Here is a 72,089-nt window from a genome sequence, read left to right on the forward strand (position 1 = left end):
ACGAGAGTGCACCTTGCTTAAGGCCATCAAGGCCTCTTGGAGTTGCCCCAACGTGGGAGGCGGTAGTTTTTTCCCTTTAAATATTGGACATACAGGGGGAGGTCTTCCATACAGAATCTCAAATGGGGTCAGATTAAGTTGATAAGGAGTATTACGCACAGGGAAGAGGGCGAAGGGAAGGAGGGTCACCCAGTCCCCGCCAGTCTCTATAGCCAATTTAGTTAAAGTTTCTTTTAGAGTCCGATTCATTCTTTTTACTTGCCCTGAGCTCTGTGGACTGTATTCACAATGTAACTTTCATTTAGTCTCCAGGGCTAGGGCAAGGCTCTGAACTATTTGACTCATAAAGGCAGGTCCATTATCAGAGCCGATGGTCACTGGCAGGCCAAACCTGGGAACTATTTCTTCTAAAATCTTTTTTTGCCACTATCATCGCGTTTTTTTTTGTTTTTGTTTTTTGTTTTTTTTTTGTAGGAAAAGCTTCTACCCACCCTGAGAAGGTATCCACCAACACTAACAAGTACCGGTAACCATACTTGCCTGGCCTTACCTCGGTGAAATCTATTTCCCAGTGTTGCCCTGGTCCTTTTTCCCGATACCTCAGTCCTGCATGTTGTCCTTTTCCTGGCCTCATCTGTTGACATGCCTTACAAGCATGCACTATGTTCTTTACAGTCGTCTGGTGCTGGGGAAATCGCAGGCGGGCAGTTTGAAAGAGCATCAGAGTCTTTTTTTTTTTTTTCTCTCAGATGAGTAGACAAGTGCAAATGCTCACATAGTTGCCGTCCCAACTGAGCAGGGAGTATCAAGTAGCCGTCTGAGTCTTGGTGCCATCTATCTTTATCTTTTTGAAGGTTGGTGTGTTTTTGGATCTAAGCAAAGTCTGTGGATGAATACTCAGGGGTTGGGGGAAAGTTCCCATACCTGGAGGTGGAAGTCCGATCGCCAACACAGGGGTGATGAAATCTTTATCAGCTACTTTTTGAGCTGCCAGGTCTGCGGCATGATTCCCTCGTGCCGTGGGGCTGTCACCCTTCTGATGTCCAGGTACGTGTACTATTGACACAGCCCAAGGCATCTGTACAGCCTCTAAAAGTCTACGGATTTTAGGCAAGTTTTTAATTTCTTTTCCTTTAGCTGTCAAAAACCCCCATTCCCGATATATCGGGCCCTGGATGTGTACCGTGCCAAAAGCATAGCGACTACCAGTGAAAATAGTTATTCTTTTTCCTTTGGCTCTCTCTAATGCTTGTATCAGGGCAATTAACTCTGCCTTTTGTGCTGAGGTATCTGGGGGAAGGGCCTCTGCCCATATCATCCATCCAGAGTCATCTACTACTGTGGCTCCCGCCCGTCTCTGTCCATCTTTTACATAACTGCTGCCGTCTGTGAACCATCTTAGCTCACTGTTATCCAGTGGAGTATCGGTTAAGTCCTTTCAATTGCTGTTACCCCGGCCAGTATCTCATCACAGTCATGGAGGGGGCTATTTTCCCCCGGATTGGGCAAAAGAGTGGCCAGATTTAGAGTGCAGGGAGTTTGGAAATGAATCCGTGGGGTGTCAAGTAGCAAGGCCTGGTAGTGTGTCAAGCGGGCATTAGAAATCCATTTACCTGGGGGTTGCTTTAAAACTCTCTCTATGGCATGAGGAGTGTAGACCAAGAGTCTCTGTCCATAAGTCAGTTTATCAGCATCATGGACTTAGAGCCCGGTGGCTGTGATGATACGGAGGCAAGGTGGCCATCCGGCTGCCACTGGGTCCAGTCTCTTGGAAAGGTAAGCTACAGGTCGCTTCCATGGTCCCCATCTCTGTGTTAGTACCCCTTTTCCTATCCCCCGCTTTTCATCTACAAATAATTGGAAAGGCTTAGATGGATCAGGGAGGGCAAGGGCAGGAGCCTCTAGCAAGGCTCGCCTGAGCTCTTGGAAGACCTCTTTCATTGGCTCAGTCCATTTCCAGTCCTTGTTTTCTTTGGTCCCCTCATATAGGGGCCTGGTCTTTTCTGCAAACCCCAAGATCCATAACTGGCAATATCCCACCGTTCCCAGAAATTTTCTCACTTGTCTAGGGTTAGCCGGCTCAGGGATCTGGAGGATGGTTTCTTTTATAGCCTGTGTTAGCCACCTCTGGCCCTGTTTTATCTTATAACCGAGGTATGTAACCTCTTGCTTGGCAATCTGGGCCTTTTTGGCACTAGCCCGGTAACCTAAAGTCCCCAAGGTTTGGAGAAGGTCACCTGTTGCCTCTTGGCACTCTTTCTCTGTAGCTGCCGCCAGCATAAGGTCATCAACATATTGTAATAAAACAATGGTAGGGCGTTCAACCTCACGGAGGTCTTCGTCCAGGGCCTCATTAAATAACGTGGGCGAGTTTTTGAAACCCTGTGGTAAGCGAGTCCATGTCAGCTGCACAGGGGTCTGACCACCGTCTTCCTGCCATTCGAAGGCAAAGATCTCTTGGCTTGCAGGGGCAAGAGGCAAACTGAAAAAGGCATCTTTTAAATCTAAAACAGTATACCAAATGTAGTTTGGAGGCAAGTTGCTTAGCAATGTATAAGGGTTAGGAACCATAGGATGAATATCATTTACCTGTTTGTTGACTTCTCGTAGATCTTGAACCGGTCTAAAATCAGTTCCCCCAGGCTTTTTTACAGGCAACAGGGGAGTGTTCCACGGGGACCGGCACCTTTTCAGGACCCCAGTGTCTATGAGGCATTGTATATGAGGAGTAATTTTTTGTCGAGCCTCCTGACTCATGGGATACCGTTGTACCCTCACCGGGGAAGCACTGGCTTTCAGTTCCACAATGATAGGGGGCCTCTGTTTGGCTAGTCCCATTCCTGCAGTTTCAGCCCAGGCCTGAGGGTATTTTTGAACCCATAGTTGTACTTCGGGGCTTATTGTCGCTGGGGCCTCTGGCAAGTAGAGTCTGTATTCATCTTTTAATGCCAGACACAGGACCTGAAGAGGATGCCCGGTCCCATCTAAAACCAACACTTGTCCGTGGTCGAAATGAATTTGGGCATTTACTTTAGACAGTAAATCTCTTCCCAACAAGGGCGCTGGACACTCAGGTATCACCAGAAAAGAATGGGTTACCTGGTGGGCCCCCAAGTTCACATGCCGTTTTGTAGTCCATCCATATCGTTTAGTCCCGGTTGCTCCCTGCACCTAGCTACTTTTTTTTAGACATGGGTCCATCTTTTTGGAGTATTGGGCTCCCGTGTCCACCACGAAGCCAACTGGTTTTCCCTCCACATTTATAGTTACCCAGGACTCGGGGAGGGGCTTCGAGCCCTGACCCCCCTAGTCGCTATCCTCACCCGCGTAGAGGATATGACTGTCTGGAGAGGGAGTCTCGTTCTTGGGGTTCTTGGGCCCCTCTTTTTGATTTTTACGGTTTTCTTCAGCTCTAATTTTTTTTTTTTTTTAATGCAGTCCTCTCTCTCTTCTGGGGTCTCTCCATGATTAAAAACTCTCTCGGCTGCCCTCACTAGATCTTGCAAGGATTGTTCATTTAACCTCTCTATCTTTTGTAACTTTTTTTAATATCAGGGGCTGCTTGATTTACAAATGCTAACATAACTGCCGCTCATGACTCATCTGCCTGTGGGTCTATAGGGGTATACCGTCTAAAAGCTTTTATTATCCTTTTTAGGAAGGCTGCTGGGCTCTCATTTGGCTGTTGTCTCACTGGATTTATTTTGGCCAAATTAGTTGGCTTTTTGGCGGCCCCTCTAAGGCCAGCCATGAGAGTCTGATGGTACACTCGGAGACGCTCCTTACCTTCAGTGCGTTTGAAGTCCCAGTTGGGTCGCACCAAGGGGAACCCCTCCTCAATGAGGTTAGGCTGCATTGTGGGCCTCCCATCCACCCCTGGCACATTTTTCCAGGCTTTTGACAGGATCCGTTAGTGCTCCTCTGTAGTAAAAAGTACCTGTAACAGTTGCTGACAATCATCTCAAGTGGGATTGTGAGTAAACAGGATAGACTCTCAAAGATCAATAAGACCCTGCGGTTTTTCAGAGAAGGAGGGAGTCTGGGTTTTCCAATTGTACAAATCACTAGTGGAGAAGGGCCAATACTGATATGTCCGTTTTCTACCCTCTCTGGCTGGCCCCGCCCAGACCGGAAACGCATGAATGGTGGAGGAGGGAACCTCCAGGTCTTTTTCTGCTATGCCGCCCATTTTTTATCTTTATTTTTTGCCTTTCTCCGAGTTCCCTAGGTGGGGCCCCTTTTTCTGAGAGGAGCTGAAGGCTTGGTTCTCTTTTTGGCTTCTCCCGATGAAACCTGTGGAACCTGTGGAAGCAAGGGCGGGGAAGAGGGAAGGGAAGTGAGGGGCTGAAAAACAAAAGGTTTTAGCCAGGCCAGGGGGTTTTGCACCAGGTCCTGTCAGACTAAAATGTATGGAGTTTGGTCTGGCTGGGTGTCCTGAAGGGTAGGGGGTGAGCACCTTCTCTCTGACCGCTTGAATAGTAGGCAGGCTGAAGGTGCCTTCTTGTGGCCAGGTGACATCAAAAGCAGGCCACTAGGCAGAACAAAAAGTTACTAACTTGCTTTTTTTTACCAGCAATGATAGATTCTGTGCTCTAGACTTGAAATCAGAGAAGTGGTTAATCATAAGAGATAAAGAAGTAGAAGTTGTTTGTCCCATGATCACAGAAAAGTACACTGGGAGCCAACAGAGCACACAAAGAGCAACGCAGACACCACAAATAGACAAACAGATAACAAACACAAGGTGGCCACCGACAATGCACTCAATCTTACCTGCAGGATGTTCACAGAGCCAGCTGCCTCCCCAGCACAAAAACAGGCCCCGGCCTTACGCTGACTTAATCCAGTATCAGAGCCAGCTGCCTCCCCAGCACGAAACTAGGCCCCGGCCTTACGCTGACTTGCCTCTGCACTTTACAGCCAGATGCCTCCCCAGTAAGATACTAGGCCTCGGACTTAATCTGGGCTTCTGCAACGTTAGCACCGGTGCTCAGTGCCCTTATCTCCTAATGAGGTTACTCCCTTCTACCAGGAGAGTTGTCCTCCCCGGCGGGATGGAGATCCCGGACGAGCCCCCAGATGTTATGCTCCGAGCCCGTTTCTCCGAACCGACTGAGAGAGCAAGTTCACCACAGTAATGCAAAAACAAGAAGGGAGTTTATCTCTAGCCCGCTAGGGCTCAAGTCTCATCCCACACAAGGGAATCCGACAAGAGCCGCGAACAAAGGAGTATGGCGGCTTATATACAGGCAGTTCTTTGTCTCAGTTACAGGAGTAGCTGGCGTTACATGATTGGCCAGGCAGGATGAGCGCATATCCTGTCTCTTTCTGGTAAACATGACTCAGGTCCTAGAGACTGTCGTTTGGTCCCTAACAAAAATTGTGAATTAATAAATGAGTGTTTTTCAAGCCACTGAATCTGCAGCAGTTTATTATGATGAAATAGACCATTCATATACCACATAATTGATAGGTTTTTATCAATTGCATTATCAAAAAATGTATATTCAACAGGTTTTAATAAAGTAGAAACACTGGGATATAATAATAACTGCAAATGCCATAATATCATATTTCTATTCAGCATGATATTGAATGTGATTTTTACAAAAATGTAGATGTCCAAATAAGAAAACTTAGAGGAAAGACTGAAATAAACATAACACAGAAACAACACTATGCTTGGTCTATTGAACAGTAATTGTGATTTTCTTTTTCTGAATTTTGGAATTCACATCTTCCATGATAAATATAAATATAAACAGGTTGATTGCTAGTGTTATTTTCCTAAGATAAGAAGATAAACATGCTCAAGCTTCTTATATAATTTAATGATGTAAAATGAATTATACTCTAAATGAGGAGTATGGGATTTTCTTTAAATTGCCTTGTTTGTAGCTCATGGAAAACACACCAATCAAAATTGTCTGGGGTGTGAATCCCCAAAGTCACTCAGGTAGACATAAATATACAGCATGATCCCTAAGTTTAGTTTACAAGCATACAGCTTACCCTTGGGAGTGTCTCTATTTTTTAATGAGAAAAAAATGTAATTTTCTTGATGACTTTACTGAAATACACTTTGGAAGAGGTTACAATACTCTTATTATAAGCTACAACAGTTTTAATAAATGTAAGTATTTTTGTTAAATACTTTTCAAGATTCTTATTTAAAGAAGTCTTCAGTAAATCAATCTATTAAGACTACATGGCTTCTGGTGAGTTGTTTAAATTAAGTGATTTACTTTAATTCTGATGTGGGAAACTTTGAAATTAACAATATTTTTGGCAGAGAAACACCTATGCAACCCTAGTAGCAATGAAATGGTATTCATTTAATTCATTTAAGGGGAAGAATACAAGATATTGAACTTATTTTTGAACTTTGCTTATATAGCTGAATGATGTCCTTGGTGGATATTCAAGTAGTAGCATTTATTTTCAATTTAAAAAATTAAGGAAATATTAAAAATAAATCTATAAAACTGTAGAGAAATATGCCAGATTTTGCATTAAATTTTTTGAGTTTAAAATCATGCAGGTGAAAGCAAGTTGGAGCAGTACAGCAAACTTGAATTCTGAATTAAACCCCAAAGCAGTCTGAAATATGTTGCCTGGGATTTGATATTAAGAGGTAATAATGCTTTTATATACCAAAATGTGTGTATTTTGTGCACCAAAATCAAAATTGCTGCAGTGAGTGAAACGAAAGAAGTAGCTATCAAGCAGTCTAGATAATGCAGTGATACTGTGCGTGCTAAGTCGCTTCAGTCCTTTCTGACTCTTTATAAACAGCCCTATGGACTGTAGCCCGCCAGGCTCCTCTGTCCATGGGATTCTCCAAGCAGGAACACCAGAGTGGGTTGCCGTACACTCCTCCAGGGGATTTTCCCAACGCAGGAGGAGAACCCGTGTCTCTTATGTCTGCTGCACTGGTAGTTTAGTTCTTGTAGAGATCACAGAAATCCAGACAGAAGAGTTCAGATTGCAGGTAATCTGTATGGAGATGATTTTGAATATGGGTAAGCATTTGAGCATGATTTTAAACTAAGACTGAATGAAAATTAGTCTTGAAGGATGGTTGTAGTTAGGCTAAATAAAAAGACAGCTGCTGAATAGGTGTGTGGTAGGTAGCAATAAAGATGGGAGTGTATTTTGAAGAATATGTTCATTTTGTCCTAATTACATTTTTCACATCCTCCACCTTGGATGGAAAGGAAATCATAGAGATACAGACAAGGACAGGGAAAAATGGACAAAACAAAGCTTGTGCCTTGATGGCTTGAGACATTAATGGAAATGTGCAGCTAAGAAGGAAACATTAGAAAATAATTAAGAAAAGATTTCCTCTGTGTATGCAGTTTTTCTTCTTCTTAGTCGCTATTTGCACCATTTCAGACTTCATAAAATTATAGGTGGTGCTACATTGTAGAATATTTTGAGGTTATATATTTCAAATTCAAAGTAAACATGAAAAACAGCATTAGAAATACAAGAGAAGAAACTAAATTTGGTGGGGGCCATTTATTACATGTGAAATTAAAGTCTTAAATATTTTAGAAAATAATTAAAGTTGGACTTCCCTGATAGCTCAGCTGGGAAAGAATCCACCTGCAATGCATGGGACCCCAGTTCGATTCCTGGGTGGGGAAGATCTGCTGGAGAAGGGATAGGCTACGAACTCCAGTGTTTCTGGTCTTCCCTTGTGACTCAGCTGGTAAAGAATCTACCTGTAATGTGGGAGACCTGGGTTCAGTCCCTGCGTTGGGAAGATCCCCTGGAGAAGGGAATGGCTACCCACTCCAGAATTCTACACTAAATTTAGTGGGGGGCAATTATTACATGTGAAATTAAAGTCTTAAACATTTTAATTCACTAAGTTATATTTTATACATAATTGTATAGTAAAAAGAAATTCTTAAAATAGAATTATATTCTAAAGGTAAGGTTTCAGAGAGCTTAACTTGTCGGAAACATATTAATAAGTGACTGAGGTTAAATTTGAAGGCAAGCTGACTTGATTAAAGAGTCTAGATTGTTAACAAGACATCATTCATATTCTCTAGGAGATACAATATATGACCTTTCACCAGGGTTTGGCCAGTTGGTGAAATCATTAAGGGAAGGTAAACCTGAGGCTTCTCTGATGAGGTGGGTGCTGAATCTCTCAGTTGTGTGACTTGCGACTCCATGGACTTTCGCCCGCCAGGCTCCTCCGTCCACCAGTTTTCACCAGCAAGGATACTGGAGTGGGGTGCCAATTCTTTCCCCTGGGGATATTCCTGACCCAGGGATTGAACTCATGTCCCTTGCATCTCCTGCACCATCAGGAGGATTCTTTACCACCGCACTACCTGGGAAAGCCTCTCTCTGATCGGGGAGCACTAAGGAAAAGTGAGAGAAAAACAGAGGACATCTTGAGCAGTTAGAATGGCCTGAACAAACAGAAGAATTTGCAAGTGCAATCAACAAGTTCAATTAAATGAAGCTAAAGAAAGGAATTATCCATGTGGAGAAAAGGGCAACAGCTGGGAAGGTTGAGAAAATTCAAACAAGGACATTTTCTGAGTCACCCTGACACCCAGTCCTTCCCAGTCCATCCTCTCCTTGCCCCTACATCAGAAGCTGACTTGCACTCTCCACACCTGTAGACACACGGTATATTTGGGCTCCAACTGCGCCTTATTCGCATTCCTGGGAAATCCCAGACGTCACCACTGCAAACCAGTCCCCTGTCCAGGCTGGGAGGAAAATACCCTCTGTTTCTGTCATGTCTGGTTGCTTAGGGTGAGCTCTCTGGCTTTCTCTGGCAGAAGCCGTAGTGATGGATGAGAGAAATCAGAGTGCGGGAATCACCTTCGTCCTCTTGGGCTTCTCAGAATACCCGCAGCTCCAGGTGCCCCTATTCCTGGCTTTCTTCACCGTCTACACCGTCTCTGTGGTGGGAAACCTGGGTATGATTGTGATCATCAGAATCAACCCCAAGCTCCACACCCCCATGTACTTCTTTCTCAGCCATCTCTCCTTTCTTGATTTTTGTTACTCTTCTATAACCACACCTAAACTCTTAGAGATCTTGGTTGTGGACAGAAGGACTATCTCCTACGTGGGTTGCATGATGCAATTCTTCTTTGGTTGCACACTTGCGATTACGGAGATGTTCATGTTAGCAGTGATGGCCTATGACCGGTTTGTAGCTGTTTGTAACCCCCTGCTCTACACAGTTGCTATGTCTCCTAAGCTCTGCAGCCTCCTAGTCGCTGGAACCTACACGTGGGGTGGATCGTGTTCCTTGACAATCACCTGTTCTCTTTTGGAGCTGTCCTTCTGCGGTTCTAACGTCATACATCACTTTGGCTGTGAGTACTCTGCCATCGTCTCTGCCTCTTGCTCTGACTCTCACTTCAGTCAGATGACACGTTTTATCATTTCTACTCTCAGTGAGGTGTGTAGCCTCCTGCTTATCCTCGCCTCCTATATTTTCATAATTGTCACAATCATCAAGATGCCTTCAGCTGGTGGACTCTGAAAAGCCTTCTCCACCTGTGCCTCCCACCTGACCGCCATCACCATTTTCCATGGGGTCATCCTTCTTCTCTACTGTGTACCCAACTCCAGAAGCTCATGGCTCTTCATCAAAGTAGCCACTGTGCTTTACACAATAGTGATCCCCATGCTAAATCTCCTTATCTACAGCCTTAGAAATAATGATGTGAAGGAGACCATCATAAAATTAGTCAATACCAAAATGTTTTCTCACCCAATGTAATTTTGAGTGAGAAGAGAGATAGAGGAAAGCAGTTTCTTAAATGTGCTTTATACAGTGTGTTGAAGGTTATTACATTTTTCTTCCAATGTGTGCTTATCCCAGTGTCCTACTCTTTGTGACCCCTTCTCTGTCCACGGGGAATCTCCAGGCAAGAATACTAGAGTGGGTTGCCATGCCCTCCTCCAGGGGATCTTCCCAAGCCAGCAATGGAACTCATGTCTCCCGAAGTGCAAGTTGATTCTTTAGTGACTGAGACACAATGGGATACAATCTCTTGAGAAAATTATGTACCATATGAATATAATGTGATTTTTAAACTGCACTGTGATTTTAAAATGTCACCTTCAGTTTAAAAGAAAAATATATGTTTATGTCTCACTTTCAGAATGTTATAGGCAAAATAATGACCGTCTAACAGTGTCCAGGGCTTCCCTGGTGCCTCAGATGGTAGAGAATCTGCCTGCAATGCGGGAGACCTGGATTCTTTCCCTGGGTAGGGAAGATCCCCTCAAGGAGGGCATGACAGCCCACTCCAGTATTCTTGCCTGGAAAATCCCCAAGGACAGAGGAGCCTGGTGGGCTACAGTCCACGGGGTCTCAGAGTCGGGTAAGACTGAGCGGCTAAGCACAGTGCAGCAGAAGGCTGTCCATATTCTGAAATCCTCAGAATTTGCAAATGATTTCTGTTCCATGTCTTCTTTCTTTCTTTTTTCTCTCTTCCTTTCCTTTCTCTTTTTCTCAAATTATGGAATGTAATAGGTAGACAAGTAATTTTGTATAATCATCCTGTATGTTACTTTCTCCAAGAAATTAAAGACATCGTCAGCTCTTTGCAGCATCTCTGTGAGCATGTTTTTAGTCACTGTGCCTCTTGATGCCTCTAGGAACAGACTCCATTGCAGTGTTCAAAGATTTTTCTTCTAAACAGAGAATAGGTTACGAGAGTTAAAACTTAACTTTATCACTTTTGAAATTTGTATTATTAAAATTTTAGAGTATATTCCCTTATGTCTGGCTTATTTGGCTCAGCATTTTGTTTCAAAAGAATTTTTAAGTGATTGACTGTAACAGTAGTTCCCTTTTTGGTGCTGAAGAATGTTCTACAAAATAAATATATTGATATGAGAATATGTTTATTCATACTACTACTACAAATGGAGTTTGGCTATTTCCTCTTCTCTTTTGAAGTAGTATTTAGTTACAGAGTTATAATAATTTTATATACACAACATAGTGATTCATTATGTTTTTAGATTAGACAGTATTAAACGTTGGTGGCTCAGTGGGTAAAGAACCTGCCTGCAAGCAGGTGATGCCAGAGATATGGGTTTGATTCCTGGGTGGAGAATATCCCCTGGAGGGGGGCACGGCAACCCAGTCCCATGGGCAGAGGAGCCTGGTGGGCTGGAGTCCATGGGGTTGCAAAGCTGGATGCAACTGAAGTGACTGAGCACAGCGCAGCAAAGGATAACAGGAATAACTCACGGCGCTGGGCAGCGGCTTCCTGTAGCTTATCCGTTTTATGCAGAGCATTTTGTAGACTTTATACTCCTAAATACCCCTTCCTCCTTTCCTCTACAAAGTCTGCATATAACAATTGTTGGAAAGAATTAGAGTAAAGGGAAACGCTGTGCATTGTGGGAGAGAATGTAACTTGGTATAACCAACTGCATACTGTATGGAAAGCAGTATGGAGTTTTACACACACACACACACACACACACACACACACACACACGGTAAAAACAGAACTACCATGTGAGCCAGCAGTTTCACTTCTGGTTATTTCACCTTTTTTGTCTTTAACGTAAATGCTGCATGAACATTCTTACACAAGTATGTGCTCACTGAACATGAGCACTCACTGTGTGAGGTGTGCCCTATCTCTGAATGTTCTGGATCAAAGGGCGCTTGTTTCTGATCTTTTGCCAGATGCCATGAAACGATTTTCCAAAATGGATGGATTAGTTTAAATTCAAACTATATTATATGTGGGTTCTAATTATTGTCTATTTTTGATAACGTTTAATACTCTCATAGCAGACATTTTAATATTTTCAGGTTGGTGGGTAAGTAGGGGTACTTCATCTTGGTGATGAATTCAATTCCACTTTACTAATGTGGCTGAATTCCTATAATTTAGTTATTAGTCATTTGACTTGTCTTACTTCTTTGTGAAGGGCCTATTCAGGTTTATTTTAAAATATTTTTCTATTAGGTTATTAATATTTTATTATGAAAAATGTATTTCATTATGCATTCTAAATAAAAGTCCTTTGATGTGTGTATCATGAATATTTTCTCCTAGATTGTGGTGTGTCTTTTCATTCAGTTGGCGATGTCTTTAGGGGCACACATTTCCTTATGTTTAATGAATTAATGAATCAATGTTTAACAAACTGTTTCTCTACACAGTGAAGTGCTTCTAATGTCTTATTTCAGATCCACTTCTTACCTCCAAAATAATAAAGATATTCATGTTTTATGTGCTAAGTTATCACAAATTTCATGCAGTATTATATTTTACACTCTACTCCCTCCATTTTCAATTTGGGGTTTTATTTTCTCTGTTTACATTGATTTTTTAAAAATATAAATTTATTTATTTTAAGTGGAGGTTAATTACTTTACAACTTATTTCAAACTAAATTTTGATGGGGGCATGACTATAAGCTAATTTTATATTTTGACTTATTGGCATATATTTACCCCAGAAATGCTTATTGAAAAATTTACTCATTTTAACACTGCTCTGTGGTGCCAGAATATTCATAAAGTAAACATCAGTATATCTATAGTTCTGTTTCTAGACTTTCTGTATGCTTCTAGGTGTTTTATAATCAGAACTACCCTTAACTAATAGGCTTTGATATCAAGTTGAGCAACTCTTAAAAAGTTACTCTTAATCTTGCAGAGTGTTTAAGATATTCTTTATCTCTACCTTTTAAAACAACCTTTAGAATTATTCTTGTCTGGGTTTAGTGTAGAAATACAGTAGAATTGTAGATCAATGTGCAGAGAGTGGTGTTTGAAGCCTCAGGTCTCCAAACCATAGCATGCCACATGATCATGTTTACTTAGATCTACTTCATGTTTTACAATATAAGATACATCATATTTTTATAAAGTTCTTACATATTTTTAAATTAATATCAATTTGTGATTACTTTTCATACTATTTTAAATGTCATTTATAAAATGTGTATTGTTTTTCAATTAGGATTCAATGCATTTTGGCAACTCTGAAAATATCTTTTAATAATTTTATAATTTATTTGTAGATTATTTTGGATTTTCAACATGCATATCATATAATCTCTAGTCAAATGTTTTCTGGATAGGTTGTTTCCAGTGTTATTCCCTTTATTTTTTTCTTGTGTTTGGTTAACTAGTTGAAAACTTTAGTATAATTTTTAATAAACAGTAAAAGTGGGTATCCTCGAGACTGCTGAAAAGATGGCAGAGGAATAGGACGGGAAGACCACTTTCTCCCTCACAAATTCCTCAAAAGAACATTTCTACGCTGAGCAAACTCCACAAAACAACTTCTGGAGGCTGGCAGAGGACATCAGGCAACCAGAAAAGCAGACCATTGTCTTCAAAAACAGGTAGGAAAAAATAAAAAAGAGGAAAAAGGAGACAAAGGAGGTGGGGAGGGAGCTCCGTCCCGGGAAGGGAAGCCCATCCCAGGAAGGGAATTTTAAGAAGAGAGCTTTCCAAACACCAGGAAACACTCTCCCTACCGAGTCTGTGGCGAGCCTTGGAAACACAGAGGGCAACATAACAGGAAGGAAAAATAGATAAATAATTAAAACTAAGAGATTACAAGCCCAACAGTAACTCCCCCAGTGGAAAAGCAGCACAGACGCCTGCATCCGCCATTGGGAAGTGGGGGCAGGGCAGGGACGCGCGGGAGGCGCAGGCTGCAGTGCTTTGCAAGAATCGGGCAGGAACGCCCCACGCGCAACCAGAACGATCTAACTTGGGCTAGCAAACCAGACTGTGGGATAGCTACCACGCGAAAAGCTCGAACATAAGACACCGCCAGGACCGTGCACAGAACAAAGGACGGAACGGAAAAAGCCAGCTGCAGACCATCCCCTGCCGGGGGCAGGCAGCCAGAGCCATAAGGACTGGAAAGGGGCAATTGCAGACCTGGAGAGACTTTACTTACCTAACTGCAAGCAGGCTCCTTTGCTAAGACTTCTGGGGGTGCTGGACAGTCACAGTCTGCCTCACGGGGTGCGCCAGCGGTCCACCCAGAGAGCTGAGCGGCAGTGGCAGAAAAGGTGACAAGCCATGGCAATCACGCTCGCCAAACTCCTGAGCTACTCGGACCTGGGAAGGGCACAAAGCGCAGTCCCAGCCGAATCTGTGCCTCTGAGGGCTGCCTGAGCGCCGAACCTGAGCAGCTTGGACCGGGGAAGTGCACACAGCCTAGGGCCAGCCCCAGACGGTTCCCGGCTGAGCATCGTAGAGCCGGAGCGCTTTGTGCGCTGCGAGAAGGGACAGGTCAAGCGGGGCTGAGACACTGTGTGCACATGACGGTGCTATTTGTTTGCAGCATCCCCCCTCCCCACAGCGCGACTGAACTAGTGAGCCTAAAAAACCAGCAAACAAAAGAAGTTAAACAGAGGGAACCACCTTGGAAGTGATCCCACACAGCCCACAACATCAGAGAAGGGCTAGAAATATTTTTACTATTTTAAAAATCATTCCTTTTTTTTTTGTTGTTTTGTTTTGTTTGTTTTGTTTTTTCTTTTTTTTCTAACTTTTTTTAAATTGTTAAGTCTTCTATTTCTCCTCTAATTTTTATTTCTATAACCTAGTATTACTATTAAAAAAAAAGACTTTTTTTTTTTTAAGGCAAACACCATATATAGTCTTTGGATGATTGTTGGTGGTTTTTTGTTTGTTTTTTGTTGTTGTTGTTGTTTTTTTTTGATAATTCTTGTTTTTTTTTCTTTCTTCCTTTTTCCTTCTGCTTCTTTTCTTTAATATTGTATTTTTGAAAATCCAACCTCTACTCTAGATTTTTAATCTTTGCTCTTAGGTTTTTGTTGTCAATTTTGTACATTTAAAAACCCAAACTTCACTACCCAAGTTTACCTGAGAGCGAGATTACTGGCTTGACCACTCTCTCCTCCTTTGGACTCTCCTTTTTCTCCACCAGGTGGCCTCTGTCTCTTTTCTCCCCTATCTCTTCTCTGTCCAACTCTGTGAATCTCTGTGTGTTCCAGACAGTGGAGAACACCTAAGGAACTGGTTACTGGCAGGATTTGTCTCTCTCCTTCTCATTCCTCTCTCTTATCCTCCTGGTCACCTCTGTCTACTTCCTCCCTCTCCTCTTCCCCGTATAACTCCGTAAACACCTCTGAGCGGTCCAGACTATAGAGCACACATAAGGAAGTGACTACTGGCTAGCTTGCTCTCTCCTCTTTTGATCTCACCGCATCTCATTCCAGTTACATCTAACTACCCCCTCCATCTTCTCTTCTCCTTGTAACTCAGTGAACCTCTCTGAGTATCCCTCAATGTGGAGAAACTTTTCATCTTTAACCTAGATGTTTTATCATCAGTGCTGTATAGATGGAGAAGTCTAGAGGCTACTGTAAAAATAAAACCGAAAACCAGAAGCAGGAGGCTTAAATCCAAAGCCTGAAAACATTAGAGAACTCTTGAATTCAGGGAACATTAAGCAATAGGAGCTCATCAAATGCCTTCATACCTACACCAAAACCAAGCTCCACCCAAGGGCCAACAAGTTCCAAAACAAGACATACCACCCAAATTCTCCAGCAACAAAGGAATACTCCCCTGAGCTTCAATATACAGGCAGCTCAAAATTATCCCAAAACCTTTGATGTCTCATAACCCATTACGGGTCACTCCACTGCACTGCAGAGAGAAGAAACCCAGCTCCACCCACCAGAACTCCAACACAAGCCTCCCTAACCAGGAAACCTTGACAAGCCACTGATACAACCCCACCCACAGTGAGAAAGCTCCATAATAAAGAGAACTCCACAAATTACCAGAATATAAAAAGGCCACCCCAAACGCAGCAATATAACCAAGATAAAGAGACAGAGGAATACTCAGCAGGTAAAGGAACAGGAGAGTTGCCCACCAAACCAAACAAAAGAGGAAGAAGTAGGGAATCTACCTGAGAAGGAATTCCGAATATTGATAGTGAAAATGATCCAAAATCTTGAAATCAAAATGGAATCACAGAAAAATAGCCTAGAGACAAGGATTGAGAAGATGCAAGAAAGGTTTAACAAGGACCTAGAAGAAATAAAAAAGAGTCAAAATATAATGAATAATGCAATAAATGAGATCAGAAACACTCTGGAGGCAACAAATAGTAGAATAACGGAGGCAGAAGATAGGATTAGTGAAATAGAAGATAGAATGGTAGAAATAAATGAATCAGAGAGGAAACAAGAAAAACGAATTAAAAGAAATGAGGACCATCTCAGAGACCTCCAGGACAATATGAAACACTCCAACATTCGAATTATAGGAGTCCCAGAAGAAGAAGACAGAAAGAAAGATCATGAGAAAATCCTTGAGGAGATAATAGTTGAAAACTTCCCTAAAATGGGGAAGGAAATAATCACCCAAGTCCAAGAAACACAGAGAGTTCCAAATAGGATAAACCCAAGGCGAAACACCCCAAGACACATATTAATCAAATTAACAAAGATCAAACACAAAGAACAAATATTAAAAGCAGCAAGGGAAAAACAACAAATAACACACAAGGGGATTCCCATAAGGATAACAGCTGATCTTTCAATAGAAACTCTTCAGGCCAGGAGGGAACGGCAAGACATACTTAAAGTGATGAAAGACAATAACCTACAGCCCAGATTACTGTACCCAGCAAGGATCTCATTCAAATACGAAGGAGAAATCAAAAGCTTCACAGACAAGCAAAAGCTGAGAGAATTCAGCACCACCAAACCAGCTCTCCAACAAATTCTAAAGGATATTCTCTAGAAAGGAAACACGAAAAGGGTGTATAAACCCGAACCCAAAACAATAAAGTAAATGGTAATGGGATCATACTTATCAATAATTACCTTAAACGTAAATGGGTTGAACGCCCCAACCAAAAGACAAAGACTGGACGAATGGATACAAAAACAAGACCCCTCTATATGCTGCTTGCAAGAGACCCACCTCAAAACAAGGGACATATACGGACTGAAAGTGAAGGGCTGGAAAAAAATATACCACGCAAATAGAGACCAAAAGAAAGCAGGAGTGGCAATACTCATATCCGATAAAATAGACTTTAAAACAAAGGCTGTGAAAAGAGACAAAGAAGGCCACTACATAATGATCAAAGGAACAATCCAAGAAGAAGATATAACAATTATAAATATATATGCACCCAATATAGGAGCACCACAATATGTAAGACAAATGCTAACAAGTATGAAAGGGGAAATCAACAATAACACAATAATAGTGGGAGACTTTAATACCCTACTCACACCTATGGACAGATCAACTAAGCAGAAAATTAACAAAGAAACGCAAACTTTAAATGATACATTAGATCAGTTAGACCTAATTGATATCTATAGGACATTTCACCCCTAAACAATGAATTTCACCTTTTTTTCAAGTGCTCATGGAGCCTTCTCCAGGATAGATCACATCCTGGGCCATAAAACGAAACTTGATAAATTCAAAAAAATCGAAATCATTCCAAGCATCTTTTCTGACCATAATACATTAAGATTAGATCTCAATTACAGGACAAAAACTATTAAAAATTCCAACATATGGAGGTTGAACAACACACTTCTGAATAACCAACAAATCACAGAAGAAATCAAAAAGAAATCAAAATATGCATAGAAACTAATGAAAATGAAAACACAACAACCCAAAACCTGTGGGACACTATAAAAGCAGTGCTAAGAGGAAAGTTCATAGCAATACAGGCATACCTCAAGAAACAAGAAAAAAGTCAAATAAACAACCTAACTCTACAACTAAAGCAACTAGAAAAGGAAGAATTGGAGAACCCCAGAGTTAGTAGAAGGAAAGAAATCTTAAAAATTAGGGCAGAAATAAATGCAAAAGAAACAAAAGAGACCATAGCAAAAATCAACAAAGCCAAAAGCTGGTTCTTTGAGAGGATAAATAAAATTGACAAACCATTAGCCAGACTCATCAAGAAGCAAAGAGAGAAAAATCAAATCTATAAAATTAGAAATGAATATGGAGAGATCACAACAGACAACACAGAAATACAAAGGATCATAAGAGACTACTATCAGCAGTTGTATGCCAATAAAATGGACAACATGGAAGAAATGGGCAAATTCTTAGAAAAGTACAATTTTCCAAAACTGAACCAGGAAGAAATAGAAAATCTTAACAGACCCATCACAAGCACGGAAATTGAAACTGTAATCAGAAATCTTCCAGCAAACAAAAGCCCAGGTCCAGATGGCTTCACAGCTGAATTCTACCAAAAATTTCGAGAAGAGCTAACACCTATCCTCCTCAAACTCTTCCAGAAAATTGCAGAGGAAGGTAAACTTCCAAACTCATTCTATGAGGCCACCACCACCCTAATACCAAAACCTGACAAAGATGTCACAAAAAAAGAAAACTACAGGCCAATATCACTGATGAACATAGATGCAAAAATCCTCAACAAAATTCTAGCAATCAGAATCCAACAACACATTAGAAAGAGCATACACCATGACCAAGTGGGCTTTATCCCAGGGATGCAAGGATTCTTCAATATCCGCAAATCAATCAATGTAATTCACCACATTAACAAATTGAAAAATAAAAACCATATGATTATCTCAATAGATGCAGATAAGGCCTTTGACAAAATTCAACATCCATTTATGATAAAAACTCTCCAGAAAGCAGGAATAGAAGGAACATGCCTCAACACAATAAAAGCTATATATGACAAACCCACAGCAAACATTATCCTCAATGGTGAAAAATTGAAAGCATTTCCCCTAAAGTCAGGAACAAGACAAGGGTGTCCACTTTCACCGCTACTATTCAACATAGTTCTGGAAGTTTTGGCCACGGCAGTCAGAGCAGAAAAAGAAATAAAAAGAATCCAAATTGGAAAAGAAGAAGTAAAACTCTCACTGTTTGCAGATGACATGATCCTCTACATGGAAAACCCTGAAGACTCCACCAGAAAATTACTAGAGCTCATCAATGAATATAGTAAAGTTGCAGGATATAAAATCAACACACAGAAATCCCTTGCATTCCTATACACTAATAATGAGAAAGTGGAAAAAGAAATTCAGGAAACAATTCCATTCACCATTGCAACAAAAAGAATAAAATACTTAGGAATATATCTACCTAAAGAAACTAAAGACTTATATATAGAAAACTATAAAACACTGATGAAAGAAATCAAAGAGGACACTAATAGATGGAGAAATACACCATGTTCATGGATTGGAAGAATCAATATAGTGAAAATGAGTATACTACCCAAAGCAATTTACAAATTCAATGCAATCCCTATCAAGCTACCAGTCATATTTTTCACAGAACTAGAACAAATAATTTTAAGATTTGTATGGAAATACAAAAACCTCGAATTGCCAAAGCAATCTTGAGAAAGAAGAATGGAACTGGAGGAATCAACTTGCCTGACTTCAGGCTCTACTACAAAGCCACAGTCATCAAGACAGTATGGTACTGGCACAAAGACAGACATATAGATCAATGGAACAAAATAGAAAGCCCAGAGATAAATCCACACACATATGGACACCTTATCTTTGACAAAGGAGGCAAGAATATACAATGGAGTAAAGACAATCTCTTTAACAAGAGGTGCTGGGAAAACTGGTCAACCACTTGTAAAAGAATGAAACTAGATCACTTTCTAACACCACACACAAAAATAAACTCAAAATGGATTAAAGATCTAAATGTAAGACCAGAAACTATAAAACTCCTAGAGGAGAACATAGGCAAAACACTCTCAGACATAAATCACAGACGGATCCTCTATGATCCACCTCCCAGAATTCTGGAAATAAAAGCAAAAATAAACAAGTGGGATCTAATTAAAATTAAAAGCTTCTGCACAACAAAGGAAAATATAAGCAAGGTGAAAAGACAGCCTTCTGAATGGGAGAAAATAATAGCAAATGAAGCAACTGACAAACAACTAATCTCAACAATATACAAGCAACTGATGCAGCTCAATTCCAGAAAAATAAATGACCCAATCAAAAAATGGGCCAAAGAACTAAATAGACATTTCTCCAAAGAAGACATACAGATGGCTAACAAACACATGAAAAGAGGCTCAATATCACTCATTATTAGAGAAATGCAAATCAAAACCACAATGAGGTACCACTTCACACCAGTCAGAATGTCTGCGATCCAAAAGTCTGCAAGCAATAAATGCTGGAGAGGGTGTGGAGAAAGGGAACCCTCCTACACTGTTGGTGGGAATGCAAACTAGTACAGCCACTATGGAGAACAGTGTGGAGATTCCTTAAAAAATTGCAAATAGAACTACCGTATGACCCAGCAATGCCACTGCTGGGCATACACACCGAGGAAACCAGAATTGAAAGAGACACATGTACCCCAATGTTCATCACAGCACTGTTTATAATAGCCAGGACATGGAAACAACCTAGATGTCCATCAGCAGATGAATGGATAAGAAAGCAGTGGTACATATACACAATGGAGTATTACTCAGCCATTAAAAAGATTCATTTGAATCAGTTCTGATGAGATGGATGAAACTGGAGCCGATTATACAGAGTGAAGTAAGCCAGAAAGAAAAACACCAATACAGTATACTAACACATATATATGGAATTTAGAAAGATGGCAATGACGACCCTGTATGCAAGACAGGAAAAAAGACACAGATGTGTATAACAGACTTTTGGACTCAGAGGGAGAGGGCGAGGGTGGGATGATTTGGGAGAATGGCATTCTAACATGTATACTATCATGTAAGAATTGAATCGCCAGTCTATGTCTGACGCAGGATACAGCATGCTTGGGGCTGGTGCATCGGGATGGCCCAGAGAGATGTTATGGGAGGGAGGTGGGAGGGGGGTTCATGTTTGGGAACACATATAAGAATTAAAGATTTTAAAATTAAAAAAAAAAGTGGGTATCCTTGACTTCCTCATCTAAAAAGGAAAATATCAATACTTAACATTTCATGCTTAAAATGTTAAGCAAAGTTATCTCATGTATTTTTTCGGTATGTGTCTGTTTGTTATATTTTGTTTTTTAGTGAATGAATGTTGAATTTATCAAGCTAATTTTCCTCATTTAAACTCCTTTAATATTTTGATGTGGTAAGTTATATTTTTAAAAAATTTCATTTAAAAATTTTTTTAAAAATATAAATTTATTTATTTTAATTGGAGGTTAATTACTTTACAATATTGTATTGGTTTTGCCATACATCAACATGAATCTGCCACAGGTATACACGTGTTCCCCATCCTGCACCCCTCTTTCCTCCTCCCTCTCCCTCCCCATACCATCCCTCTGGGTCATCCCAGTGCTCCAGCCCCAAGCATAGAGTGTCATGCATTGAACCTGGACTGGCGATTCGTTTCACATATGATATTATACATGTTTCAATTCTATCCTCCCAAACCATCCCACCCTCTCCCTCTCCCACAGAGTCCAAAAGACTCTTCTATACATCTGTGTCTCTTTTGCTGTCTCACATACAGGGTTATCATTATCATCTTTCTAAATTCCATATATATGTGTTAATATACTGTATTGGTTTTTTTCTTTCTGGCTTACTTCACTCTGTATAATTAGCTCCAGTTTCATCCACCTCATTAGAACTGATTCAAATATATTCTTTTTAATGTCTGAGTAATACTCCATTGTATATATGTACCTCGGCTTTCTTATCCATTTGTCTGCTGATGGACATGTAGGTTGCTTCCATGTCCTGGCCATTATAAACAATGCTGCGATGAACATAGGGGTTCTAATCAAAATATGTGTTTTCTCCTTAGAAAATTCCTATAAGTATTATATATTTACCTTTTCCTTAGTTGATTGGTTTAATGTGTCAACATTTAATGTATAATTTAAAATTCTATTATCATTAGTAATGTTGTTCTGTCATTTTCTTTTATTGTCTTTTACTTGTTAGTTTTCTCCATCAAGATTATATTTGTCTCAAAAAAAATGGTAAGAGAGTCTTCTTATTCAACTCAGTGAATATTATGTAGAAATGAAAAACAGAGTGTGGTAGGGAGATAGACAAGGACAGTATTCATATCAAAAACACCTATAAGTTAATTGCTATTCAGTTCAGTTCCGTCACTCAGTTGTGTTTGACTCTGCGACCCGAAGGACTGCAGCATGCCAGGCCTCCCTGTCCATCACCAACTCCAGGAGCCTACTCAAACTCATGCCCATTGCTTTAGCGATTCCTTCCAACCATCTCATCCTCTGTCATCCCCTTCTCCTCCCACCCTCAATCTTTCCCAGGATCAGGGTCTTTTCCAGTGAATCAACTCTTCACATGAGGTGGCCAAAGTATTGGTGTTTCAGCTTCAACACCAGGCCTTACAATGAGTATTCAGACCTAATTTCCTTTAGGATGGACTTCTTGAATCTCCTTGCACACCAAGGGACTCACAAGAGTCTTCGCCAGCACCACAGTTCAAAAGCATCAATTCTTTGGTGCTCAGCTTTCTTCATAGTTCAGCTCTCACATCCATACATGACCACTGGAAAAACTATAGCTTTGACTAGACCAATCTTTGTTGGCAAAGCAATATCTCTGCTTTTTAATATACTGTCTAGGTTGGTCATAACTTTTCTTCCAAGGAAGAAAGGTCTTTTAATTTCCTGGCTGCAGTCACCATTTGCAGTGACTTTGGAGCCCTCCCTCCCCCCCCAAAAAAACTGCCACTGTTTGTACTATTCCCCCATCTATTTGCAATGAAGTGATGGGACCGGATGCCATGATCTTAGCTTTCTGAACGGTGAGCTTCCATGTTTATTCAATGAATACCTATATTTCAAAAGTTCAATATCAAACAAGTAGTTAATGGGATAAATGTGATGGTGTAATTATCTTTAATGATTTAGAAGAAAATGCATCCACTAAAATGACACAAGAGGTAGTGTTTCACCTAATTAAACGGTTTCTGGTCCACTGAGTAATACTCCAATTTCAATTCTATGTGCTTCATATCATGGTTATGGGGGGAAATATAAGACCCAGGGTTTGGCAGAATTTAGACTGTGAATTCAGCTTTTAAATTTTTCTTTGTACTTTTTGATATTTTTAATGTCCCTAGAAATAAAATGCCATTTTCCTGGCATGCACATTGGAATATTACCATTTTTGCAAGCCTAAATTCTTCTAATATCTTAAAGAACATTTGAATGCTGAGAAGAAATATACCTGAGATTCATTAATCCTAAAAAGAAATTCTCAGTAATTAATCAAGAACATCTGGTTTCAGGTCAGTTCATGTTTCTTTCTGTGTCTTTCAAATTAAGTGGAAAAGATGGAGCTACAGCTCATATAGATTACTCCACCAACTGTAGACGATCCCTTTCTATGATCAGAAACATTTTAATTTGCACTAATATGGCATGAAGTGGTTTAGACAATTGAGATTTGTATTACTGAACCTGGCAGCAATGAGCAATAGGGAAATTGCAAAAATACATAGAATTCTGTAACTCCATACAGTTAGTTCCAATCTGAGTACAAACCTACCATTAATCCACTGATTTTCTCCAAAAGCCTTTGAAATTGGTAAGGTTGAACACCAAATCAAATGTTCAGTCTCTTTTGTTATTGATGTGAGTATCCCATCAGTAAACCGAAACAGTGGTTCCAGTCTCCCTAATATACCAGGGAATTGGTAATACTTTCAAATGTTGAAGGAAAGCCATTTATTAAAATAGTCTGAATAATAATAGGTATTTACAATGTATCTGCCCAGTCCCTCTTGCTATTGGAAAAAATATTCTGATGACATATCGTTTATGTCTTGGGTTGTTTGTAGTGGATATCAAGTAGGCCTTCATGGAGCTGCGTCTGTAGCCTGACACTTTTCTGGACGAAACTACGATGAAGCAGACCATCCATCTAATGTCACTGAAGTTTTATGTCTGTATCTCGGGGCCATTCATATTAAGGCATGGCAGCTCTTGCTTCCCCAACTTCTCCACGTGTGCCTCATCATAACAGAGGTTTACTCAGTGGTAGAGAAAATCTGTAACTTTCACTGTATCTTGAATGCATTTTGTATAAAATTATTGTTGGTGAATATAATTAATTGTATATAATTATATATAATTTATAAACATAAATTATATCCTTTTTCTCATAATATTATATATACTTTATATTATATATTTATTTATATATTGGGGGCTGAGACAGTAAAGAATCTGTCTGCAGTAGACCTGGGTTTGATCTCTGTGTTGGGAAAATGCCCGGGAGAAGGGAATGGCAATCCACTCCAATATTCTTACCTGGACAATCACATGGACAGAGAAAGCCAGCGGGCTACAGTCCATGGTTTTTCAAAAAGTCAGACAGGAGAAATAACTAACACTCACTTATAATTTTAGATATATATCCAAAAGGTTTAGCTGCTAAGTCATAGTGGAGTGGGTTGACGTCTCCTCCAGGGGGGCTTCCTGACCTAGGGATTGAGCTCAGGTCTCCTGCTTTGCAGGTGGTCTCCTGTACTGCGGGTGGATTATTTACTGACTCAGGCATCAGGGAGGCCCATAGCAATACTGTGGTGGGTTGCCATTTTCTTCTCCAGGGAATCTTCCCCACCCAGGTATCGAACCTGTGTCTCCTACATTGAAAGTGGATTCTTTACCATTAAGCCACTGTGGAAGCCTTATACATTAAAATAGATGATCTAAAATCACATTTACAAATAATTAATATATTAATTAGATTCAATTCAATGTTAAGCAAAATGTCAATATAAAAACCCCAAAATCATCCCAGGAGGCAGTATAACCTTAATGGAGATTTTGATGGAAGATACAAGATTATTTCTAAATAAGATTCTATAATTAATTTAAGCACAAGATGGAAAGCATAAACTAGTTACAACTTAAGATTTATGCCAGTTCACAGACTTTATGGGTGCTTAATTCTTTAATATAACTAGAATATAAAAAAAGTTATACCAAGATTTACACGGCACATTTTATACATCAGGTGATCTCCTTGATCCTTGATGTAACTCTTAGAACCATAACAAAGTACTCTGCTTCTTTTTGGCATCTCAAAATTTTGTGATTTACAATTTCTTTTGTGTTCCAAATTTATATTTTAGTTGTATATTAACAATACTAATCAAGGGGTAAATTTTAAACGATAGGATGAACAGTCTGTATTTTAGTGGTTCTCATAATTTATCATGCATCAGAAATCACCTGGAGGGCTGGATAAATCACAAACTGTGGGCTCCATTCCAGAGTCTTTGATTCAGGACGTTGGAGACAGGGCTTGAGCATTTGCATCCCTGACATATTCTTAGGTGTCCCTGCTGCTGGTGGTTTGAGGACCATACCCGGAGAATATATACCAACTCCACGGAGACATAGGAAGCTTCTGCCTTCTCTGTTTCTCTTTTCTATTCATTTCTATTTTTCAGGAATAATGTTCGGTCCTTTGTTCAACAGGAATCATGCTGCTATCAGAAGGAAACCACAGTTTCATACCCACATTTATTCTCCTGGGTTTTTCAGAATATCCAGAACTCCAGGTCCCACTCTTCCTTGTTTTCCTGTCTGTCTACACAATCACTGTGGTGGGGAATTTAGGCATGATCATAATCATCAAGGTCAATTCAAAACTCCACACGATCATGTACTTTTTCCTTAGTCACTTGTCCTTTGTCGATTTCTGTTTTTCTACTGTAGTTACACCCAAACTCTTGGAGAATTGGTTGTGGAGGACAGAATCATCTCTTTCTCTGGCTGCATTGCGCAATTTTGTTTCGCTCGTCTGTTTGGTGTAGCAGAAACGTTCATGTTAGCAGCAGTGGCCTATGACCGCTTTGTGGCCGTCTGCAGCCCCTTGCTCTATACCACTGTGATGTCTCCGAAGCGCTGTGCTCTCTTGGTGGCTGGCTTACTCATGGGGTGTAGTGTGCTCCGTGACACTCACATATTTCCTTCTTGCATTATCCTACTGCAAGTCTAGCACCGTAAATAATTTTATCTGTGACCGCTCTGTAATTGTTTCTGTCTCCTGCTCAGATCCCTATATCACTCAGATGTTATGTTCTATTATTGCCATATTCAATGAGGCGAGCAGCCTGGTGATTATTCTGATGTCCTATATATTCATTTTTATCACTGTTATGGGGATGCCTTCTGCAAGTGGGCGCTGGAAAACCTTCTCCACCTGTGCTTCCCACCTGACAGCCATCAGCATCTTCCATGGAACCATCCTTTTCCTTTTCTGCATTCCTAACCCCAAAACTTCTTGGCTCACAGTGAAAGTGACTTCTGTGTTTTACACAGTAATGATTCCTATGCTGAACCCCTTGATCTACAGCTTGAGGAACAAAGAAGTAAAAAATACATTCACAAGATTAATTTTCACAAACCACTTTGTCACTATGCATAATATTTTAAAATTCATTATTTCTGAAAAAATAAATGATATCCTATGCTACAGATTGTTCAGTTCTTGCGGTGCAATTGATGATTCAAATCTTTTGATAATTATGCTTTAGGTTAATATATCTATGGCAGGATAGCAGTTTATTGATGATTATTGAGTTTTACGTACATCAATGTTTAGTAAAATAGCTATAAACCATATGTAAACCAAAATTTTAAAAAATGACTGCTTTTTGTAGTATTTGTAAGTCATTTTTGAGTGAATTCAAATGTATTAAAAGTTTATGGGTATATGATGAAATTATTTTTTTCTGCCTTGGCCTGTTGGCATGTACATCATAAGAAAAATGATTAAAGAGAAGGTTCAAGCTTCAGACAAAGAAGGCATAAACCTGTTTATGACTTCCTCTTCAAAACACAAGTCTGGGAAAATTAAAGACAGGAGGGCAACATGGACTCCAAGAACTAATCAATCCAACACAGAGTAACAATAAAATATGAGTAACCAACCAACAACACAGTTATTCCAATCATGCAATGACCAAGTGTTGTCTTAGACTAAGGTGTTTCGGCATGCATGACAGCAATCTGTCCTTCACTATATCCCAGAGTTTGCTCATAGTTATGTCCATTAAGTCAGTGAAGCTATCCAACTATCTCATCCTCTGTTGCCCACTTCTCTGCCTGCCCTCAACCTTTCCCAGCATCAGGGTCTTTTCCAGTGAGTCAACTCTTCTCATTTGGTGGCCAAAGTGTTGGAGCTTCAGCTTCAGCCTCAGTCCTTCCAATGAGAATTCAGGGTTGATCTCCTGTAGGACTGACCTGGTTTGATCTCCTTGCTGTTCAATGGATTCTTAAGAGTTTTCTCCAGCACCACAATTTGAAAGCAACAATTCAGCCTTCAGCCTTCTTTATGGTCCAACACTCACATCTATACATGACTACTGGAAAAAACATAACTTGGACTATATGGACCTTTGTCAACAAAGTGATGCCTCTGCTTTTTAATATACTGTCTATGATCATCATAGTTTTCTTTCCAAGGAATCATAGATGAATGAATCATAGATGCAAACATAAAAATGAAAAAAAAAATTTTTTTAGCATAAAACAGAAAAGATCTTTCAAAAGTTCAGTTCAGTTCAGTTCAGTCACTCAGTCATGTCTGACTCTTTGCGACCCCATGAGTCGCAGCATGCCAGGCCTCCCTGTCCATCACCATCTTCTGGAGTTCACTCAGACTCATGTCCATCGAGTCTGTGATGCCATCCAGCCATCTCATACTCTGTTGTCCCCTTCTCCTCCTGCCCCCAATCTCTCCCAGCATCAGAGTCTTTCCCAATGAGTCAACTCTTCGCATGAGATAGCCAAAGTACTGGAGCTTCAGCTTTAGCATCAGTCCTTCCAAAGAAATCCCAGGGTTGATCTCCTTCAGAATGGACTGGTTGGATCTCCTTGCAGTCCAAGGGACCCTCAAGAGTCTTCTCCAACAACACAGTTCAAACGCATCAATTCTTCAGTGCTCAGCCTTCTTCACAGTCCAACTTTCACATCCATACATGACCACAGGAAAAACCATAGCCTTGACTCGGCGGAGCTTAGTCGGCAAAGTAACGTCTCTGCTTTTGAATATGCTATCTAGGTTGGTCATAATGATAATTTTTTGAATGGACATAAAAGGGATGGATCTTAAAAAAAAAAATGAGCTTCATTGCCATTGAAAGTGTTTGGTAAAAGTTTCTTGAGCATAAATGTCACCATTAATAAGCTGACAATACAAGCCATAGATTGTGAGTAGGTATTTGCAGAACTTATATTTGACAAATGATTTCAATGTAAAACATACAGAGGAAGTCTTTATACTCAATACAAGAAAAAAGCCTACTTAAGGTTTTGATGAACCATCTGAGCACACATTTGACAAAACAGAACACACAAATACACACATGAAAAAATGCTAAGGATAGCTAGTCATCAATGACATTCTTATTAAAGTTAAAGCTTAAACCACAAGGAGAAACTACTGTACTCCATTTAGAATAGCTAAAATGAATACAAGTTTCAAATGCTGGTGAAAACGTGGAGCAAGTTAAATGCTTATGCATGTCAGATAAGACTACAGGGTTAAATAACTTTGAAAATAGTTTAGCAGTATCTTATGAAGTTACATAAGGACTTCCCAGATTATTATGTAACAGAAACTGTGATAGCAGTTTAAGCCTCGAAGCTGGTGGCAATTTGTTGTGCAGCATGGAAAACTAATGTCCAACAAGGTTGCTAGCTCTGGGTGACTAGGGTGTAGACATTGGCTCCAAAGCTAGTCTAGGGGACAGAGGTGTCAGCAATGGGGGGAAGATGCATTGTGGAACTCAAGCCTATCTCAGTGAAAGAGTAACCATGCAGACTTGTGGGACTTTGGATCAAGCCATACTATGTACAATACTACTATGCCTGGTGGGAAACAGCCCCTGGTGTGTTATGCCTTCCTGGTAGAGTCTGGCAAGTGTTAGTCAGGTTGTCAGGAGCCTAGGGAAAGCATTTGTTGCTGCTGTTTAGTCACTAAATTGTGTCCAAATCTTGTGCATATCCATGGACTGCAGCCCACCAGGCTTCTCTGTCCAAAAGATTTCCCAGGCAAGAACACTGGAGTGGGTGGCCATTTTCTCTACCAAGGGTTATTCCCAACTCCAAGCAGGGATAGAACCTATGTCTCTTGCACTGCAGATGATTTTCTTTTTTTTTCTTACCACCGAACCACCAGGCAAGACAGTGGATCTAATTGTGTGATATTTCAGTATGGTAGAACCAGTGGATTGATTGACACTCAGAGGTTTTAGAGATTTAAACATGTTTCCAAAATGCATTTTCCATTTATGAGACTGCATTATTTAATTGTATTAATATAAGCTTGAAAGTGTGGATTGCTTATATGTATTGCTTATAAGAAAACAGTTTAGTTTCAGTAAAGAACATCACTGTTTCTGAAGACAATAATATTTATTTAGGTTAAGCAATAAAATCAGAGACCAAGTTATATTGTTTATACATCTCAAAACATATGCACTTCATACAAAGAATGGGAAAGAAAAATCACACTGGAAATATATATGATAGCAGTTAATATCTCTGAACAGTTTCATTTTAGCTTATTTATCTTTTGTTTGGGGTTTTATTATAGTCACCAAGTTTTCTTATTCAGTTCATATACTTTTTTAATAATTATTTTAAAAGAAATTAATGAAATGGGCTCTTTGAGGTGCCATCTCCAGTGACTCAGAAGGAACTACCTTCTTGCAAATTGCCACATGAAAAAAGCATTCAAGCTAGTTTATTCATGTGTGATATAAAAGTAAATACCTCAAGAAATGCTCTCTGGGGCCTAAATCCCCGAGGTCCTGGAAGCATACACAAGCCCTGCGTTTTGTTCATAGGAGTCAGATTCAGCTTCCACATCTCTCTCCCCCTCTCTCTGTTTCTTCTTTCTCTGAGTTTTTCTGGATGTTAAGAAAGAAGTATATTCTGGTCACATTAAATTTTTGTGGGCTCCTCCTATATGGGTTCGCTCCTTAAGGTTTTACATGATGTTTGAATTCCGAGTGGAAACGCCCCTGGAGACAATTAATAGTAGAAACAGAATCTTCAGGTGAGTTGGTTTCAGGTGGGATGGTCTATCTTGTTTCTTTTCCCTCCTTTGGGGGACACTGAGATCCTGAAACCTCTAAAGCAGTGGACACTGTCAGTCTCCGTGCGGTGATGTCTCCCAAGTCCGTTTTCCCGAAGGCTGAGCTTTGATCTCCTCCCCCGTCACTGGGGTATCATCCTGGATTTTGCTTTGAGAATATCCACACTGTGCTTTGCAGAGTAGTCACAATGAACTTTTTAAAAAGAATATTATAATGCCTGGGAATTCCTCAACACCTCAAAATTGACTCGAAAGAAGATAAGAATCATCTGTATAAAATAGTAATGAACCCCATAATATACAATTTCATTTTTCTGACAGTAATGTGTGCAGGTATGTCAAGGGTGTAGAAAATATGGCTGAAGTGAAAAGGAAAAGTGTCCTTGTGGTAGTAATTTGCATGAAATGCTTTATATACTGTTCAAGTGCTGCATCAGTATGTAAGAAAAAAGGAAATTGCAGGCATTATCTTCTGAGAATACCGACTTGATTAAAGAGGGTTGAAAATTGAATATAGCTAGGATAAGGGTTTAGGTAAAACGGAGCAGAGAAATTTAGATTTTATAAATTAGTTAATAGGGAGAAATTAAAGTTTTTAAGAGTCAGAAACTGTCATAACAGCCACAGTAATCAAGAAAAGAAGAAAGTGATTTTCTCACAGTGCAGGTTAGCAGCAGCAGAGAGCAGCTGGCTGAGCCTCGGTGACCACAAGATTAAAAAGGAATAATTAATAAGAGTCAGATAATGATGAGAAAACACAGGGGGAACAGAGGCAGTTACTGAAGGACAGTGATTGATGAGTTAGCATGAACAGGGCCAAGAGGAAATTCAGAAAAAGAGCTGAGCTACTCTTTGACCTCACAAACTGTTCCTGCAGTTCTGTTGCTGCCAACTTTGAACCTTGATCTGTTTCTTAGATTGTTTAAAATAATAGGTGTTTAAAAATAATACCAGTTATTCAGAGTATTAAGAATTAAAATGGATGAGGGTGGGAAAACCTATATATTTTGAATTGCACAACTGTCAGACTTTGTGCTAATTATATTAACGTCATCTCCTAACTTAATACTTATATACCTATAAAATATATATTATCATGTCATTATTATTGATAAAGAAGCTGAGGCTCATAAAATCTGAGTGATTCGCCAAAGATCATACAGTAAACGCCAAAGCTTGGAGCTGAATTTAAATCTATGTTCCCAACTCCTTGCCTCTTTCACTGTGCCAGGCTGCCTGTCACTAACTCTCTTCCACTTCCCACCCATTCCCTTTTCTGCATATGGGAAATACATTTTTTGAGTGTCAAAAGTACCATGAAGCTATTAAGAAATAATGAATTATTTCTCCCTTCACAGGGTCAGACAAAAGTAAAATTGCATCTGTGTTTATGAGAGTTGAACTAATAGTCCCTTTATTAATGAATATTTCAGATGTGTGCTTGTTATTGGTTAAACTTATTTTAAAATCTTTGCTAAATAAATATACTTCTATTGCTATAAACTGCTTACCAGTACAAGATGCTTTTGGTTTCTCAAAATAATGTATACAAATAATGACTGTATGACTCAAAGCAAGATTATCACCTGTAGTTTTAATCAAACTCAATATTCCAGTCACCAGAAGTTTTGAGGGTGATAATGTAACCTCTTGTGTTTATTACTGTATTTTCTGATTTTCTTGAGAAACAGTATAGAATGTGAAAGAGTTGAGCAAAACATAGTTTATGTCTCTGTAATTCAGATATTCTGTAAGCCTTTAATGCTATAAGATTCCTAATAAATTTATTAGATTAAAAATATTGATAGCAGGTTAAGAGATATTGATCAAAGAGTTTAAAAGGCTATACTGAGAGCATCAGTGAGAAAGTGAGAGATATCAGTGGCAGTATGTGAGATAAAATGATAAACAGTCAAATAGAAAAGAAACAAAAGGGAGGGTACAAATTAAAATACAGCTTCATGACTTTACCAGGTCGCTGCGTTGAACCCAAGGCCAGTAATTTTAGCATCAAACTGCAGTCACTGGAAAACTTGAAGATAGAGCTTTATTTTCTTCAATGTCCATTTATGCTTTCCAAGATGTGAAAATTCTTGTGGTGACTCATGACCTCTGCCTTTTCAATGATCTTCAGTTAGAACGTAACGACAAGCAAGCAAAAATAAACAAATGGGATCTAATTAAAATTAAAAGCTTCTGCACAGCAAAGGAAAATATAAGCAAGGTGAAAAGACAGCCTTCTGAATGGGAGAAAATAATAGCAAATGAAGCAACTGACAAACAACTAATCTCAAAAATATACAAGCAACTTATGCAGCTCAATTCCAGAAAAATAAACGACCCAATCAAAAAATGGGCCAAAGAACTAAATAGACATTTCTCCAAAGAAGACATACGGATGGCTAACAAACACATGAAAAGATGCTCAACATCACTCATTATTAGAGAAATGCAAATCAAAACCACAATGAGGTACCACTTCACACCAGTCAGAATGGCTGCGATCCAAAAATCTGCAAGCAATAAATGCTGGAGAGGGTGTGGAGAAAAGGGAACCCTCCTACACTGTTGGTGGGAATGCAAACTAGTACAGCCACTATGGAGAACAGTGTGGAGATTCCTTAAAAAATTGCAAATAGAACTACCTTATGACCCAGCAATCCCACTGCTGGGCATACACACCGAGGAAACCAGAATTGAAAGAGACACATGTACCCCAATGTTCATCGCAGCACTGTTTATAATAGCCAGGACATGGAAACAACCTAGATGTCCATCAGCAGATGAATGGATAAGAAAGTTGTGGTACATATACACAATGGAGTATTACTCAGCAGTTAAAAAGAATTCATTTGAATCAGTTCTGATGAGATGGATGAAACTGGAGCCGATTATTCAGAGTGAAGTAAGCCAGAAAGAAAAACACCAATACAGTATACTAACACATATATATGGAATTTAAGAAGATGGCAATGACGACCCTGTATGCAAGACAGGGAAAGAGACACAGATGTGTATAACGGACTTTTGGACTCAGAGGGAGAGGGAGAGGGTGGGATGATTTGGGAGAATGACATTCTAACATGTATACTATCATGTGAATTGAATCGCCAGTCTATGTCTGACGCAGGATGCAGCATGCTTGGGGCTGGTGCATGGGGATGACCCAGAAAGATGTTATGGGGAGGGAGGTGGGAGGGGGGTTCATGTTTGGGAATGCATGTAAGAATTAAAGATTTTAAAATTTAAAAAATAAAAAAAAATTAAAAAAAAAAGAACGTAACGACAGAAGTACTATGGCCTCTAACAACATTATGCCTCCTGCTTTTAAACATAAATCTGAGTGCCATGTTTTCCTTTATTGTTCTGTTACTCCCACCAAACAACACCGACCTTCAGAATGGTGGAACTGTGAAAAACACGTTTTTCTGCAACACTATAGAAAATATTTCTCTCTCACTCTACACTAAATTCAATTTCTGTCACTCATGATCAACTTCAAACCTAACTCATCACTAGCAGGCTGTGTTAATTCAAACAAGTGTCTTAACTCAGATATGCTTCCATTTCCCTTTATAAAATATGAGACTGCTTGTTTTGAAATTCATAGACTTTTTTTTTTTCAAAGTCTTATTTAGTGGTCAAAACTACTACTGCTAAGTCACTTCAGTCGTGTCTGACTCTGTTTGACCCCATAGACGGCAGTCCACCAGGGTCCCCCGTCTCTGGGATTCTCCAGCAAGAGTACTGGAGTGGGTTGCCATTTCCTTCTCCAATGCAGGAAAGTGAAAAGTGAAAGTGAAGTCATTCAGTCGTGCCCGACTCTTAACGACCCCATGGACTGCAGCCTACCAGGCTCCTTCATCCATGGGATTTTCCAGGCAAGAGTACTGGAGTGGGTTGCCATTGCCTTCTCTGAAGTGGTCAAAACTAAGGCACTAATATTTTAACACAATGTCTGCTGCATAATAAATGAGATATCCATGCACTGTCATCATTATCATTGTTATTTTATTATCGCTGTCTCAGATTTTCTCCAACAACAATTATGTGGTTTGCTGAAGGAAATCAGAGTGCCGGAGCCATGTTCACCCTCTTGGGCTTCTCAGAATATCCCGACCTCCAGGTTCCCTTGTTCCTGGTTTTCCTCACCGTCTATGCAGTCACCATGGTGGGGAACCTGGGCATGGTCACCATCATCAGGATCAGTCCCAAACTCCACACCCCCATGTACTTTTTTCTCAGTCACTTGTCCTTGGTTGATTTCTGCTATTCCACCACAGTTACACCCAAACTCTTGGAGAATTTGGTTGTGGAAGACAGAACCCTCTCGTTCACGGGATGCATCATGCGATTGTTCTCGGCTTGTATGTTTGCAGTGGCAGAGGCATTCATGTTGGCAGTGATGGCCTGTGACCGATTTGTGGCCATTTGTAAGCCTCTACTCTACACAGTGGTCATGTCCTCAGAGCTCTGTGCATCCTTAGTGGCCTGTCCCTACATGTGGGGTGTAGTCTCCTCCCTGACACTCACCTGTCTTCTCCAGACATTATCCTTCTGTGGGTCTAACATCATAAATAATTTCCTCTGTGAGCATTCTGCCATTGTCTCCGTCTCCCCCTCTGACCCCTTCATCAGCCAAGTGATCTCTTTTGCCATCGCCATATTCAATGAGGTGAGTAGCCTGGCAATTATCCTCACTACGTATATTTCCATTTTTGGCACTATCATAAAATGCCCTCTGCTGGGGGGCGCCAAAAAGCCTTCTCTACTTGTGTCTCCCATCTGACCGCCATCACCATGTTCCACGGGACAATCCTGTTCCTTATTGTGTACCCAGGCCCCAAACTCATGGCTCAGGGTCAAAGTAGGTTCTGTGTTTTATATAGTAGTGAGTCCCATGCTGAACCCTCTGATCTATAGCCTCAGGAATAAAGATGTGAAAGAGAGTGTCAGGAAATTAATGAATCACTTAATACAATTTGGTCGAAGATCTGTATGTCCAAAAGAAATATGATCTATTACATAGTATTGATTAAATCTTCTTGGAGAGATGATGACTCAAATTACGTAGTCAACTCACTAGGTCGTAAATTTAGAGCCATAAATTGGCTATTTGATCTCTTAGTTTTTGTTCCGTTCAATGCCAAATAAAATAGCTGTATATCATGTGTAAAATGATGTGTGTTGTGGGTGTATGAAAAGTGAAACTGTGAGTTTTTCAGTCATGTTTGACTCTTTGCCGCCCCATGGACTGTAGCCTGCCAGGTTCTTCTGTCCGTGGAAGTCTCCAGGAAAGAATAATGGAGCGGGTAGCCATTGCCTTCTCCAGGGGATCTTCCTCACCCAGGGATTAAACCTGGGTTTCCTGCATTTCAGGGAGCTTCTTCAACTTCTGAGCCAACATGGAAGCGCTGTGGGTGAAGAGTATCTCCCAGATATCCATGTCACCCAGCACTCAGAATGTCACCTTATTTGGAAATAAGAGCTTTGCAGATGTAATTAAAGAAAGAGTCAAGATGAGCTTAAAGTGAACCCAAAATCCATTGAGAGTGTCCTTATAAGAGACAGAAAAAGATACACAGAGACACAGGGAAGGAGGGTGTGTGACTTCTGCTTCTCTCTCTTTCCTCCTAAACCACACACAACTCTTAAACAACAACAACAACAACTAATTTTTAGTATTGTTGCACATAACTGCTTCCTGGCTGTTTGTAAACCTGCACTCTACACAGCTGTTGTGCCCCAGAAGCTGTGCTCCATCCTTCTGGCTGGTGCTACAGCTGAGCATAGACTGTTTCTCACACTCATCCTTTCAGTTGTGCTCCCTACTGTGAGTCCATCTTAGTAAACATATTTTGTATGAGTATTCTGCTGCCCTTTCGGATCTTGTTTTACTTTAGCCAATTCAATGAACTAAGAAAGTTCATAGCCATCATTTCCTAGCTTTCCCTTCTGTCACTATTTTAAAGATACTTTCTACCTGTGGGCATCACAGAGTCCTGTCTACCTGTGCCTTCCACACATCATCATCCTTTCTCTCTATAGCACGTGCATGCTGTGTGCTAAGTCACTTCACTCATGTCTGGCTCTTTGAGACCCTGGACTGTAGCCTGCCAGGCTCCTCTGCCCATGGGATTCTCCAGGCAAGAATACAGGAGTTGGTTGCCAAGCCTTCCTCCAGGGCATCTCCCAGACGCAGGGACTGAACCAGAATCGCTTATGTCTCCTGCAGGTACCTTATCACTAGCGCCAACTGGGAAGCCCTCCGTAGTATGCTCAGTTCCAAATGCTCATAAGTGATTGTTCAAGTAGAGTCTGTTTTATACCATGCCAATCCTCACACTGAACTCAGTGACATACAGTATGCGTACTGCCACACTCACTGACATAATAGCTTGAAATGGAGAAAGATGAAACACCTTGTAAGGAAGTTAATAGGCTCCAAAATATTTTAGTGCTCAATCCACTGTTAATAAATATATTTCTATTAAATCATGTATGTGCCTATTCAAATACCACCTACCAAGAAAAGTCTTTTCTGAAAATCTAATAAAATGAGATAATCACTCTTTACCCCCTTAATGATAATCTTTTTGCAGGAACAGATGATATGTTAAGTACACGCAATAATTTATTTGCCTCATTTCCTTCTCCCTCTATACACTCCAAGAGAGTAGAAATTTCTGGTATTATTATTGGATCTTATATCTCTAATGCCTAGAAATTTACCTAGAAAACACATTCGGCCTTCAATGAATACTTGCTGGATGAATAAAAATGAAAATTTCTGACTAAATTCATAACATTTACTACTGTGCTCACCTAGGTAAGGGAGATTCCCTGGTGGCTCAGATGGTAAAGAATCTCCGTGCAATGCAGGAGACCCAGGCTCAATCCCTGGGTCAGGAAGATGCCCTGGAGAAGGAATGGCAACCCACTCCATATTCTTGTCTGGAGAATCCCAGGGACAGAGTAACCTAGCTACCGTCCACGGGGTCACAAAGAGATGGACACGACTAGGTGACTGACTATTCAGCTGGGTAAGACTTTAGATGACGTCTCCTTAATGAATATAGTTGTCACATGAGATTTAAAAAGCTAAAATAGCATACATAATACACTCATGACTTAAATGAGTGCTTCTATTGCTGAGTACTCTAACTTGAAGTATATTTCTTTGTCTAATTTTAAGTCTTTAGCTGTAGCTGCACATTCTATAAACATTTGACTCTCCTGCAGTTTTCAGAACCACAAAATGACACTTCCATTATAAAAAGGGTATCTCACAAATAGTTCTTGAATGTAGTTTATTGGCACTGGTCATGTTCAATTTAGAGATCCTGCCGTTTCTAAGCTAATACCGATTTCAGAAAGTCTGGAGTTTATTCAAAATTCTCCGAGCCAGGCTTCAACAATACATGAACTGTGAACTTCCTGATGTTCAAGCTGGTTTTAGAAAAGGCAGAGGAACCAGAGATCAAATTGCCAACATATGCTGAGTCATCAAAAAAGCAAGAGAGTTTCAGAAAAACATCTATTTCTGCTTTATTGACTATGCCAAAGCTTTTGACTGCGTGGATCACCATAAACTGTAAAAAATTCTGAAGGGGATGGGAATATCAAACCACCAGACCTGCCTCTTGAGAAACCTGCATGCAGGTCAGGAAGTAACAGTTAGAACCGGACATGGAACAACAGAATGGTTCTGAATAGGAAAAGGAGTACATCAAGGCTGCATATTGTCACCCTGCTTATTTAACTTATATGCAGAGTACATCATGAGAAACACTGGGCTGGAGGAAGCACAAGCTAGAATCAAGATTGCCGGGAGAAATGTCAGTAACCTCAAATAGCAGATGACATCACCCTTAGGGCAGAAAGTGAAGAGGAACTAAAGAGCCTCTTGATGAAAGTGAAAGAGGAGAGTGAAAAAGTTGGCTTAAAGCTCAACATTCAGAAAACGAAGATCATGGCATCTGGTCCCATCACTTCATGGCAAATAGATGAGTAAACAGTGGAAACAGTGGCTGACTTAAATTTTTTTGGCTCCAAAATCACTGCAGATTGTGATTGCAGCCATGAAATTAAAAGACGCTTACTCCTTGGAAGGAAAGTTATCACCAGCTTAGACCGCATATTAAAAAGCAGAGACATTACTTTGTCAACAAAGATCTGTCTAGTCAAGGATATGGTTTTTCCAGTAGTCATGTATGGATGTGAGATTTGGACTATAGAGAAAGCTGAGCGCCGAAGAATTGATGCTTTTGAACTGTGATGTTGGAGAAGACTCTTGAGAGTCCCTTGGACTGCAAGGAGATCCAACAAGTCCATCCTAAAGGAGATCTATCCTCTGTGTTCATTGGAAGGACTGATGTTGAAGCTGAAACTCCAATACTTCAGCCATGTGATGTGAAGAGCTGACTCATTTGAAAAGACCCTGATACTGGGAAAGATTGAGGGCAGGAGGAGAATGGGACGACAGAGGATGAGATGGTTGGATGGCATCACCAACTCGATGGACACTGATTTGGGTAGACTCCGGGGAGAGTTGGTGATGGACAGGGAGGCCTGGTGTGCTGTGGTTTATGGGGTCGAAAAGAGTCAGACACGACTGAGCGACTGAACTGAACTGAAACTGAGGGGGTGTTTATATCACTCAAGAGCTTTACTACCACTATCTGCTTCTCTAGTCACATATTTGAACATTGGAGTTTGTCCTTGCTTACTTCATTATGATTATTTTCCAAAATCACTTTCCATCAGGCACTTCTCTATTTCCAGGGATACCAGATCTCTTAGGGTTTCACTCTATTGAGAAGCACTTAAATTCTTGTCTTGTTCCTTATGTTTGAGGGAAAGATTTTACCTTTTCACTGTTTAATGTGATGAAGGAATGATGCTGAAGCTGAAACTCCAGTACTCTGGCCACCTCATGTGAAGAATTGACTCATTGAAAAATACTCTGATGCTGGGAGGGATTGGGGGCAGGAGGAGAACGGGACGACAGAGGATGAGATGGCTGGATGGCATCACTGATTTGATGGATGTGAGTCTGAGTGAACTCCGGGAGTTGGTGATGGACAGGGAGGCCTGGCGTGCTGCGATTCATGGGGTCGCAAAGAGCTGGACATGACTGAGCGACTGAACTGAAGCTGAGTTTGTCACATATGTCCTTTATTTATGTTGAGATAGTTTCCCTCCCTAACTGGTGTGCTGAGAATTTCATCATGAAAAATTTTTGAATTTTGTCATTTGTTTTCTGCATTTATTGAGATGATTAATTGCTTTTATTTGTGTTTGTTAATGTGGTATATCACACTAGTTGATTCGCACATGTTGAACTGTCCTTGCATGCTTGGAATAAATAACACTTGATCATAGTGTATGATCTTTTCAATGCAGTTTTGAATTTGGTTTTCCAACAGAAATTTTTGCATTTATGTTCAATAGGAATATTGACTCTTAATTTTCATTCCTTGTTGTGTTTTTTCTGGTATTGAGATAAAGGTAATGCTGGATTCATAATATGAGTTTGGAAGTACTGCCTATGCTTCTATTTTTTTTTTAAAGATTAAAAATTATTAATTCTTCAACTGTTAGAGTTCGCCAATGAAGCCATGTGGTCCTGGACTTATCTTGTGGGGGAGCTTTGGATAACTGATTCATTCTCCTTATTAGTATTTTGTCTATTCAGATTTTCTATTTTTTCATCATTCAGTCTTTGTAGGGTGTTATGCTTTAGGAATTTAACAATTTCTTCTAAGTCATTTGATTTCTTTTTTTTTTTGGGGGGGGGAAGGGATGTATATTGTTCATAGTAGTTTCTTATGATCCTTGGTTTTTGTGTAGTATCAACGGTCATATCCCTTCTGCCATTTATAGTATTTATTTGAGACTTCTCCCTTATTCTTGATAAATTTAGCTATTTTTTCCCTCCATTTTGCTTACCTTTTCAAAAGTACAGCCTTCATGTTGATTGACTTTTTCTATTGCATTTGTTTTAACTCTGATCTTTGTTATTTCTTTTCTTTTACTAACTTTTGACTTAGCATGTTGTGCGTTTCTAGTTCCTTGGGGTATAGAAAGGTCTTAGCTTTTTTTTTTCTTAATGTAAGCATTTTTCACTGCAAACTTTTCTCTTAAAGCTGTATTTATTGTAATTTGTTATTGTCCTCTAATTTTGGTCATGATATTTTTCTATTTCCATTTGTCTCAGGATATTTTTAAATTCTTTTTTTATTTCTTCTCTGAACTACTGGTTGTTCAGGGATATGTTTAATCTCCATACATTTGTAAAATTTTTAAACTTATTTCTCTAGCTGATTTCTAGTTTTACACTGTCGGGGTTGGGAAAGTGTTTGATATGGCTTAAATTTTCTGTGACATCCTTGAATGAAGGTCTTACTGTCTGCCAGAGTCAGATGATATGGAGACATGTCAGCCTCAGTCATGTCAGACTCTTTGTGACCTCATGGACTGTAACCCACCAGGCACCTATGTCCACAGAATTCTCCAGGCAAGAATACTGAAGTGGGTAGCCATTTCCTTCTCCAAGGGATCTTCCAGACCCAGGGGTCAAACCCAGGTCTCCCATATTCCTGGCAGATTCTTTACCATATCCCTAGGATAGTCAGAAAAGCTGAGGTATATCTATGTGTACAAGTTCCTTCCAGGGAGATACTGGTAAATTGAGGTTGGAGGCCCTCAGACAGTTGAATAAGTCAATTTTAATTTTATAATTCCATTGATAGGACTTAAAATATTCTTGCCTTTTGTTCACATCCACTAGATCTCATAATAACAGCCAATTTGTAGATCAAATGAATCTCTACATGCTCTGATACAGGGCAGTCAAATAGAGATTACTTAACCAGATTACACATTTATATTCCCTAAATTAGCAACAATCCACCAACACTCCATTTTTCTTGGACAATATAGCTCAAAAAATGATTTCTACCATGTTTCTGCTGATAAATAACAGTTCTAAAATATTGTGTGTAAAATGAGAAAACATAGTACAGGTGAAAACCTCTGAGGTCTTTTTTTTTTAAAAAAATTATTCATAAGTTCTTTCCAGTATGATTCTGTGGAAGAGGTCAGTTTCTCACAAATGCCCCCTGTGGAAGCCAGAGAATCTTCTTGGGCTTTAATTTCATTCTGAAATGTTTTTTGCACAAAGTCACTCTACAATAATAGCTAGAAAATCTAACAAACAGTGGGCTTTTTAACTTTTGCAACTGTAATAAATAAGTACATGAATTTTACATGTTTCTTCAAATATATCTGTATTGTTTAGACATGCTGATTCAGTGCTTTAGCATCAGATTCTAGAGCAGAAACCCACAAAATAGATACACATTAAGAGTGTATCCAGATGAATGCTCTTTACTTTTGGTGTAATATGTATCTTCTTTATAGATCAGCACCCTGGTATTCACAACCATTTTATATTCTTTCTTAACATTTATTATATATATATATGCATTCAAGCCACATACCATATCTTCAGTTAATTTTTATTTTGTTAATTATTGATGTCTAATGAACACTCACAAATGTTATCTACTCTGTTTATTCCTTCCTTTTTCTTTACTTTGTTCTCCCTCTCTCTCTTTCTCCACTTGTGTCCCAAACATTAGGTAAGTGCTTTGGATAATACAGACAGAATGTAGGATCCTTGAGCAAAGATTGTTCACAATCTCATACTGTAGGTCATGATTTCACAAACAGGACAATATTAAATAGACTGATTAAAGAAAATGGTTGTCTGTGAACTATAAAAAGGAACATTTAATCAGAGCTAAGAATGGGAGGAGTTGATAGCTAATTATTAAGGAAAACTATGCAATTTACCAAGGCACTTTATTTTTTATTTATTTGTTTCTGCTAGGGAAATGTAATTTTATTTATTTATTTATTTTTTACATATAAATTTATTTATTTTAATTAGAGGTTAATTACTTTACAATATTGTATTGGTTTTGCCATACATCAACATGAATCTGCCACAGGTATACACGTGTTCCCCATCCTGAACCCTCTCCCTCCTCCCTCCCTGTACCATCCCTCTCTGTAGTCTCAGGGCACCAGCCCCAAGCATCCAGTATCCTGCATCGAACCTGGACTGGTTATTCATTTCATATATGATATTATACATGTTTCAGTGACATTCTCCCAAATCATCCCAGCCTCTCCCTCTCCCACGGAGTCCAAATTTCTTTCAGTTTTGGATTTCTTAAGTCTAAAAAGGTGTGTGTATGTATGTGTCTGTGTGTTCAGTTGCATCCAGCTCTTTGTGACCCCAGGAACCACAGCCTGCCCAGCTCCTCAGTTAATGGAACTTTCCAAGCAAGAATACTGGAGCAAGTTGCCATTTCCTATTCCAGGGGATATGCCTGACCCAAGGATTAAATTCGAGTCCTCTGCATCTCTTGCATTGGCAGGCAGATTGTTTACCACTGAGCCACTGGGAATCCCCTGAAAAGGTATACAGCTGCTCAACTCAAGACCTCTATAAGTGTCAAATTATCTTCCTAGAATCATTTCCTTCCCAAAGTTTTGGATCTGACAATATCTCCTTTAAAGAAAACCTTTCTTCTGCACACTATGTTTTGACATTTTTTCCTAGATTTTTAACCCTACTTTTTTTTTGTTTTTGTTTTTAATTAATGGAAGTCTTAAACTTTACTATGAATTGTATGTGTGGTTAGTTAGTAAATGTTTCTTTATTCATCTAGATTATACGGTTCATTTTTCTACAAACTAATGGGTTTTTAAAGAAATGTAAAGCACTTAGAGACAGACAAATAAGAATTAAATAGTTGATAAATATTAATACACTTGAAATAATAATGTTTGAATGAATGGATACATACAAAACGTATGATAGAATTTGAAGAGCCAGGAAGTTTTACACAGGGTTTCACAGATAAGGTCAAGACATAAAATGAAGCATGACAAGTTTTGAAAACTGCAACAATTTCCTATGGCTTAACTTTACTATAGATACTCATTTATTAAGTAATTTGATAAAATTATATTTCTCATGCATCATACCGTATAATTTTGCAAAAATAATAACTACTATATGTGTGTGCATATGTGTTATATAAATCTTTGAAACCATCTTTTATTTTTTAGTTTTCCTAGAGCATTTTTCACATCCTTGTTCCGTAGGCTATAAATCAGAGGATTTAACATGGGAATCATAAGGGTGTAAAACAATGAGGTCATTTTGTCTTGATCTAAAGAGTAGATTGAACTTGGCCTAAAGTACATAAAAAGCATAGTTCCCTGGAAAATTGCCACAGCGGTTAAGTGGGAGGCGCAGGTGGAGAAAGCTTTGAACCTCCCCTTAGTAGAATGGATCTTTGAGACTGCTAGGATGATATAACAGTAAGAGACAAGAACTCCTGAAATTGAGCTCAATTCAATGAAGCCGAAAACAATAAATACTATCCATTCATTGACCTGTGTATCAGAGCAGGAAAGAAGGTAGAGTGGAGGTAAGTCACAGAAGAAGTGGTTAATCTCATTTGACCCACAAAAGCATAAGTGGAATGCTAATGTCGTGTGGATCAAAGCATCTGTCATTCCCACCAGGTAAACCCCAGCCACGAGCAGGGAGCACACCCCACTGGACATGCTGACCGCATAGAGCAAGGGGCTGCTGATGGCCCTGTATCGATCATAGGCCATCACTGCCAGCAGGAGACACTCAGAATCTGCAAAGGTACAGGCAATCAAGAACTGTAGGGCACAGCCATAGAAGGGGATTGATTTGTTCTTGGCCAAAAGGTCAACCAGCATTTTGGGCCCAATGGCTGTGGAATAGCAGAGGTCACAGAAGGAGAGGTGGCTGAGGAAAAAGTACATTGGCGTTTGCAGCTGGGGATCCATTCTAATCAAAATGATCATTCCAAGATTTCCCAGAAGATTAATGAGATAGACCATCAGCAACATGGCAAATAAGGTCACTTTCACTTCCAGATCACTGGTAATCCCCAAGAAAATGAATTCAGTCACAGAGGAGCAATTTTCTTTCTCCATTCTTTAATTTTTCTTATCTAAATTTTTGACAAAATGATCAGGAAAAGTGTAGACAAATGTACGGACATCTGCAAAATATCTGTAAAGGAGAGCACAGTCTCTTTGTGTAAATGTCATTTTATACTCAGAAAATTACCCAATCATGCCCCTACTTTTTGAAGGAACATTGTTACCTACCTGGCAAAATAAAAACAAACAAAAAACTATATTACACATTGAAAAAGTTTTATCTAAGTCTGCATGTCATTATGATGTATATAAAACTCTATGAGTTTTTCATTTTCCTAGGTTTTTGCCTTCTTACCTCTGGAGGTATAATTGGAAGAATTAATGTCTTATTTTATGTTCAAAATACCATAGAAGAGACACCAATGTTTGAGAGACCTGGCTGTTAGTTATAGGATTAAGCATTTTCCATCTCTGGAAATAGTCATTTGGGCACAAAAATTTGTTACCATTGTTATGTTTCTCAGAATACAGCTCAGCTAATGTTGATTTGAAATGATTGTCCATACATTCTAGAGCATATCAGCAACCATTCATAATGAAAATTACTATGTTACCGTCCTGGTCTGTTACCTTCAGCATCTGGTAGACATAAAATGGGCACTATTGAGCTTTACTGTAGAAACGTGTTGCTCCTTTGCCACAGTTCTCTTTACTGATCTCTGCTTCGCCCTGGTGCCAGAGGATGGATCCCTTGACCAGCCAAGAAGAACGATACAAAGAAGTGAAAACAACAGAATTTAACACACACATCTGTGTGTCTTTGATTTTAATTGACTTTTGTATTAAAAAGAAAATGAGATGAGGTGTAATGAACACTTCGGATGTGTCGAGTGTCCTCCTTGTGTATGTATCTGCTTGCGTCATGTCTGCATGTCTCTACTGATCTAAGAATTAGCATATTGGAGACAGGTTTTCTTTAAGTACATATTGGCGTATGATTTACATGGAGTTAAGTTTCCAAATATTGCTATTTATACTGTTCTGCCTATATTATGTTTGAAATAAAATTTTAAAAAAATATGTATATGCTTCCCCAGTGACAAAGAGTAAAGGCTTTCCTGTGAATCTAAATTAAGAGAAAATAATTAAACAATCATTTTATAGATACTAGAGACAGATTCTTCCAATTCTGAGAAGAAAATATTTTCTGATTTTTTAACTCATGAGTTTATTATATTGAATTGGTAGGCATAATTAATTAATTGAGAAATTTCTCATTTTTTAATGCTAAGTTTTTCTCCTCTATTCTTAAATCTGGAGACTCAAGAACATACCTGGAATGAGCAGGTCTTTCTGTCTTTGCTGCTGCTGCTAAGTTGCTTCAGTCGTGTCCGACTCTGTGCGACCCCATGTCCTTGCTACTGATGTCTAAAAAATAAACAGCTAACCTTTTATTTTGCCAGGTAGCATTTGGGACTTAAGTCTCTGAAGCATCCACCCTCTGGCTAAGTGTTTGCTAACATTTGGCTAATTATATTTTCTGCTCTGCATTTTCCCCTGTGAAAACAGTAACAATCTTTGCAAAAAATAAGCTTCATTTCTTCACTATTGTCAACATACTGATCTGACAGTAAGAAAAATACAGATTATGTGAAGTCTAAGCTGCACAGTTACACTGAATCTGAACTCCCCTTACCTAGTCAAAGCAGAGATCCCAGGAATTACAAGATTTCCCAACTTAGTAATTTACATCTTCCTATTATTCATTTGGTTTCTTTCTTTTTGAAATATTCACCTTCTCTATGTCATTTAGCAATATTTCTAGTAATAAAAATATATGAAGAAATGTCAAAGCAATGCATGAAAAGCCAATAGATTCAAATAATCCATACCTAAAATCAATTATTTTTGATTAAGGCAATGATTTGATGTAGTTTGTGGGGATACTTGGATTCAAACAAACATTAGAAATGAAAAGTGGGGAAAATGCACTTATTTTATTCCTGCACTATATCTTTTTAGAATAAAGATTGACTCAGGTGTTAAAGCCTTTTTATGACTCGCAATTTCCTCTCTTATTAAAGAGGCAAAAACAAGATATGTGTATTAAAGAAAATTGATGATGAATTTAAGTCCTCTTAGGCCTCAAATTACTGCAGATGATGACTACAGCCATGAAACAAAAAGATGCTTGTGACTTGCCTGGTGGCTAGATGGTAAAGCGTCTGTCTACAATGCAGGAGACCCGGGTTCGAGACTTGGGTTGGGAAGATTGCCTGGAGAAGGAAATGGCAATCCACTCCAGTACTATTGCCTGGAAAATCCCATGGATAGAGGAGCCTGGTAGGCCTGAGACTATGGGGTTGCAAAGAGTCGGACACAACTGAGTGACTTCACTTCACTGTGCCTTGGAAGAAAAGCTAAGACTAACCTTGGAAGGAAAGTTATGACCAACCTAGATAGCATATTCAAAAGCAGAGATATTACTTTGCCAAAAAAGTCTGTCTATCAAGGCTATGGCTTTTCCAGTGGTCGTGTATGGATGTGACAGTTGGACTGTGAAGAAAGCTGAGTGCCAAAGAATTGATGCTTTTGAACTGTGGTGTTGGAGAAGACTCTTGAGAGTCTCTTGGACTGCAAGGAGACTCAACCAGTCCATTCTGAAGGAGATCAGTCCTGAATGATCATTGGAAAGACTTATGCTAAAGCTGCAACTCCAGTACCTTGGCCACCTCCTGCAAACAGTTGACTCATTGGAAAAGACCCTGATGCTGGGAGGGATTGGGGGCAGGAGGAGAAGGGGACGACAGAGGATAAGATGGCTGGGTGGCATCACGGACTCAATGAACGTGAGTCTGAGTGAACTCCGGGAGATGGTGATGGACAGGGAGGCCTGGTGTGCTGAAATACATGAGATCACAAAGAGTTGGACACGACTCAAGCGACTTAACAGCAGCAGCAGCAGTAGGCATAAAATGTTTTATTTACAAATTTATTTTACCAAAACAGTAGCTATGACTGTGGCTTTGTAGTATAGCCTGAAGTCAGGCAGGTTTATTCCTCCAGTTCCATTCTTCTTTCTCAAGATTGCTTTAGCTATTCGAGGTTTTTTTGTATTTCCATACAAATTGTGAAATTATTTGTTCTAGCTCTGTGAAAAATACCTCTGGTAGTTTGATAGGGATTGTGTTGAACTGCTTTGGGTAGTATACTCATTTTCACTATATTGATTCTTCTGATCCACGAACATGGTATATTTCTCCATCTATTAGTGTCCTCTTTGTTTTCTTTCATCAGTGTTTTATAGTTTTCTATATATAGGTCTTTAGTTTCTTTAGGTAGATATATTCCTAAGTATTTTATTCTTTTCGTTGCAATGGTGAATGGAATTGTTTCCTTAATTTCCTTTTCTACTTTCTCATTATTAGTGTATAGGAATGCAAGGGATTTCTGTGTGTTGATTTTATATCCTGCAACTTTACTATATTCATTGATTAGCTCTAGTAATTTTCTGGTAAAAGAATGAAATTAAATCACTTTCTAAAACCATACACAAAAATAAACTCAAAATGGATTAAAGATCCAAACGTAAGACCAGAAACTATAAAACTCCTAGAGGAGAATATAGGCAAAACACTCTCTGACATAAATCATAGCAGGATCCTCTAAGATTCACCTCTCAGAATACTGGAAATAAAAACAAAAATAAACAAATGGGATCTAATTAAAATTAAAAGTTTCTGCACAATAAAGGAAACTATAAGCAAGGTGAAAAGACAGCCTCCTGAATGGGAGAAAATAATAGCAAATGAAGCAAATGACAAGCAACTTATCTCAAAAATATACAAGCAACTTATGCAGCTCAATTCCAGAAAAATAAATGACCCAATCAAAAAATGGGCCAAAGAACTAAATAGACATTTCTCCAAAGAAGACATAGGGATGGCTAACAAACACATGAAAAGATGCTCAACATCTCTCATTATCAGAGAAATGCAAATCAAGACCACAATGAGGTACCATTTCACGCCAGTCAGAATGGCTGCAATCCAAAAGTCTACAAGCAATAATGCTGGAGAGGGTGTGGAAAAAAGGGAACCCTCTTATACTCTTGGTGGGAATGCAAACTAGTACAGCCACTATGGAGAACAGTGTGGAGATTCCTTAAAAAACTGGAAATAGAACTGCCATGACCCAGCAATCCCACCGCTGGGCATACACACTGAGGAAACCAGAATTGAAAGAGACACATGTACCCCAATGTTCATCGCAGCACTGTTTATAATAGCCAGGACATGGAAACAACCTAGATGTCCATCAGCAGATGAATGGATAAGAAAGCTGTGGTACATATACACAATGGAGTATTACTCAGCCATTAAAAAGAATACATTTGAATCAGTTCTAATGAGGTGGATGAAACTGGAGCCTATTATACAGAGTGAAGTAAGCCAGAAAGAAAAACACCAATACAGTGTACTAACACACATATATGGAATTTAGAAAGATAGTAATGATAACCCTGTATGTGAGACAGCAAAAGAGACCCAATGTATAGGATGGACTTTTGGACTCTGAGGGAGAGGGAGAGTGTGGGATGATTTGGGAGAATGGCACTGAAACATGTATACTATCATGTAAGAAATGAATCGCCAGTCTATGTTTGATACAGGATACAGGATGCTTGGGGCTGGTGCAAGGGATGATCCAGAGAGATGATATGGGGAGGGAGGTGAGAGGGGGGCTCAGGACTGGGAACTCATGTACACCCATGGTGGATTCATGTCAATGTATGGCAAAACCAATACAGTATTGTAAAGCAAAATAAAGTAAAAAATAAAAATTAAAAAAAAGAAAGATTAAATGGGAAAAGAATGAAGACTATTGAGATAGACAGAGTGTTAATATATTTTAGTTAGCCAATAATTAATGGCATAACATTGAAACCATGGGCTTCCCTTGTGGCTCAGCTGGTAAAGAATTTGCCTGTAATGGGAGAGCCCTGGGTTTGATCTCTGGATTGGGAAGATCCCCTGGAGAAGGGAACAGCTACCCACCCCAGTATTCTGGCCTGGAGAATTCCATGGACTGTTTAGTCCATGAGGTGGCAAAGAGTCAGACATGACTGAATGCCTTTCAGTCACTCATTGACACCATATTTTATCTGACTTTAATATATTCTAGCCAATGTTTTCTTATAAGCAACAGTTGAAAAGAAGTTTGAGTAAAGTAATAAAATATACCAGAAATAGAAACCCATAAATCTTTTATAATATAGAATAGCTATTTTACGGTGTTTTTACCATGATAACTCTTCTTAACATGCCATCAGTTCAGTTCAGTTCAGTTCAGTCACTCAGTCATGTCCGACTCTTTGCGACCCCATGAATCACAGCACGCCAGGCCTCCCTGTCCAACCCCAACTCCCTGAGTTCACTCAGACTCTCGTCCATCAAGTCAGTGATGTTATCCAGCCATCTCACCCTCTGTCGTCCCCTTCTCCTCCTGCCCCCAATCCCTCCCAGCATCAGAGTCTTTTCCAGTGAGTCAACTCTTCACATGAGGTGGCCAAAGTACTGGAGCTTCAGCTTTATCATCATTCCTTCCAAAGAAATCCCAGGGCTGATCTCCTTCAGAATGGACTGGTTGGATCTCCTTGCAGTCCAAGGGACTCTCAAGAGTCTTCTCCAACACCACAGTTCAAAGGCATCAATTCTTTGGCACTCAGCCTTCTTCACAGTCCAACTCTCACATCCATACATGACTACTGGAAAAACCACAGCCTTGACTAGACAGACCTTAGTTGGCAAGGTAATGTCTCTGCTTTTGAATATGCTATCTAGGTTGCTCATAACTTTTCTTCCAAGGAGTAAGCGTCTTTTAATTTCATGGCTGCAATCACCATAGTGTTTTACAAATACCACCATGAAAAGCAAAGGAATTTCATAGGCTTTATTTTTTCACTCTGAAATATTTTTACATAAGGACGTTTTATTTACAATGGCAGCTGGAAAGTTTAAGACCATCTGAGGCTTTTAACTTTGCAATTTTAATGTGTAAATAAGAGTGTTCTTCAGTAGTTTATGGCATTTCAAATATATGATTGGACTATAGCCTAGCTTTCTCAGCAAACTGATTCAGTGTTTTAGCCTTCAGGAAGCCATATCAAAGTCAGATGTAATAGTCAAATATCAAGAAGTTATAGCTTCTTACTTCTAGTGCAATTAACAAATACATGTGTCTTTATAAGAATATTATCTTAGTGTCCATAACAATTTTATGCATCTTCCAAAAAACTGTTGTGTATATACATACAATATATATACACTGTTGTGAGATATGTCTATGTGTGTGTGTGTGTGTTAAGATACTTAACAAATCTTCAATGAATTTTGTATTATTGAGACATAAGTAATAGTCAAAAAATGTTGCCGACTGCTTTTAGGTAAATTCATGTTTATTTATTTTATATCCCGGGCAAAATTCAGTGCTTGTTAACAAGGATGAAATGCTAGTTCTTTAGCAAAGAATGCTCACAAAAAGGGTGATATAAAGCAATGCCTTAAAGGTGATCGTTTGTAAACCACAGAGAGGTGGGCATTTAACCAGGGTTGAAGATGAGGAGACAGGAAAGAAAATTATCTTGGAAGAAGTGCAGAAGAATTGATAGTTGATAACAACAGCACAATATTGTACTTTAACAAGTAGAGAGCTCTTCTGTATGTCTTTAAAATCTAATCTTTAGATATCTTATTTTTATCAAACTTTAACTTATATGCAGATTACATCATGAGAAATGCTGGGCTGGAAGAAGCACAAGCTGGAATCAAGATTGCTGGGAGAAATATCAATAACCTCAGATAAGCATATGACACCACCCTTATGGCAGAAAGTGAAGAGGAACTCAAAAGCCTCCTGATGAGAGTGAAAGAAGAGAGTGAAAAAGTTGGCTTAAAGCTCAACATTCAAAAAACCAAGATCATGGCATCTTGTTCCATCACTTCATGGGAAATAGATGGGGAAACAGTGGAAACAGTGACACAAAACTTTTATTTTGGGGGCTTCAAAATCACTGCAGATGGTGATAGCAGCCATGAAATTAAAAGACGCTTATTCCTTGGAAGGAAAGTTATGACCAACCTAGATAGCCTATTCAAAAGCAGAGACATTACTTTGCCAACAAATGTCTGTCTAGTCAAGGTTTTGGTTTTTCCAGTGGTTATGTATGGATGTGAGATTTGGACTGTGAAGAAAGCTGAGCACCGAAGAATTGATGCTTTTGAACTGTGGTGTTGGAGAAGACTCTTGAGAGTCCCTTGGACTGCAAAGAGATCCAACCAGTCCATCCTAAAGGAAATCAACCCTGAATATTCATTAAAAGGAATGATGTTGAAGCTGAAACTCCAGTACTTTGGCCACTTCATGTGAAGAATTGACTCACTGGAAAGACTCTGATGCTGGGAGGGATTGGGGGCAGGAGAAGAAGGGGACGACAGAGGATGAGATGGCTGGATGGCATCACCAACTCAATGGACATGAATTTGGGTAAACTCCGGGAGTTAGTGATGTACAGGGAGGCCTTCCGTGCTGCGATTCATGGGATCTCAAGGAGTCAGACACAAATGAGAGACTGAACTGAAGTGAACTTATTCAAATGTGATGTGAACTTATTCAAATGTACACCATGTGTAATTATTAGTACAGAATGTGATATAATGTATGCATTGAGAAATGATTAACACAATAAGGTTGATTAACACAGGCTTCATCTCACAGTGTTACCATTTTGAGTGTGTGTATAGTGAGGACAGTTAAGATATACTTTTTTTTGCAAATTTCTCAAGTTTTCATTATTGTTAACTAGATATACCATATACATTTAGATCCCCTTAATTATTCGTCAAATAACAAAGTTTGTACACTTTTTGCAATATCACCAATTTCCCCTACCTTTTGGGCCCTAGCAACATTCAACTCAGTATGTTTTTGTGAATTTCATCTTATTATTATTATTATTATTATTATTATTTTTGGACTGTAGCACTCAGCTTGCCGGGATCTTAGTTCCCTGATCAGGGATCAAACTGGACCCAGTTCGTGAATGCATTGAGTTCTAATCACTGGGCTGTCAGGGAGTTCCTGAATTTGACTTTTTAGATTTTACACATATGTGAGATCATACAGTACTTGTCTTCCTCTCTATTGATATTTCACATAACACATGACCTCACAGTTCTTCCATGTTGTAGAAAACATGACTTCTAAAAGACATAGACATGCACACTTCAGTTCAGTTCAGTTCAGTCACTCGGTTGTGTCCAACTCTTTGGGACCCCATGGACTGCAGCACGCCAGGCCTCCTTGTCCATCACCAATGCTGGAGTTTACTTAAACTCATGTCCATTGAGTCAGTAATGCCACTTTAAGATCTGAATAACTGTCAGATCCTTTGACTACAACCTTTTCATTTCCCAGATTGAATCTTTTTAAAAATTGACTGAAGATCTCTATCCAAAGTAGCTTTTCTTTTTGAATAGTTTTAGATATTTTTGTTTTGAAATTATAGCCCTTTATGTTTTATGTCATGATGAATTTGAGGCCAATGATGAATTACTTGACTGTTTTTTAAATTTGTTTTTAGTACTAACTTCTGTAGTACATAAACTATAAGATCTAGAATAATATATAAAAAGGCTACAGGCTCAAAGATTACTGAGTAAACGCACAATAAATCTTAGTGTAATTGAAAACAATGTTTGAATTAAACAATGAACAAAATTACTACAATGGAAAAGACAGAAAAGGTTTTCACACAGACAAAGTGCTACACACACACACACACACACACACACATACACACACACACAAATCCGTAAAGCATAATGAAACATGACATGTGTGGGGGAAACAAAATTAGGATTTAGTACAAATATCACTTTAATAATTTGAGAAATTATTATTCTCATGTATCCTATCATTTAATTTTAGTAAATCAACAAACAATATATGTATTTGAATGCATAGGTATACACAAATGCCTAATACAAAAAACTAAAACCATTTATTTTTCAATTTTTCCAGGGCCTGTTTCACATCCTTGTTCCTTAGGCTGTAAATCAGAGGGTTTAACATGACAATTCTCATAACAGTTCATTAATGTTTGTTCCCTAACTGTGTTTTCATATTTCATTAAATCTACTATATCTGTTCCCATCTTCCAGCCCCACAAACTATTGTTTTTTTGCATTAATAGTTTGATAAATAAAACTGAGTCAACAAATATTCTCTCATATTTCTCTATTTCCACTAGAATTAAGTTTCAAAATTACCTTAAGTGAAAATTTTATTATAAATACTATTATTATTGTTATTTCACTTATATCTACTTTTATTTTATCATTAAAAAATTAAGAAATTCATTGGTTAATATATTAACTAATTTTCAGATAAAGGTCTCAGAATTTCATATTTTTCTGTTTTATCCTTTGTATCTTAAATTTCAAATTCAGAACTATTTTAAATAAAACCATCTATGATCTTACCTCATGGATTTACATGAAGTTATCTATGAGAATATAGATGTTTTTACCCTGTAAACTTTTATAATTCTTTAGAGTCAGGAAGTCATTGTCATTCTGGAGTAGTCTTCAAAGATCAGCTGCTCTGAAATAGCAAGTAGTCATGCTCACCCTGGGGGATATTTTCTCTTGAGTATCAGTTTAATTTCTAGAAGACTGCTCCTGTTTGCTGATCATCTGGATTTATGTTTTAAAACTACTTTTTCTGTATATGACTTGTCTTCTGCAGCTCCTTCTTGGCTTAAAGGTTCCCCCTGTGGGGGTAGAAACTTAGCAGAGAAATGACACTTAATTTAAAACTTTCAATTTATTGCATTTCAGACCATTAGTAATGGCTGTAAATTTGCCTTCATTAATTTCATTCCCATAATTCATCCAGATCTCATCTTTCACATCTTTAGAAAAATGTGTCACTAACTAAAACACAAATGTGGTGTGTTTGTTCCTTCCAATCCACTGCAGGGAAGGTTAGATCCCTTTTCAGAAGTGGAACACTCTGTTCCTAGATTAACTTTGGTGAAATTAAAGTACTTTGTATCTGCTGACAAAAATCTAGGTAGGTTTATTCATGTTAGGATAGCTAGTCGGTCATCAGCATAGGTATCTAGCAGATTCAAAATAAAAGGCACCTTAAAAATAGCCTAGAGCCTGTTATGCAGAGTGAAGTAAGTCAGAAAGAGAAAGACAAATATCATATATTAACACACACACACACACACACACACACACACACACACACACATGTGCTCAAGAAAACTGATACAGAAAAACCTATTTGCAAGGCAGGAATATAGATGCAGACAGGGAGAACAGACCTGTGGAGACAGTGAGGGAAGGAGAGGGTGGGGCGAACTGAGAGATTAACATTGAGACATAAACTGCCACATGTAAAACAGATAGCTAGTGGGAAGTCGCTACATATATAAATCACAGGGAGCTCAGTCTGATGCTCTGTGACAACCTGCAGGGGGTGGGGAGGGGGAGGGAGGCTAGACAGACGGGATACATGTAGGCTTATGACTGATTTACTTTGTTGTACGGCAGCACCAACACAATCCTGTAAAGCAATTACCCTCCAATTATTACATTTAAAAAAATAAAAATTTAAACACAATTATTTAAGACAGGAAGACAAAAAGAAACCTCTCCTGTCAAAATGTTTTTTCTATTTCAGCTGCTTCCAGGCAGGTATGTAGGTAAAATTGTCAGGAATGAGGTTACAAGGCCAATATCCACTTCCGCTTATAAGCACATTTTTTTCTTTCTGTTTAGAGATTCTTTGACAATTTGAAAACACTATCAGTGTTTCTAAAATTGCATTTCATTTTTGTATTTTAAATTTGCTTGTCTTTATTACAGCATGTTCCTCATAAATTGGGCCTAGGTACTGTTTTATAGGATTGACATGGTATCCATGTCATTTAATGTCATGCTTATTTACAAATGAGAATTGCACTCATGCTTTATTTCAACTAAGTTTTACTTACAGAATGGAACAAATTGAATGCCCATCACCAGTGTGAGTAAACTGATCTAATCCCTAATTCTATCATTAGGATAGTGACTTGAATATTTCTCTGTTCAATTTAATATCACCATCACCTGAAAACAAATCTACAGTTTGAGACAATACCTCGAATATATCAGTGTAACAAAATAAAGAAACACCTTGCAATCATATTACAGCACACGTTCGCAGTCAGTGTTGAAGAAACCCTGGTTGTTTCCATCTAGGAGTCCCGCTGTTCCTACCTCTGCTCTGTAGTTTCCTACTGGATCTTCAGCACGCAGAAACCTGAGACGCCAAGACAGACAGAACAGAAGGAAACAAATACACTATTCAGAGCCTCCATGCATAATAAACACATCACTTCCACCCATATGCCATTGTAGAAACTAATCGCCTGATCCAATGTAGTTCTGAGAAGGTTAGGGAATGATGTTCACTGTATGTCAATAAAACAGATGTATTTGAAGAGCATAAAGCCAGACTCTGCCACAGTCCTCACGTTTGGTCACCAAAAAACAGGGGCATTATAGCATGCTGCAACATGTATACCTTTAGACTGAAGACTTAGCATGACACATAATGGGATAAGCATTTATGGTACATAGCTATGCATAGTAATTTGTTTTATAGATATATTTGAGCCTAACAACACAATGTTATTATTATTTCCATTAGGCTTTGATGCTTAAATTAGCAATAGTATTGAGGCATAATCTGCATAACCCAAAGCAAGACCTTTAAAATTCAAAGTGATTATTTGAGATATACTTGACTTATAGCATTATATCAACTTCTGCTGTTCAACATAAATATATTTTAAATAATCATCACAATGTCTAGTTGATATCCACCACCACCCAAATTTATGCATTTTTTTTCTTGTGATGTGAATTTTTTAAAATTTCTCTTAGCAACTTTCAAATATACAAATTTATTTAACTATAGTCACCAAGCTCTATTATATTTTCTTGGGCACCAAAGTCGATGTGGGTGGTGAGCAGCCATGAAATTAAAAGGTGTTTGTCCCTTGGAAGAAAAGCTATGACTAACCTAGAGAATGTATTAAAAATCAGAGACACCAAGTTGCTGACAAAGCTATGGTTTTTTCCAGTAGTCAAGTATGGGTATGAGAGTTAGAAAATAAAGAAGGCTGAGAACCAAAGAATTGATGCTTTCAAACTTTGGTTTTGGAGAAGACTTTTGAGGGTCCCCTATACTGCAAGGAGATCAAACTGGTTAATCCTAAAGGAAATCAACCCTGAATATTCATTGGAAAGACTGGTGCTAAAGCTGAATTCCAATAAATTGGTCACCTCACGCATCACTGGGACATGAGTCTGAGTAAGCTATGGGAGTTGGTCTTGGACAGGAAAGCCTGACATGCTACAGTTCAAGGGGTCACAAAGAGTCGGACATGACTGAGCAACTGAACTGAACTGAACTATTTTTTTTAATCCAATGCTCCTTATTAACTTTTACTGTTAACGGTAGAGTTTGCAAAATAAATATCTGCCTAATATAATCTATCATTAAATTAATTATATACTTTAATATGAAAAATGTTAAGATCCTGAAGAGAAAATATTCTTATTTGTACAATTTTATCTTTTGTTTTGTATTATTGCCTTCAGTTCAGTTCAGTTCAGTCGCTCAGTCATGTCCGACTCTTTGCGACCCCGTGAATCGCAGCGCGCCAGGCCTCACTGTCCATTACCATCTCCCGGGGTTCTCTCAGATTCACATCCATCGAGTCCGTGATTCCATCCAGCCATCTCATCCTGGGTCGTCCCCTTCTCCTCCTGACCCCAATCCCTCCCAGCATCAGAGTCTTTTCCAATGAGTCAACTCTTCGCATGAGGTGGCCAAAGTACTGGAGCTTCAGCTTTAGCATTATTCCTTCCAAAGAAATCCCAGGGTTGATCTTCTTCAGAATGGACTGGTTGGATCTTCTTGCAGTCCAAGGATGCTCAAGAGTCTTCGCCAACACCACAGTTCAAAAGCATCAATTCTTTGGCACTCAGCCTTCTTCACAGTCCAACTTTCACATCCATACATGACCACAGAAAACCCATAGCCTTGACTAGATGGACCTTAGTCAGCAAAGTAATGTCTCTGCTTTTGAATATACTATCTAGATTGGTCATAACTTTCTTCCAAGGAGTAAGTGACTTTTAATTTCATGGCTGCAGTCACCATCTGCAGTGATTTTGGAGCCCCCCAAAATAAAGTCTAACACTGTTTCTACTGTTTCCCCATCTATTTCCCATGAACTGATGGGACCAGATGCCATGATCTTCGTTTTCTGAATGTTGAGCTTTAAGCCAATTTTTCACTCTCCTCTTTCACTTTCATCAAGAGATTTTTAGCTCCTCTTCACATTCTGCCATAAGGGTGGTGTCATCTGCATATCTGAGGTGATTGATAATTCTCCCGGCAGTCTTGATTCCAGCTTGTGTTTCTTCCAGTCCAGCGTTTCTCATGATGTACGCTGCACAGAAGTTAAATAAGCAGGGTGACAATATACAGTCTTGACGTACTCCTTTTACTATTTGGAACCAGTCTGTTGTTCCATGTCCAGTTCTAACTGTTGCTTCCTGACCTGCATACAGATTTCTCAAGAGGCAGGTTAGGTGGTCTGGTATTCCCATCTCTTTCAGAATTTTCCACAGTTTATTGTGATCCACACAGTCAAAGCCTTTCACATAGTCAATAAAGCAGAAGTAGATGTTTTTCTGGAACTCTCTTGCTTTTTCCATGATCCAGAGGATGTTGGCAATTTGATCTCTGGTTCCTCTGCCTTTTCTAAAACCAGCTTGAACATAAGGGAGTTCACAGTTCACGTATTGCTTAAGTCTGGCTTGGAGAATTTTGGGCATTACTTTACTAGCATGTGAGATGAGTGCAATTGTGTGGTAGTTTGAGCATTCTTTGCCATTGCCTTTCTTTGGGATTGGAGTGAAAACTGACCTTTTCCAGTCCTGTGGCCACTCCTGAGATTTCCAAATTTGCTGGCATATTGAGTGCAACACTTTCACAGCATCATCATTCAGGATTTGAAACAGCTCCACTGGAATTCCATCACCTCCACTAGCTTTGTTCATAGTGATGCTTTCTAAGGCCCACTTGACTTCACATTCCAAGATGTCTGGCTCTAGATTAGTGATCACATCATCATGATTATCTTGTCATGAAGATCTTTTTTGTACAGTTCTTCAGTGTATTCCTGCCACCTCTTCTTATTATCTTCTGCTTCTGTTAGGTCCAGACCATTTCTATCCTGTATCAAGCCCATCTTTGCATGAGATGTTCCCTTGGTATCTCTAATTTTTTTTGAAGAGATCTCTAGTCTTTCCCATTCTGTTGTTTTCCTCTATTTCTTTGCATTGATTGCTGAAGAAGGCTTTCTTATCTCTTCTTGCTATTCTTTGGAACTCTGCATTCAGATGCTTATATCTTTCCTTTTCTCCTTTGCTTTTCACCTCTCTTCTTTTCACAGCTCTTTGTAAGGCCTCCCCATACAGCCATTTTGCTTTTTTGCATTTCTTTTCCATGGGGATGATCTTGAGCCCTGTCTCCTGCACAATGTCACGAACCTCATTCCATAGTTCATCAGGCACTCTATTTATCAGATCTAGGCCCTTAAATCTATTTCTCACTTCCACTGTATAATCATAAGGGATTTGATTTAGGTCATACCTGAATGGTCTAGCGGTTTTCCCTATTTTCTTCAATTTGAGTCTGAATTTGGCAATAAGGAGTTCATGATTTGAGCTACTGTCAGCTCCCGGTCTTGTTTTTGTTGATTGTATAGAGCTTCTCCATCTTTGGCTGCAAAGAATATAATCAGTCTGATTTTGGTGTTGACCATCTGGTGATGTCCATGTGTAGAGTCTTCTCTTGTGTTGTTGGAAGAGGGTGTTTGCTATGACCAGTGCATTTTCTTGGCAAAACTCTATTAGTGTTTGCCTTGCTTCATTCCTCATCCCAAGGCCAAATTTGCCTATTACTCCAGGTGTTTCTTTACTTCCTACTTTTACATTCCAGTCCCCTAGAATGAAAAGGACATCTTTTTTGGGTGTTGCTTCTAAAAGATCTGTAGGTCTGCATAAAACCGTTCAATTTCAGCTTCTTCAGCGTTACTGGTTGGGGCATAGACTTGGATAACTGTGATATTGAATGATTTGCCTTGGAGATGAACAGGGATCATTCTGTCATTTTTGAGATTGCATCCAAGTACTGCATTTTGGACTCTTTTGTTGACCATGATGTCTACTCCATTTCTTCTTAGGGATTCCTGCCCACAGTAGTAGATATAATGGTCATCTGAGTTAATTTCACCCATTCCACTCCATTTTAGTTCACTGATTCCTAGAATGTCGATGTCCACCCTTGCCATCTCTTGTTTGACCACTTCCAATTTGCCTTGATTCATGGACTTGACATTCCACGTTCCCATGCAATATTGCTCTTTACAGCATCGAATCTTGCTTCTATTTTGCTTTGGCTCCATCCCTTCATTTTTTCTGGAGTTATTTCTCCACTGATCTCCAGTAGCATATTGGGTACCTAATGACCTGGGGAGTTCCTCTTTGGTATCCTATCATTTTGCCTTTTCATACTGTTCATGGAGTTCTCAAGGCAAGAATACTGAAGTGGCTTGCCATTCCCTTCTCCAGTGGACCACATTCTATCAGACCTCTCCACCATGACGTGCCCATCTTGGGTTGCCCCGTGGGCATTGCTTGGTTTCATTGAGTTAGACAAGGCTGTGGTCCTAGTGTGATTAGATTGACTAGTTTTCTGTGAGTATGGTTTCAGTGTGTCTGCCCTCTGATACCCTCTTGCAACACCTACCATCTTACTTGGGTTTCTCTTACCTTGGGCATGGGGTATCTCTTCACGGCTGCTCCAGCAAAGCACAGCTGCTGCTCCTTACCTTGTACGAGGGGTATCTCCTTACCACCACCTTTCCTGACCTTCAACGTGGGATAGCTCCTCTAGGCCCTCCTGTGCCTGCGCAGCCAATACTCCTTGGGTTGCTCCTCCCAGCTGCTGGCCCTGGCCCCAGGCTCAGGGTGGCTCCTCAAGGTCACCGCCCCTGGCCTCGGGCGCCCCTGACCTAGTACGCGGGGTGTCTCCTCCGGGCCGCCGTCCCTGACCTCGGACTTGGGGTAGCTCCTCACAGCCACTCACTAAGCGCACTTACTCTTTTTAAATTAATTTTTATTGGAATACAGTTGATTTACAATGTTATTTAGCTTCCACCGTACAGCGAAGTGAATCAGTGATACATATACACACTTCGACTCTTTTTAAGATTCTATTCCCGTATGGATTATTACAGAGTTCTGAGTAGATTCCTGTGCTATACAGTAGGTTCTTACTAGCTATCTATTTAAACAGGTTAGTATGTGTATTTCAATCCCAATCTCTCAGTTTACCCCTCCCCTTCCACCTTTCCCTCTTGGTAACCTTAAGTTTGTTTGCAACATGTGTGATTCTGTTTCTGCTTTGTAAAGAGATTTATTTGTACCAGTTTCATAGATCCCATATATACATGATATGTATGAGGCTAGCTTCCCTCATAGCTCAGTTGGTAAAGAATCTGCCTGCAATTCAGGAGGCCTGGCTTCGATTTCTGGGTTGGGAAGCCCCTGGAGAAGGAACTGGCAACCCACTCCAATATTCTTGCCTAGAGAATCCCAATGGACAGAGGAGGCTGGCAGGCTACAGTCCACCAGGTCGCAATAGTTGGACACGACTTAGTGACTAAACCACCACCACCATACATGATGTGATATGATACTTTTTTTCTCTGTCACTTCACTCAGTTTAACAATCTCTAGGTCCATCCATGTCAGTGCAAATGGCATTATTTCATTCTTATGACTAAGTATTATTCATATATATATATACATATAAGTAGCACATTTATTCTTTAATTTATAAACACCATGATACTTGTTTGTTTTCAACTGCTATTTATTATTTGATGGACATTTTAAAATTGAAAAATGTGAATATTGGCCATCTTATTTTCCATTTTATGATCCGTTCATTCTTTTGTGTTGATCCAAATTATTTTAATCTGTATTATTTTCTTCCACTTGAAGAGCTTCCTTTTACATTCTCATATGCAAATATGCTTGTGATATTTTTTTTTCCCTTTAATTTGTATGTTGATGTTTTTATTCTTGAAGTTCACTTTCTGTTTTGTGGGATAATTTTGTTAGAAAAATCATTCTAATTTGATACTTGTTTTATCCAGTTCTTTAAAGATGTAATCTGTCCTTCTATCCAGTTTCCAAATTGAAATCTGCATCAATCAAATCTGTCCCATTGTTATGATATGTATTTAACTCTGGTTATGTTGCCTCACCAAAAGATGAAATGTTGTTGTTGAATCATGACACCGGGATTCTTGGCCCCGGAGGAGAAAAAATTCAATCCGGGGCCAGAGACAAGGCTTGATCACTCAGAGCTTTTGTGTAATAAGTTTTCTTAAAGTATAAAGGAGATAGAGAAAGCTTCTGACATAAGCATCAGAAGGGGGCAGAAAGAGTGCCGCCCTGCTAGTCTTCAGCTGGATGTTAAGTTAGTAGCAGTCTGTTAATGAAAGAAAAGAATGTCTTAAAACTCAGAATGGCACCAGGCCTCTCACCCATAAGATGCATTTTGTAATAATCTTGGCACCAAATGGTTCATCTTGGGCCATAAAATGATTAACTTGAATCTTGAAGAAGGGCAGATCACCATACAAATAGTTTCATTTACATAGACTAAAGGAACAATATCTGAGTATTCAGTTCAGTTCAGTTCAGGTCAGTTCAGTTCAGTCGCTCAGTCATGGCCGGCTCTTTGCGACCCCATGAATTGCAGCGTGCCAGGCCTCCCTGTCCATCACTATCTCCCGGGGTTCACTCAGATTCATGTCCACTGAGTCAGTGATGCCATCCAGCCATCTCATCCTGGGTCGTCCCCTTCTCCTCTTGCCCCCAATCCCTCCCAGCATCAGAGTCTTTTCCAATGAGTCAACTCTTCACATGAGGTGGCCAAAGTACTGGAGCTTCAGCTTTAGCATCATTCCTGCCAAAGAAATCCCAGGGCTGATCTCCTTCAGAATGGACTGGTTGGATCTCCTTGCAGTCCAAGGGACTCTCACATACTGGTTTGTCAAGTAGGTTCTGAGCCAAAAGGCAGAAGGGACTTGAAGACAGAGTTTGGGGTAAATGCATAGTACATTAGCATAGCTTAAGATAAACATTTCCATAAGAAAAAGGCATTGGTTAACTCTAGGTTTGAGAATAGTTAACTTCAGGTGAAACCAGGTGTCGTTATGGCCACTCAGAATTTTAAGAGGAACCTCCTTTTAAATTTGTATAGAGAAGGAAAAAATATTGCTAGTTTGTTTCCTCCTGCCACTTAAGAGAGATAAAATGTCTGACACTTGCAGGCTATTTCCTCTGTTTGGAGACCCCTGGCCTTCCTGCCTGTTACCCTCTCAGTTACTTCTATCTTTATCTTTTTTTTTTTAGATGTGTGTGCCTGAAGGAGATATTTGTTGGGCTCTCTATCACATATCACTGATGTCTTTATCAATCACTGTGTGAATTCTACACTGTTTTGAAAAGGCATGCTGTCCAGTAAAGGAAACCCTCTCACTTTACTGCTCTTCTGGAGTGCCTTGGCAATTATTGCTTGCCTTTATATATACAATTTAGAATCAGCCGAGTCACACACACATTCCCCATATACCACCTCACTCACCCATACACCAAAGGAATTTTACCCTACTTTATGGAATTTCTGTATCATTGAATTGAATTATATCAGGGAAAATTGACATCTTTTAAATATTGAGTTTTCCAGTACATAAAAATGTTATAGCAATCCATTTAGTTCCTTATCTGAAATTTCTCTCAAATTATTTTCTAGTTTACTAAATAAACTTCCTGCAGGTTTTTCATTTCCATTACTTTAAAATTTTCATATCTTTGTTCCTATTTGAATATTATTTTCAATGTCTACTTAATTTTTGCTTTGCAATGTGGAAATAAGGGCTTCCCAGGTGGTACTAGTGGTAAAGAACCTGTCTGCCAATGCAGGAGACATAAGAGATGCGGGTTTGATCCCTAGATCAGGAGGATTCCTTGGAGGAGGGCATGACAACCAACCCCAGTATTTTTGCCTGTAGAATTCCATGGACCGAGGAGTCAGGCAGGGCACAGTCCATAGGGTCGCAGAGAGTCATACACGACTGAAGCAACTTAGCATGCATGCACATATGGAAATAATTTGACTTGTGTTTGTTGATTCTGTATCCAGTACACATGTTAAATTCATTTATTATGTCTAATAATCTCATTGTAGGTTATTAAATATTTTCCACATATTCATATATAACATCTTCCAACGATTAGGTTAATAAAACCCTGGAGGCTCAGATGATAAAGAATCTGCCTGCAATGTGGGAGAACCAGGCTTGATCCCTGGGTTTGGAAGATCCCCTGGAGAAGGAAATGGCTACCCACTCCAGTATTCTTGCCTGGAGAATTCCATGGACAGAGGAGCCTGGCAGGCTACAGTCCACTGAGTCGCAAAGAGTCAGACATGACTGAGTGACTAACACTTTACAACGCTCACATATACATTTTATTCTCTTTCCCTCTCTCTCTTTTTTTTTCACTGTATTGGCTAGTATCTCTAGTAAAATGTTGGGGAAAAAATGTAAGAGAGAAAAATCCCTTTCCTTGGTTCAAATTACAGAAAGACATATTTCAATACTTTTTAGTTTAATTGTGTTTGTTAGCCCTATTGTTGAGATTTAAAAAAAATTACTTTAGTGTCATCCTTTACTGAAAGCATTCAACTTTTTATTTCCCAAATTTAAGCACCATTCTAATATTACAAGTTCAATGTGGATGATTTTACTGTATCATTTATATTATGCTTTTATGCTAAATTACTTTATTATTTATCTAGTAACAGTTTGTTCCCCTAGAGTATGAAATTTAAGTGAAAACTGAATTTTTCTTCTCTGTAATGCATCATTGTAACTGCATGATATAGCTATGTGAAGCTTTTTTAGACATGAAAACCTAATCAGTCACCAGATGAATTCTCTTTAGTGATGACAGTCAATGCTATATGGAAGAGAACAACCATGCAGCTGATCCCTGCCTCGATACTGGACAATGTACTGGATACAATCAAATGATATTATTCTAAATTGTAAATTCTGGACATAATTTGCTGTGCAGTAACACAGTATTGAAACAGAGGACTTTAAAAAGGCTACAAAACCAACTTTCAAATTTTACTTCCTTCATTCCTTTCAATGGGTAAGATGTAACACCCACAGTAGTCATCTGTGACTGCCATCTGCACATTGTCTCCTCTGAAATGATGCTGTCATTTTTGTGTGCTTTTTAGATGTCTTTTTGGATGACATGATACCTACTCAAAGGAGAGAACTAGCTGATGGATGAATTATGGTCTTATGAAAAATAATTTAAACACATAGTATAATAAGAGAAAGACAGATTTAAAAAGAAAATATAAAGGAAAAAACCTTCCTCAGATTGCAACATTTCCCAATTATTTTCACTGAAAATGTTCCAGTGTACTGTCTGTTGTTCAACTCTTTCCATTTGAAGAAACACAAGATTTTTTTAATTTTAATTTTATTTTTTAAAATATAAATTTATTTATTTTAATTGGAGGTTAATTACTTCATAGATTTTGTTTTTGGTTTAATATAATGATTCTGTGTTATCAAGTATCATCCTTTACAACCAGGAAAACTTGGGAATATAATATAATAAATGTTTATGTACTTTTATTTTAATTTCAGTTTATACTTCACCAAAAGAATTAAAAAAAAAAGAGTTCTTAGAGAGTGGATAACATTATATGAACACAAAATGGCTGAATCCTGTACATCTTATATCTCTGAACAGCAAACATGCATTAATATGTTTTTGCATTAGTAAAAATTAAGGTAACAAATTATCGAGATGCTAGTAGCATGCTTTGGCTACATAAACAAAGCATATCTACAAAGAAACATTCAGAGAGAAGCAGAAGGTAAAAATTTAGTGCCACACTACAAAATTCAAGGGTCATTATGCAGAGTTTTGTTTTTAATGTTCCAGAAGGATCAAATTGAAGTCATTGAAAGGTAAAGTGTCTAAAGTTAAAAACACATAGCTTTTTAACAACTGTTCTCCAAACGTTTGCCATCTGTACCATCTAAAAACATCACGAAAAGAAAAAGAAGTGCATGATAGTTATATGAACAGGAAAGTACAATAATATCTATGGTTTTAGGGGAAAAGGTAGGTAAGTGATACTACATTTTCTCATAATACTGCAAATCACCAGTAAATTTGTGGACTGAATATAAGATTGCCTAAATACATAGTTTCTTATCAGCAACACACCGTAATGTAATTCTGATACTAGAAAATCCAGCATAAAACAATAAGGCCAGGAATGAATAACATAATAAATCTATTAATCATGTGGAAAAAGCAAATATTGCTGATTTTACAATGACAAAATTAAATAGGAAAACAGAAAATGAATTTGAATCAAGCCTCTAATGCTCTATGTGAGGGTATCAGTTTTCTCAAGGCTGTCAAGACATCCTTATTTCTCAGAGTGTATATCAGGGGGTTAAGCATCGGGGTGACAACAGTATAGAAAAGTGAGAGAAATTTGTCTGTTCTGGAAGAATTTTTGGATTTGGGTCGTAAATATGTAACGATTGCAGATCCAAAGAATAAAGTCACAACCATGACATGAGATGAGCAGGTGGAGAAAGCCTTTGCTCTTCCCGTTGCCGATGGCAGCTTGAGGATGGTGGAGGTGATTCTACTGTAGGAGCCAAGTATCAGCAGAAAAGGGACCATGACAAAAAGCACAGCAACTGTAAAGACCAGCGTCTCGTTCAGAAACGTGTCCCCACAGGCCAGCTTCAGCACTGGGGGGATGTCACAGAAGTAGTGATTAATTTGTTTGGATCTACAAAAGGGCAGAGAGAAAATCTGGCTTGTCTGCCCTATCTCAATTGGAACTCCAGTGACCCAGCAGGCAGCCACCAGCTGGACACAGATCTTGTGGTTCATGACCAGAGGATAGTGCAGGGGGCTACAGATGGCCACGTAGCGGTCATAGGCCATCACTGTAAGAAGCAGGCACTCTATGTTTCCAAATATTAGGACAAAACTCATCTGTGTTGCACAAGCAAACAAAGAAATATGTCTTTTCTGGGTCCAAAGGTTTATGAGCATTCTAGGAAGAGTGGCAGACACATAACAGATTTCCAAGAAGGAAAGATTACCGAGGAAAAAGTACATGGGAGTCTGGAGAGTCTGGTCTGTCCCAGTTATGAGAATAATGATACCATTTCCCATCAGAGTTATCACATAGGTAAACAGAAAAATCACAAAAAGAAACATTTGGAGATTGGGAATGTCAGAAAATCCCAAAAGAACAAATTCCATCATTGAAGTGAGATTCATACTCACTAGATATTTTTGAGGTTCCATCTGTGAAAATAGCAGTTAGACATTTATCTTTTTTGTTTTGTAATCTATATAAATTAAAGGGATTTAAGGGAATCATTAATAGTACATAAGATTTCTATTCTCTATCAATGTCTAGTATTTTACATCCTGGACTCAACATAACTGAAGGTTAATGGAGAATATGTATGCTAAATTCTAAATATAAAAGCATAAGTTACAATTCAAGGTTTCACTTTAAATAAAAGTGATATGTTTAAGAATTTGCACTTTCATTTTGAATCTGTTTGTGTGCAGAGCAAAATCTATCCATTTTACTTTTATTAAAATGGCAAAATTCTGAAGCAGAAATATTTACATCCCACTTTCTCAGTGGTAGGGCATCACCAAATTCTGTAATGCATTTTTCAGGAATTTCCCAACTCGTCCATTAGAACTTTTTCAAGAATAAAGCATGCTTTTCCTTCCATATTCTGCAATGATAGCTATTACTTATTGTGTGTGCACCTTATTTGAGACCATTCTGACTGCCTTTATCTAATAAGCAACATAGTCATCAGGCACTATAAAGCAGGAACATTTATTTATCTTTTACAAGGATACAGCTTATGTTTGACAGTGTTCTTATCAGTTATTTAATTGATAATGACAATCTTGAAGGAATTACATTGATGATATGATTTCTGAAACTTTGCCTGGTAAGTCTATTCTAAAATCTCTTATGATGTGCCAGAGGTCACTTTTATCTAAAAATTATCATGCTAATAATATATATATGAGATGCAGCATACGAAAATTAAAACTGAAAACTATGAATTATTTAAAATATGGCTACTACACAGTTGTCAAAAATATCAAAAGCAAAGAATATATATTTTAGCTAGTAGTATAGTATGGTTTAGTGAGTAATCGATGGACAGGGAGGCCTGGCGTGCTGCGATACATGGGGTGGCAAAGAGTCAGACACGACTGAGCGACTGAACTGAACTGAACAGACACTCAAAGTTCTCCTATATTGAGATATACTTGGAAAATATAAGAATTTTAAAAGAAAGGTGATTAGTAAACTGTAGCTTTAAATAATATCTAGGAAATTGGAAAACACAAATTACCTTGTCCTACTTTTGTGTTAGTAAGCTACTTGCTGTGACATATTATTAAAGTGTGCTAATGTCATGTTATATTGATATTATAGATGAAGAAACTAGGGCTCAAAGGTTTACATGATTAAACTAAGATTAAAAAAAAAAAAAAGATGTTGTCTTTGACTTCCAGAATTCATGAGCATTGTGAGAAGGGTAACAGATCCAAAGCTATTTCCAAAAGGAAACAATTGCCAGGGAAAGAATACACAGAAATGTAGGGGTCAAGACCTACTTTTGTTATTAGAATTATGGTTCTATTGCCCATCAAAATAATGATATACCTAACTAAAAACAACCCAAATAGAAGCTACTGGAGATGGTGAACATCAGCAAAGACCCACAGAAGAAATTCCTTCAGTTTAGTTAGATTTTATTCTGGAATATTTCCTTTTTTTTTTTTTTCATTGCTGTTCTTTTTTTGTTCTCTTCTCTTTTTTGTGTTTTCTCTAAAGAAGAAGAAGATTTAGCATTTGCTTCAACTACTTCATTCCCAACATTTCTTGTTCTTCAGTGCTAAATAAATTATAATTTCTAATTGTACAAGTCCAGCATTTTTGTAGTTAAATTTTCAGCATATGCCATGAACAAGATTCATGGTAAGATGAAATTTTTGCATGTTTTTCTCAATAGTGAGCAATTTAGAAAAAAACTATGACTCTGTGTGCTGTCTCTAAATTATCTACACTATACCTCTTTCTTGTAAATGTTTACGTGTTTATTATTAAGGCAAGTAGATATTAATGCTCTAATACTGCTATTTTGGAACTCAAGTCTCCATTACTTGGAAAAATTCAAATTATTAAGAAGATGTATGATGGTATTCCATATCAGTTTGCTATTGGTCATATCACCATCTCTACCCTATCTACTTCAGTTAGGTCTGTATATTTAATATTAATTAGCAGGTTAAATCATGTAAGTAATTTGAGCTAAAAATTATTTCATTATATTAATTTAAAAGCATTTATTTTTTTCTTAAAATAGATGTTCCTTGAATTCCCCAGAACTTGCACCTGTATGAACTAGATTGTTTTATATTCATTTCAGTTCAGTCACTCAGTTGTGTCCGACTTTTTGGGACTCCATGGACTGCAGCACCCCAGGGTTCCCTGTTCATCATCAATTTCTGGAGCTTGCTCAAATTCATGTCCATTGAGTCAGTGATGCCATCCAACCACCTCATCCTCTGTGCTCCCCTTCTCCTCCTGCTTTCAGTCTTTCCCAGCATCAGGGTCTTTTTAAAAAAATATAAATGTATTTATTTTAATTGGAGGCTAATTACTTTACAATATTGTATTGGTTTTGCCATACGTCAAGTCAGTTCTTCACATCTGGTGGCCAAAGTATACGAGCTTCAGCTTCAGCATCAGTCTTTGTTTTACATTAAATCTCTTCTTAAAATATCATCAGGATTCTAATTAATTAAAAAATGTCCATTAAAATATATTGGCTCAAAACCAAGTTTATCTCTCCACGTTACATAAAATATATCAGTTATTTAAGTCTTTATCATTTCAAATAATTTAATATTATTATTAAATATTTTTTAACTGTAAACTATATTTGACCTAGTCAGAAATACATGGAAGTTCCTTTAACATATCACTCTTGCTACTATAAAGTAAGTATTAAATTTTAAAATAAAAGTTATAAACTAAAGCTTACAAGAATATAAACTAGTTCATATTTGTCATTCTTATATAAGATGATACTGATTTTATCTCTCTGTAGAGGATATAAATAATTATATTAGTTCATATGAAATCACAATTTAATCAGACATTCAACTTACCTTTAAAATATTCCATTGTTTCCAAAATAAAGGGCTCTTTAATAAAGTTTCTCTACCCCATGAGATCTCTTTGACCAATCATGTTACATTTCCAATTAAAAGCATCCTTTGGCACACTATGATCTCTTTTATTTTTCCCAGGTAGTTCTCACTCCACCCAGAATACTTTCTCCTCAGCCTCTCCATGGACCAGAGTGCATGGCAGATTTTTTTATTTCTTAAAGATGAATAAGGTGCTGAGCAGTATAACTGGAGACCATCTAAAACTGACACACACCCAGTTCAAAGGCTGTCACGAACACTATTGTGAGCCTCTTTCTATTAACACTGAGCTTGCAGTACAGTTTCCCGAACATGTTTTTCTTATATCCTCCCATATTATATTCTTAATTGATATTTAGGGTCCTGCACATGTAATTGGCCAGATGATAAATACTATTTTAATCTTATATGTTACTGATTCTTCCCCAGGCACCAGGGGGACCAAAGAGATAGATGCTGTATTATTATTCCTCAGTTCAGTTCAGTCCAGTCACTCAGTCGAGTCCAACTCTTTAGGACCCCATGAATCGCAGCATGCCAGGCCTCCCAGTACATCACCAAATCCTGGAGTTCACTCAGACTCACATCCATCGAGTCAGTGATCCCATCCAGCCATCTCGTCCTGTGTCGTCCCCTTTTCCTCCTGCCCATAATACCTCCCAGCATCAAAGTCATTTCCAATGAGTCAACTCTTTGCATGAGGTGGCCAAAGTACTGGAGTTTCAGCTTGAGCATCATTGCTTCCAAAGAAATCCCAGGATTGGTCTCCTTCAGAATGGACTGGGTGGATCTCCTTGCAGTCCAAGGGACTCTCAAGAGTCTTCTCCAACACCACAGTTCAAAAACATCAATTCTTTGGCACTCAGCCTTCTTCACAGTCCAACTCTCACATCCATACATGACTACTAGAAAAACCATAGCCTTGACTAGACAGGCCTTAGTTGGCAAAGTAATGTTTCTGCTTTTGAATATGCTATCTAGGTTGGTCATAACTTTTCTTCCAAGGAGTAAGCTTCTTTTAATTTCATGGCTGCAGTCACCATCTGCAGTGATTTTAGAGCCCCCCAAAATAAAGTCTGACACTCTTTCTACTGTTTCCCCATCTATTTCCCATGAACTGATGGGACCAGATGCCATGATCTTGGTTTTCTGAATGTTGAACTTTAAGGCAAATTTTTCCCTCTCCTCTTTCACTTTCATCAAGAGGCTTTTTAGTTCCTCTTCACTTTCTGTCATAAGGGTGGTGTCATCTGCATATCTGAGCTTCTTGATATTTCTCCCGGCAATCTTGATTTCAGCTTGTGTTTCTTACAGTCCAGCGTTTCTCATGATGTACCCTGCACATAAGTTAAATAAGCAAGGTGACAATATACAGCCTCGATGTACTCCTTTTCCTATTTGGAACCAGTCTGTTGTTCCATGTCCAGTTCTAACTGTTGCTTCCTGACCTGCACACAGATTTCTCAAGAGGCAGGTTAGGTGGTCTAGTATTCCTATCTCTCTCAGAATTTTCCACAGTTTATTGTGATCCACACAGTCAAAGCCTTTCGCATAGTCAATAAAGCAGAAATAGATGTTTTTCTGGAACTCTCTTGCTTTTTCCATGATCCAGCAGATGTTGGCAATTTGATCTCTGGTTCCTCTGCCTTTTCTAAAACCAGCTTGAACATCAGGGAGTTCACAGTTCACATATTGCTGAAGCCTGGCTTGGAGAATTTTGAGCATTACTTTACTAACATGTGAGATGAGTGCAATTGTGTGGTAGTTTGAGCATTCTTTGGCATTGCCTTTCTTTGGAATTGGAATGAAAACTGACTTTTCCAGTCCTGTGGCCACTGCCGAGTTTTCCAAATTTGCTGTCATATTGAGTGCAACACTTTCACAGCATCATCTTTCAGGATTTGAAATAGCTCCACTGGAATTTCATCAATTTCACTAGCTTTGTTCATAGTGATGCTTTCTAAGGCTCACTTGACTTCACATTCCAGGATGTCTGGCTCTAGATGAGTGATCACACCATCGTGATTATCCAGGTCATGAAGATCTTTTTTGTACAGTTCTTCTCTGTATTCTTGCCACCTCCTTTTAATATCTTCTGCTTCTGTTAAGTCCATACCATTTCTGTCCTTTATCGAACCCATCTTTGTATGAGATGTTCCCTTGGTATCTCTAATTTTCTTGAAGAGATCTCTAGTCTTTCCCATTCTGTTGTTTTCCTCTATTTCTTTGCATTGATCGCCGAAGAAGGCTTTCTTATCTCTTCTTGCTATTCTTTGGAACTCTGCATTCAGATGCTTATATTTTTCCTTTGCTCCTTTGCTTTTCACCGTTCTTCTTTTCACAGCTCTTTGTAAGGCCTCCCCATACAGCCATTTTGCTT

At 38.8% G+C, this 72,089-nt stretch overlaps 2 protein-coding genes and 3 pseudogenes across 2 annotated transcripts; 3 read left to right on the top strand and 2 right to left on the bottom strand.

The window, feature by feature from the left end:
- The first annotated feature begins 7,018 nt into the window (after positions 1–7,018).
- On the top strand, positions 7,019–9,769 carry LOC114118516 (olfactory receptor 1165-like; annotated as a pseudogene).
- A 15,716-nt stretch (positions 9,770–25,485) lies between these two features.
- LOC114118517 (olfactory receptor 5D13-like) lies at positions 25,486–31,087 on the top strand (annotated as a pseudogene).
- Positions 31,088–34,158: 3,071 nt separating this feature from the next.
- Positions 34,159–36,568, top strand: LOC114118518 (olfactory receptor 5D13-like; annotated as a pseudogene).
- Positions 36,569–43,220: 6,652 nt separating this feature from the next.
- Positions 43,221–44,165, bottom strand: LOC101112465 (olfactory receptor 5W2-like). Its single transcript, XM_042232802.1, has one exon. The coding sequence runs from the start codon at positions 44,163–44,165 to the stop codon at positions 43,221–43,223; it is 945 nt and encodes a 314-aa protein (XP_042088736.1).
- Positions 44,166–65,794: 21,629 nt separating this feature from the next.
- On the bottom strand, positions 65,795–66,754 carry LOC114118371 (olfactory receptor 10AG1-like). The gene has a single exon (XM_027979118.2). It carries the CDS (start codon positions 66,752–66,754, stop codon positions 65,795–65,797), a length of 960 nt encoding a protein of 319 aa, XP_027834919.2.
- Between the last annotated feature and the right edge of the window lie 5,335 nt (positions 66,755–72,089).

The sequence above is a fragment of the Ovis aries genome, chromosome 15 (assembly GCF_016772045.2).
Source record: "Ovis aries strain OAR_USU_Benz2616 breed Rambouillet chromosome 15, ARS-UI_Ramb_v3.0, whole genome shotgun sequence".
Classification (NCBI taxonomy): Eukaryota; Metazoa; Chordata; class Mammalia; order Artiodactyla; family Bovidae; genus Ovis; species Ovis aries.

What these genes read in the sequence shown, in the direction of transcription:
- LOC101112465 (XM_042232802.1), bottom strand. Translation starts at nt 44,165, where the DNA reads ATGGAGAAAGAAAATTGCTCCTCTGTGACTGAATTCATTTTCTTGGGG.
- LOC114118371 (XM_027979118.2), bottom strand. Translation starts at nt 66,754, where the DNA reads ATGGAACCTCAAAAATATCTAGTGAGTATGAATCTCACTTCAATGATG.